General features: G+C 37.8%; 1 protein-coding gene across 11 annotated transcripts; it reads right to left on the minus strand.

The window, feature by feature from the left end:
• Nucleotides 1-14,164: 14,164 nt before the first annotated feature.
• On the minus strand, nucleotides 14,165-56,871 carry pfkpa (phosphofructokinase, platelet a). Of its 11 annotated transcripts, none has more exons than XM_046846406.1 (23): nucleotides 56,641-56,871; nucleotides 46,026-46,099; nucleotides 45,213-45,290; nucleotides 44,541-44,730; nucleotides 43,360-43,525; nucleotides 42,672-42,716; nucleotides 42,440-42,548; nucleotides 40,627-40,722; nucleotides 38,543-38,635; nucleotides 37,706-37,831; nucleotides 35,762-35,826; nucleotides 35,597-35,663; nucleotides 33,959-34,105; nucleotides 28,945-29,015; nucleotides 28,733-28,820; nucleotides 27,276-27,428; nucleotides 24,722-24,874; nucleotides 23,016-23,180; nucleotides 21,131-21,192; nucleotides 20,747-20,858; nucleotides 19,972-20,098; nucleotides 16,023-16,128; nucleotides 14,165-14,753 (listed from the first exon to the last, which is right to left on the minus strand). In XM_046846406.1, the coding sequence occupies exons 1-23, from the start codon at nucleotides 56,729-56,731 to the stop codon at nucleotides 14,597-14,599; spliced, it is 2,541 nt and encodes an 846-aa protein (XP_046702362.1). In that variant the 5' UTR covers nucleotides 56,732-56,871; the 3' UTR covers nucleotides 14,165-14,596. The 11 variants fall into 11 exon arrangements, 6 of the variants coding, with proteins under 6 accessions (XP_046702362.1, XP_046702363.1, XP_046702364.1 ...); XM_046846407.1 differs by lacking the exons at nucleotides 24,722-24,874; nucleotides 40,627-40,722 and adding exons at nucleotides 17,831-17,836; nucleotides 40,978-41,073; XM_046846408.1 differs by lacking the exon at nucleotides 27,276-27,428 and adding an exon at nucleotides 17,831-17,836 and having other exon boundaries at nucleotides 56,641-56,870.
• Between the last annotated feature and the right edge of the window lie 15,218 nt (nucleotides 56,872-72,089).

A 72,089-nucleotide genomic window follows, 5' to 3' on the forward strand; every position in this document is an offset into this window, starting at 1 on the left:
AATTCGTTTTAAGGGTTTTTAATCTGTAATTTCCTCTTCAGTCAACATAATGTTCTCAGCTGCATGGGCTATGGGCACTCCACTGAAGCACTGTGGGTTTAAAGTGTGTAGAGTCAGTGCACTTGGCTGAAACACTTCCAATCTGTGCTGATTGGAAAGAACCACTGTTTTATTCACACATTTTCACACATACTTATCCACTCCGAGATAGGAACACTGGCAATCTGAGTCACGGACAGGCTGTTAAAAGGTGGAGTTATGTATGATTATGAGGAAATAAGGACTGTATTGTATTGATGAGTTTGCCACTCTGATTGAAAATAAATTGATTTATTAAAAAAATACAATTTGAATACAATTACATAAAATTCTGGACAGAGCAAGGGATTGACCTTAAACTGCATTCTTTTTACATGGTCATACACTTGTACATAAATGGCAAAACAATAACTATTTGCAGTTGTCACACAGGTGTATAATGCTTTTACAATCTACCTGCTGGACATGGTTTGGAGTACTCAGATGAAACATGTGGTGGACAAAATACACAAACCATACTTGAGTAAAAGTAGTGATGCACTTGGTAAAATATTACTCTAGTAAAAGTATCCAACATACTATGATTTATTATGACAGTTTAGGTCAAAAGACTCTAATGTTACTCCTAACACACCAGTCTATTAATAAAATAAAATTAATGAATCAAACACTGATTGATATCTATTAAAACTATCATAAATGCAAAATCTTCTTTTTTTCAACAAAAACGTTTCTTTCATCGTTTATTACCTTTGAAATGTTCTGTTTGCTGTTGAACTGACGCTGAACTGTATGTTCATGCTTAGTAGATAACAAGCCACAATCAAAACACCTGATTGGTCGATTGCTGCGTGCTTGAACAGTTTAATTTTAATCCACTCATAAATAAAAAGAAACAAGTAATGTCGTTAAATGTAGTAAAAAATATATATTTTATGTAAATTGTTCAGTAAAGTACAGATATGCAAAAAAGCTACTTAAGTACAGTAACAGTTTACATTTACTTTGTTACTGTCCACCACTGAGTAAAACCCACATAGATTGAAGGAGCTTATAAATTCCACAATATATACATATCAAATCAGTAAAAGCAGGAAACCTTTAAACAAATTCATAAAGTGCACCTTATATTACAAATTTTAGATTTATAATTTCACTTCTGATTTCTATGACTGCACTTGTTGCCTTTCATGCCAGGAAATCACCTTCATGCTATTATGCTCTTTTATTCTGGTGGAATCTAGATGGTTTTTGAAAGAGCACGTGGTTTTCATGCACACACCTGCAGAGCAATATCAACATAAAAACACAAGACTGTTATGTTCCACTCCTGGTTCCTCTCAAACTTTCGTCCACATGCCATCTCAGGCAGTTTTTTTTCTATGCCACTATCCTCTTTGTCTTGCTTGTTAGGGATCGAAACCTGCACCCAGATTTCTCTAAAGCTGCTTTGTGACAAGCCCTATTGGTAAAAGTGTTATACAAATATAACTGGATTGTGTTGAATGCTGTGTGGAAGAAAAAAACAGTCCAATCTGCTCTTAAGCTTCTAAATGGATAAACAGTCTGAGAGGCTCCCGAAGAGGAGTTTTATCCCGAAACAACATACCTTTGCCTCATTCTCTGAGTTGAGAGAATCGAGTGCCGAAGCGTCCCAGTGTTCAGGACGGGTCATTAACAATGTTAGTGCAGTTTGATGTCGGACCCCTCGGCTCTTAGCACAAGTGATATTTGATTAGGGTTAATGAGAATTGGTAATGGCCTTTGGCTGGTACATGAATGTTCATGCTTAAACAACAACGGGAAAGTGATGGGGGTGTTGTTTGCTATTTGTGAGTGTACACACACCTAATTACTTTTTCTCAAGGGCGCAAAAGCTGGTGGGATTGTAAGAACTGCTTGTTGGCTGCAGTTTTAATGGTTTATCTCAAACCACTGGCACTAATCAGGCCTTGTCAGTGCCAATATGACACGATGCTGAATCAACCATTTAAACAGATTTCACTACAGCATGTTTCAAACTGAATCCATAAGCAGTGATTCACCAAAGACATCCAGACTGGTCTGACATAGAATAGCCACATAAATACATCACTATTGGTCATATTTTGGTCAGTTCTACTACAGCCACCTACATACTGTACCACCTAATAATCAGAGTTTTTTTCTCGATCTATTTTTTCTGTAATTGCTGAATATAAACACAGTGGTTGCATCTTACACAGTATATTCTTGCCCATATTTAAAACTTTTAATCTGACTGAATTTTTTACACCTTTTAAACATACACAATATTGCTAAAGGTTTGTGGAAACAAAGGTGTGGTGTCATTTAGGACTATGGCTGTGAAGATTTGTGCTCATTCAGCCACAAGACTATAAGTAAAGTCAGATATTAAGGTGTAAGGTGAGGAGACCTGTGGTGCAGTCAGTGTTCCAGTTCATCTCAAAAGTGTTAAATAGGGTTGAGGTCAGAGCTTAATAGCAGGCTACTTAAGATCTTCCACACCATCCCATGTAATCCATATATTTAAGGAGCTGGCTTTGTGCACAGAGGCATTGTCATGCTGAAACAGGTTTGGGTCTCCTAGTTTAAATAAAGGGAGCATTTTATGCTACTGCATCCATAGACATTCTGTGCCCCCAACTTTGTGGTAAAAGTTTGAGAAAGAATCGCATATGGATTGGAAAGTGAGGTGTCCTGATACTTTTGTCCATATAGAACGAAAATTAAGAGGTCCAAAAGGTTCACTACTACTATTTGGGAATAGTAATTAGCATTCTTATGTAATCTTAATTCCTTGTGTACTTGTTCTATGTCATCATCCCAACACCAAAGTTTAATTTCAATCCCAAAGAATGCAACTGCAGTACATGAACTACATACAAGAATGCATAAAATAAAAATTAATTGTCTCCTCCTGTTCTTCTGAATTTGTTCTTGAAAGTTAGCCTGGCAGGACTGGTCTTCATGAGAATGCAAGAGAATGTTTTATAATTTGCATTCCCAAATTTGAGAAGAAGAAGAAGAAAAGAAAAGAAGAAGTCACTTTTTTCTGAGCTACTGTGTCCCAAATGCAGACTACTGCACCATACTGGTATAGAATGTCATTTTCCTTTAAAATGCGTAAGTCATCCATCTACCATCATTACTGTAATATATTAATTAAAGGTCCTTAATTAGGTAATACTCTGATTGCCTTGACCAGTGCATTTTGGTTGCTTGATAATCCCAAATACATAACTATTCACTGTGTCCCTGAAACTCCAAGATATTCTGACTATGTAATACGACTAAACTTGGCCTTTCAAAGAATCTGAGCAATGAAACCCAGCTGCATGCTTGATCACACCTTAGTCTCAGTAGTCTTAGCATACACCAGTATCGACCTGTGTTCTGTGTTCTGTAGGACAATTCTTTCTTGTCCAAAAATGACCCAGCCTCTGCCTCGAGACATGCATGAAACTCACATATGGCATTATGCAATCATAATATTATTCTTCTGAACTGCCAACGACTTCACGTTAGCCAGCACTCCGTCAAATTAATGTCAATTCCATTAACACCGCCTTCCATTTGCGCCCTTGTCACCCCCTCCACCACCACAATGCCAGCAGCTGAAAGTTTTTCACAGCGGCGCCAGCGCAGCAGGTCTCCTTTCCTCCGCTAAGATGAAAGAGCCTGAGAGTAATGGATGCCCAAGGTCATTTGTCAAAAGCAAGACCCAAAAGTGCGGACGAAACTGCAGATGAAAATCGGTCCTGGGATGTGCCTGTGACAAATGAACTCCAATGGATCAAATCTCAGGCTTGAACAGTCCTGAACATTTTATAATGTTTCAGCAGGAGCTGCTGTAAAGAGACGCTGCTGAAATGTAAAGCATTGAATACTTTACCAGCACAAATTGTACATATTATACAACCCTTACAGGACCACTGTGCATTTGCAGTAAAATGTAATAATTTACTTGGCTGTAGTTTATCTTAATATGACTATATGTCAAGTTACTTCGAAATGACCTCAAACTGCTTGGAAGTGATTTCAGTTATAGTTACACCAAAGTATGTTCTAGCAAACTGACCTAACTACGGTCATGTATATAATCTATAAATCATTTGGTCCATTGCAGGTCTTGAAATTAGATAAACAACCTCAGATGAACAACAGTACATGATGAATTACACCATATCTATGGTACGTACGTCTCCCATAGGATATAAAAGGCAAAGTAGCAACAAGGTGATGTTAATTAAATGCCCTTGATTAGTTGAACATTATTGACAAGTGGAAAACATTCCAGACAGTTGCCAGTTTTCCTAGGAGTGGATGTCATAGGAAAATCCCCCCCAATATCAGGACTTTGCAATGCTCAGAGAAATTGCAAAAAACCTGAGTTATATCTTTGCAGGCCTTAGTTAACAAGTTAAATGTTAAAGTTCATGACAGTACAATTAGAAAAAAGGGTTTCCAGGAGAAATTTTCTTCTCTCTAAAAAGAATGATATGACAGCACAGCTTAGGTTTGGGAAGTTGCATCTGAACAAACTACAAGACCTCTGGAACAATGTCCTTTGTTAAGACAAGACCAAAGTGGAGAATTTTGCCCATAATGCACAGTGCTATGTTCGGGGAAAATGAAACGCAGCATATCAACACAAACAACTCATACCAACTGTCAAGCTAAAGTTTGACCAAAATAGAGCTATGCAACAGGATAATGAGCCGAAGCACATCAGCAAATCTACCCCAGAATGGCTGAAAAAGCATTGAATAAAGGTGTTGCAATGGCCCAGTCATAATCCAGACCTCAACCCCACTGAAATGCCGGGGCAGGAATTCAAGAGTGCTGTGCAGAAAAAAATGCCTGCAAACCTCAATGACCTGAAGCAGCATTGTAAAGAAGAGATTCCTCCATTGTAAAGGAGCCTAAATTCCTTCTCAATGACATGTGATGCTGAATAAGTCATACAGAACATGAGTACTTCAAGTTTCTTCTGCTAAAGGTGGGTCTACGAGCTACTGAACCATAAAGTGTAATTACGTTGGCACACATGGTTTCTCAGTTTTGGTATTTTTGGTTACACCTAAATAGTGTCTTGTTATGTAAATCTAAGACCTGCTAACAACCAGATAAGTTGTATTATGTCCTGATACATAAAACCCAAACAATTCAAAGAAGGTGCACTTTTTATTTTCACACAACTGTATAAACACAGCTTCAGTACATACCTGCATGCATAGTTAACTACACAGTTAGTAGAAATAGCTGAATTTCTATACTGTATCAAGTAAACCTTTATGAAATGATATCCATTCATTTATGTATTTGTATTTATTCATGTTTGACTTAATTACAACAATTAACAAAGGAAAACAGACAATGGCTGAATTCCAGCGAGACCATGCCAGAAGCTTAGGTTTCTATCTAGATTAGATTTATTATTACCAGTAAAAATGCCTTTGCTGTAGCTTTGGAGGCAGAAAAGCAAGAGAATTAATCAAGAGAACGAGCTGCTGGTGTGACTTGACTGCACGCAGGCAAAGTTAAAGTACAATGTCACATCATGAGCCAGTGTATGTCACAAAAACAAACACTTCACTTTTAGCTACAATGCCACATTAAAACAATAGCAAGTCACTGCCCACTTTCCCACCCCCCCTTCATTTGTGAGCTGATTGGTCAAGAGGTAAAAAAGCGTTCGATATTACTCTGTGCTTTTCATTCTGGAAACTTCACAGAGACTGAAAAAATGCAGACAGAAGCATTTTTTTTTAAAAGCTGCTTTTCATAGAATTATATGTTCCTCATCTGGCAACCAGAAAATGAAAAAGGCATTTGTAAAAGCAGCCTAACAAGCTATTTAGCAGTCACCAATTGTTGCCACTTAGCATTCATTCATGAAAGTACCTGCACCATTTGCGATCTGTTTGTATGTATGGTGTATATGGTAACTGTTTAAAAAAAGTAAGCAGCTTTTTCTAGAGCATGTTTGTTAAAATTAAATGACGGCATTGCATTGTGGTGATATCACCATTTCTCTCTAGATAGATAGCAAATTGTGCAATCTAACAAGTGCAGATAAATGTGCAAATATATGTACTGCATGTAATATATAAGTGAATAAAAAGGGTACAACAAATTAGTATAAAAGCTCTAGGCAGTGTATAAAATGTGTGGGAACTTTTATTACTTTTAGTACCAATTATTTTTAAGACCGGTATTATCGATACCAATACCAATAAAAGCTATTATTATTATTATTTGATAATATACTATTAATATTATATAACCTGAAATAGCCTGGCCTTCTTTATACATTTATGTAAAAGTTATAAACATTATTAATAAAAAAATATATACCAAAGATGCCATATTTGAACTGTCACACATATATATATTTTTTATATTTCTTTTTGTTGAAAATCAAGAAAATGTTGAGAATTTTCCTCTTGAACCTTTTTTTTTTCTTTAACTGACCAATTGTCCAGCTTTAAAAAAAATCTCTCCGAAAATACAGATGACACAGCGATCTCAAGATATACGACCGGCTGACAGAATGCTGACTTGCTTGTATGATGAATGGAAGCATAGCACAAGAAGAAATAATTCCAATTCGCTTTAAGTCAAAACAAAAAAAAATCTTGAATAGTATTGATATTTTAATATGAGAATCAAACATCTTGATACACCAGTATCAAAAGTACACTGTATGTGCAAAAGTTTAAGGACATCTAAGCATAAGATTGGTATGTGCTTCTTTTTGAACAGCCCATTCCACATTTAGTCCCCATTTGCTGTTATAATAACCTCCAATCTTCTGAGAAGATGTTCCTCTACATTTTGAAGTGTGCTTGTGGAGATTTTTTGCTTATTCAGCCACAAGGGTGTTGATAAAGTCAGGTACTGATGTAGGTGATGAGAGGAGGCCTGGGGTGCAGTCAGCGTTCATGTTCATCTATAAGTTTATCCATAATGAGTGAGCCAGTGGCAACAGTGTAAATGATAAACTCCCTGCAATGGTTTGAGGGGTAAACTTGAGAGAAACAAGAGTCAAAAAGGAACCCATAGAAGAAGATCCCACCACCTGCCCTCTGTATTCAATCCCTTCAACTACGCTTCAGACCATCTCACAAGACCTTCTGCCATTCATCTCCATGATCATCAACGGGTCCAATGTACGGGTTCAAGCAAGTGATAGTTACTCCCATCTTGAAAATACCTGCTCTGGATCCATCAGACATTAACAACTAAAGCGCATTATCACTTCTCTCATTTCTTACTAAATCTCTGGAATGCACTGTTTTTAACCAACTGTCTGTGTATCTCTCACAGAACAACCTCCATGATCCAAACCAGTCTGGCTTTACAGTGACACATTCTACAGAGACAGCCCTGTTTTTGGTCTCTGAGAAACTGCGTGCTACTTGTTTAGCCAAGCTGTCATCTGTACCCATCCTCTTTGACCTTTCGTCAACCGCAAGACTCTCTAGTCTACCCTCAGGAGCAGAATGGGAATGGTTTGCTTCCTACCTGGAAGGTTGCTCAAAACAGGTAACATGGAGGAGGTCCACATCTGCCCCACGCAGACTCTCCACTGGTGTTCCACATAGCTCAGACCTTGGTCCCCTCCTTTGCTCCTTCTATACCCATTCTTTTGGTGAAGTCATATCCTTAATTGGGTTTTCTTACCACTGCTATGCTGATTACACATTCAGATTCCACAGCTTCCGTTTGGATCTCGGCATGCTTGGCGGTCATATCTTCATGGATGAATGTTCATCAACTAAAACTCAACCCCAGCAAAACAACTGCTGGTTATCTCCAGGTCGAATACTGTAACTCTTTATAACTCTCTGCTCTTTCCTTCAGCCACAGCTCGCAGCCTTTGGGTGACCATGGACAAGCAACTGTCCTTCAGCTCACATGTTGCTACTGTGGCTCATTCTTGTCGATTTCTTCTTTACAACATCTAAAGGATTCTACCATTTCTGTCCACACAAGCTGCCCAGGTGCTTGTTCAGTCTCTTGTCATTTTGAGACTGGTCTACTGCAACTCTCTGCTGGCAGGTCTTCCCCTGAACGCTATTCATCCACTGCAAATGATCCAAAACGCAGCTGTGTGACTTGTGTTTAATCTTTCCAAGTTCTTCCACACCACCCCACTGCTGCGCTCCCTCCACTGGCTTCCAGTAGCTGCACATATCAGATTCAAAACACTGATGCCAAAAATGGATCAGCACCATCTTACCTCAGTGACCTAATCACATCTCGCACTGCACCATGCTGTCTAAGATCCTCCAGCACTGCTCGACTGGTACCACCTTCTCTCAGAATGAGAGCTAAGTATACTTTAAGGCTCTTCTCTGTTCTGGCACTGAGGTAGCTTCAAGCAACAGGTAAATACCTACTTTTTTCTAAAACACTTATTCTAACACTTTCCAAGTTTGCTTTGTTAGAAACATTTTTTTTCACCGATTGGCACTTAAATGCAAAATTGTTCATGGCAAATGCAGCTCTAAACCATTGTAGCAAATTGTTTATATTAATTAACATTATGTTCCTCACTTACTACGGCCTTCACACTTCACCAGAACCCAACCCCATTGAACACCTGTGGGACTATTTCAAATCATTCAGAGATTTCTAATTTTTAACATTGTAAATTACCTCCGGAACAACTTAATGGATCATCTTCATGTGTGCGCAGGAGCATTGTCATGTTGGAACAGGTTTGGGTCTCCTAGGTAAAGTAAATGGAAAGTGCAATGCTACTGCATCCTAAGACATCCTATACAATGGTGTACCTTCAACTTAGTGGTAACAGACAAAGGAAGAACCACACATAGCTAGAAAAATCAAGTGTCCCAAACCTTTTGGACATTTTTACCAAACACCACAAATATAGCAAGCAAAACTGGGTTACTGGAAACATTTGTGGTCACACACTTCATGCTAGAGTCCAAACAGTGCTTAGTGTACAGTACACAGTTTGTCGTTTCGAACCGATTTTCAAATACAGCCTGGAGGCACATCTGTCACTGGGTTGTAAAGAGATACATTATAAATACGGCAGCTCTTTAATGATTTAGTGAAAATAATCCTGATAGTGCATGAACTTGTTTTTGTACAGCCTTTATATGACCTTTTCTATCATTGCACAATTATTTCTTTTTTTACCAGGATGTCTAAATTCCACCCCGAAACCCGTTTCACTGTGCTGCTGAGAGCACAGCTCGTGCATCTGTAAAATTGCACCTCAGGGCTCTCAGGATGAACATCAATGTAGTAGTATATAGCGTTTTAAGGACACTGGCTCATTGCCTCTCTTTTCTCAGATGGTTTTTCCCCGGCCTCCAGATATCCAAAAGAATAAGGAAAGAAAAAAAAGATGACTGCAGTTCTGTTGGTGATTTCTGAGCTATGTTTTGAGCCGAATGGGAAAAATGGTGCCTCTTTACTCATAGTGTGCATCCCGTTCGAGGGAGAGCGTCGCTCCTCCAATACAGGTGCGGGAATGTCGTGCGACTCTGCAGCCTTTAATCAATGAGGGAAATCGAGAGTCAGATACTGCGTACACTGTACAATACTGTACAGATTCGTTCAATCGGGTCGAGAGGAAAAGTGAAAGAAACTCACATCCATCACCGCCGTGCCTATTGAGCCGCTCCGGCTGCAAGGTTTTTTCTTTTTCTTTTTTTTTTTTTTATCTTTCTTATGGATATATAGCATCATAAATATTCATTCTGTTCTGTACGTGTCACACAGGCACACTGTCTCGGTTCTACACGCACACATGATTTATCTGAAAAAGAAATATTGCTTTTCTAATATCCCAGGCGAAGATTTATTGTCTCTCGTTACCATTGTTATTGCAATTGCTTTCAAGTAATCTTTTTTCTTTCGTTCTTTCTTTCTTTCTTGTTACGGGTATCCAGCATTTTGGGCAGTCCAGTTCGGTCCAGGATCATACATCTTTCTTTGAAAATCCATACACGCGGAAATCTGCAACACCAAGCATTTTCAACTCACATGGCCCAAACGCAGCCCCGAATTAAGAGTCTGTTTAATGGAAAATAGTCTCTTCGCCAGGCCATTTGAATGCTTACCGGCTTGGGGGGTTTAATTGGTGCTGTGCTTAAGGTGACTGAGGTATTAAATGAAGATAAAGTTGAGGAAGCACACATCTGGCTCAGCTACGTTACCACAACCGGCGCCTTCATTTACAAGCCCTAATCAGTCTGATGAGATCAGATCAGTGTCTGATTTAAGAGAGGGTACGAACGAGCAGAGAGGAGAGATGAAATGGTAATTACTATTGATTCCCTATGTGCATATGACCCCGAAGGCCTCACTTTGCATTCTTAAATCAACTCAAATGATTGGATTTGCTAATTTTTTTTTCATGTGCCACATGCCACTGGGGACGTCGCTATGTAATAAACTAAAATAAAAAACACACACACACACACACACCTATATATATATATATATATATATATATATATCTATACATACACCTTGCCATATTTATTGCTATGATCCCAGTGTTTGATCATTTTGATTCTTTAATCCACCCTAAAGGTGAATGTGATGCCCACGGGGTCATGTTATCCGTTTCCCTCTTCTTCTTTTTTTTTTCTTGTCTGATCAACACCACACACAAGGTTAAAACGACCAGCAGATGCAACCACTTATGATTCGGATCAGCATATAGCGTATGTGCTGAGTAAATCCATTTAAGTGTGACACTTTGCTTCAATTACAAGTGCAAACTGACACAACAAGCCCCCTGGGAGGTAAAAAAAAAAGATGGAAAAAAAATTGCTTTGTTAAAGGACACGGTGTATGCCAAATATATATAAAACACACACACACACAAACACACACATGCAGGAACACTCAGACACACTGAGAGTAAGCGTATTTCTATTGCAGTCAGCAGTCAGGAAATTTGGCAGAAAGTGTGAAATGTGCCACTGCAGTTTTTTTCGAGCATGCTGCAAAAGCATGGCAGCTCCATGCTGCAGAGCACGTGCAGAGTATATCGCTGAGACAGAACTCTAACGCCCTCTACTGGACACATCAAACATCCCAACACTTACATTTCCAGCCTTGCTGTAATAATATATGTATAAGCCGTACACAAAATTGATGGCCAAAGACCAACATCTGGGCCTGGGCCAAATTTCTCTCAATGTTTTTTGCACAAATAGTTTTTGGAAGAAAATAGCCATACAGTTATAATAATGGCTTTTATATTACATGCTCAGTGCACACAATAATAGAGTGTAATTGCTAAACAAATAGCAAGCAGGCAGCTAGCTTAAACTATTAGCTGTGTTATGCTGTGGAGGGGCTATTTTATGTTTTCAGACGTATGGCCTCGTTTGAGAGTGAAGCATAATTAATTAACTGAATGGGTCTTCAACTTTCTATTCTATCAATTTATTTCAATCCTATTCTATCCAATCTTATCCTGTCTCAGTGGGTGTGGCCTCTTTCATGATGACTCCGCACACATCCACTAATCATGAGAAATCTCTAAAAGATTTGAAATAGTCCCAAAGGTGTTCAGCGGGGTTGGGTTCTGGCGAAGTGTGAGGTGTATAGAATAGGATAGGATAGGATAGGATAGGATAGGATAGGATAGGATTGGATAGGATAGGATAGGACAGGACTGGAGTGGACTGGAGGACAGGACAGGACAGTACACGACAATATATGGTAAGACAAGTAAGGAAAGGAAAGGAAAGGAAAGGAAAGGAAAGGAAAGGAAAGACCACCAGCTGAAGACATCTGGTACAATAGATCTCAATAGAATAGAATAGAGAATAGAAATCTGCAAAAACTGCCCTGACATACTGAAACAAGGGGGGATAATATTGTTTATAGAAAGAAAAATTAAATAGTAAGGAGAAGAATTCCCCCCAAAAATCTCCCCATATTGCCTTAGCAAAGTGCTCTACATTTAAGGCAAACTTCTTGCTACTCAGTACTGAAGCATGGTGGTGGTAGCATGTAGTCAGGATGCTGCACAAGGAGGGTAAAGCCAAATACAGGGAAACTGCAGAAGAAACCTATCCCAGCCTATGAGAAAATCAAGACTGGAGCAGATGTTAAAGAGTGAAGCCACTACGGTACACTGGACTGGTTAAAGAAACAGAACATTACAAGGAATTAAGATGGAATAGACCAGTCAAATCCAAAACCTCGATCTGTTTAGAATATGAGGTGGAAGTTCAATATTGCTTCTTCACAAACAGTTTCAGTCCATTCTTAGTGGACTGGTAGTGGTAGTTATATATGCAGCAAAATTAAACTCTATCTGTGCTTTGGTTGGTTCTCCCATTTGCATTTATGGAATTCGGCAGACAGCATTATCTAAAGTGACCTAAAATCTGAGCAGTTAATGGTTAAGGGTCCAGCACAAAAGCACTTGCAGCTTGGTAGTGCTTGGATTTTAGCTCATGACCTTCTGAGCAGAAGCCCATATTCTTAACCACATTATGTCAAAAATATTCAGGCAACATGTTGGCACAAGCTGCACCTATCTATAATCCACCCTTCACAACCCTCTCAAAGAGGCCTGCTGCAGGGGTTAAAACAAACTGTTGAAAAGTTGTACTTAAAAAATAACCAAATAGAATTGAACTGATAAAGGCATTTGCCAGTTGGAGCAAACATGAGAAAAAGTTCTCTGATTAACCTGAGATGAGATCAAAAACTTCCTGCATGGCCTTAGGACAAGGCTCTAAATTTGAAGTGAAATCATTACTACTCAGTACTGAAGCATGGTGGTGGAAGCATCTTGTTGTCAGGACGCTGGACAAGGACAAGAGGGGTAAAGCCAAATACATGGCAACCTCAGAGGAAAACCTGTTCCAGTCTGTAAGAAACTCAAGACTGGAGCGATTGTTAAATAGTTAACGTTATACTGAAAAAATGGATGCTATAAGCAATAAAATATCAAACTCATGAATGTTTATAAAGAACAGATTTATATATTTTGTTTGTGTCTTTTTAAGTGCTGTTCATTCTATGAGCGTCCATGTTGATTTAACGTCAAAAAAAGAGAAGGAACTGGATGTTGGAGTATTCTGTGGATTTTACCAGTTGTACCCGCCGTAATTATGTCATATTAAAGACATTTAATATATTAATGATATTAAATGCACCATCCAGACATAACATTATGACCACAGCCCTAATCCGAGTTTCAGCAGATTTCACAAAGACTAATTTAAGACTTTTTTAAGACTAGCTTAAGACCATTAGGAATAATATTTTAGATCTATATCACAGCATTAAGAACACACACAAATACTATAATATAAACTGACCTTAAACAAGCCGAAAATGAAAATTTTTTCAAGCCATGTATTATTAAACTTACGCTTCCCCATAGCTGAAAAATAAAATGTTTTACGCCTGTGTTTTGTCAATTGTAGTCCTAATACAGCTAATTCTATTTGAACTAGCCAAAGAAAAACTACACCACTGCGGAAACAAAAAAACTTTAGCATTACATGGACATTGAAAAATTGAGACCTGTTTAAAATTATTATTTTTTGACTTTTTGACTTTTTACTACCCTGCAGAAACCCTGCTAATATTGTGTTGTCCCCTTTTTTGCCGCCAATAAAAGTCCTGACCCATCGAGCATTAACAGTTTGAACTTCCTAAGCAGTTTGAGCTACAGGAGCTCGTCTGTTGGACCGGACCACACAGACCAGCCTTCGCTCCCCATGTGCATCACTGAGCCTTGATTGCACATGACCCTGTCGCCGGTTTACCACTTTTCCTTCCTTGGACCACTTTTAATAAATACTGACCACTACAGACCGGGAACATCCCACAAGAGCTGCAGATGCTCTGACCCAATCATCTAGACGTCACAATTTGTCAAACTCCTTACGATCCCCCATTTTTCCTGCTTCTAACATGTCAAATTTAAGTACAAAATGTTCACTCGCTGTCTAATAATATCACACTCACTAACAGGTTCCATGATGAAGAGATAATCAGTGTTCTTCACTTCATCGGTCAGCAGTCATAATGTGCCTGTGGTGTACACAGAGGGCGACTGGTATAAAACAATTTAAATAACACACAAATCCTCAAAAGGTTCAGCAAGCAGGTGAATGTGTACTTTATTTTTGAAGCACATGATAGTTACACATTCACACACCAAACTGTGCTCGAGTAGATTGCACTGAGTAGACTCATAAATAAGTTACAGCATCTGGATACTAACACGTGGATCTACAGTACACCTCGGCTTTAACCGTAACAGTGAGCGTACGCAGCAGAGGTGAACGTTTGAGGCAGTGACAGTGGACAGTGGATTACATCATCGACACGCACTAAAAAGCAGAGAACTGATCTCTGGCTAGAAACACTCCGTATAGCATATTAAGGACACACACAACTGGGGAAGGGATGGTGGGGGGAATGAGCGGGGTTAAACATCACGACGAAAAGCAGGTGGGTCACAATTAAGATGAATGTATCGGCACACACTAGACGGCCTCTGGCCCTGCTGCGAGCTTGTCTGGCTTCAGATGGAGCTAGTGACGTCGCTCTCCTTGCCTCGGCTGCGCACGACATGTTCCAGCTGTCCAGAGTCAGACACATCGTAGCTCGTCTTGTACTTGGCCAAGATCTTCATCAGGGGACGAAGCTTGAGCCACCACTGTTCCTTAGGAATCCTGTGACTAAACACACACACACACACACACACACACACACACACACACACACACACACATTATTTTACTGTATTTGTACCATAACATCATATAGTAAGAAATACATCAAGATGGATACTTTATTTGTCACAATAACCCAGATTTCATTCAATTACACCATGTTAATACCATTATTAATTCCTTGCATTACAGATCACACACACACACACACACACACACACACACACACTTATTCATACAAGAGTCAACTCATAGGCATTATTCATCTGACTGAACTCCAGAATGATTTCTTTTTCCATTTTCTTAGAATAATTTAACTTTAATTAAAGGTCATTTTCTGCACAAGAATAAGCCAATTACATTACAAAAGACATTTCTTCTTTCTTCTTTCTTTACTAACAGCATAATTCTAAAAATGACTTGGATTTCTTTTGTCTTTGATTATATAAATATTATGAAATCTTGAATTGTTACATGTCTTCTGACAGCCATCTAATGTGCAGCCTAATGCTTTTCCACATTTATAAAAGTTATGTGTTAAACACGGCATGGGGTTACACTTATACCGAACCAAAGCGCCCCTAAGGAGACAGAAAGTACATAATTCCCTAAGTGACTAAAATATATATCTCAATCTAACAGCATAAAATGGCCTGAACTGAGCTAAGAATGATCCACTCTCCAAATCATTTCTGATAAGCGGGGGGGCTTCCATTAAAGTAGGGATGAAAAACTGTGGGTATCAATTTAAACAGCCTACGAAACGACCGATGTGGAACTTAAAGTTGATAAAATGGCTGCAGAAACCACGCTGTGACACGAAAAGCTTCTAACCGCATGTAACAGAGCAAAAACAGGTACCTGTCTGGGAAAATTTGGCCCGAAACCTTTATATACAATTAAAAGTGAAAGGTGGGATGTGCATTTTTGGATTAACTGCTAAATTTCTTATGTATTATAGGTGAATTTCCAATACAAGATCTGACCAAGGATGCTCATATCTCTGGAGCTGGTTGAAGAGCCTATATTATGAAATTTTGAACTGTGAAATTTGTTGTGAAAGCCCTACAGGAAACAGACTAAATGATAATGTGATAATAAACACAGCAAGCGGAACAAGCATGAGGTCTACAAATTTAGCTTCAAATGGAGAAAACAGCGACACCAATTAACTGGAACTGAAAAAGCTCGCATCAGTGCAGAGCAGCACTATTTTATTTTTAACATTAGGTCATGTTAGGGGTGACGTGGAAGGAGAATCGTCTTTATACGTACACGAAGTCCGTCTCGTCCTTCAGCTGAACCACAGGCTGGAAGACGAGGTTACGGCGGCGCATCCCCAGCAAACAGGCAGAGTCCTCGGTGTTAGCAAACACTCTCCCTGAAGGACACACACACACAGCAGCCACAGTTTAATTGACAGCATTCTGTAAAATTCTCCATTCTAAGTGGTGTCATTTGTTTGTATCAGCAAATGTTTCTATATAGCGAATCCATAATGGAATCTAATCTAGAACATTGTTTTGATTAACAATAAAAAAGCTGCGGCATATATTAGTGTTATTTTGCAATTTTTTGGTATCAGTATCCGTGAATGATATCAGAGGTGAAAGAGTTTTCCAATACGGGTCATAAAACCGTTTGCATTCATGGTGAACTGTATTATCTTTACTTCAATGAAATGGAGATGATGGACAGTGACCAGTGAATTCCCTGAATGTCCGTATAAATGGGCAAAAAAACCTACAGCACACTTTCAACCTGTAATCGTCTGCAAATCACTGCGGTTTAAAGAGGAGTAAAATGTTTCATGATTTGATGCTACAGGAGAATCAGGAAGTTCAAGGTGCTTCTGCTTTGCATTGGGATTCCCTGCACTATGCCATCGCACTGCCCCAATATTCGGATACCTCATACAAACATATCATTATCATTACGTTGTCACAATGTATGGTCACTAAGCAGGTATTAACAGTAGCTCTGAAACATCAGAAAAACAAACTATTATATGAAAATGTATTAGTTTTCGAGGATCACATGATCAGTGGTGGACAGTAATGAAGTCAATGTAATTTGTTACTGTACTTTACTCAAGTATTTCCAATTGGGGAGACTTTGACTTTCACTATACTACAATTCAAATAGCGATATGTATTTATGAGCTGATAAAAACTTTAGTGGTCAAGCTTTCAGGGAAGAGCGCGTTTTGAACATACAGTTCAGCATCAGTTTAACAGCAAGCAGAACATTTACAGAGGAATAAATGCTGAAAGAAACTCCTCACTCGAACTTTGGTTTCCTCTAAATACCGTCATTTCCGGACTATAAAGCGTACACTTATATAAGCCACACCCACTGAATTTGACAAATATTTTTATTTTTAACATAAATAAGCAGTAAGTCAAGGTACCACTGTATTTCTCTGGGCAGTTTATCACACAGGTGAGGTGCGGTTTTTCGTTTCCGTTCGGAAATTTCATTGGTCTGATGTTATGGGGTTCAGTTTTTTGGCTTGAAGTTTGTGAAACCAGGGAAAACCCAGGAAAAAATCCATAAATTAGCCGCTTTGTTGTTTAAGCCGCGGAGGGTTCAAAACGTGTGGAAAAAATCAATCAGTGTTTGACTCCTTAATATAAATCTATTAATAGATTGTTTTTCTGAGAGTAACATTAGAGTCTTTCCACATAAACTGATTTGATTAAGTAAAGAGTCTTGTGATAAAAATGATAATAGGAACATCATAGACATAATAAATCATAGAACTTTGGATACTTAAGTACATTTAAAGGCAAATACTTTTGTACTTTTAATGGAGTCATAACTCAAGTACATACTTTGTGTACTTTATCCACCACTGTATAAGTAAATGTATGTATTTAACCATAGATCTTGGATAGCATCAGATACGGCACGGTTAGCGTCCCTAAAAACGAATACATTTTCAGAAAATCACGTCTATTTTGTGGAACAGACATGTTCATTCTCTAGTAGGATGTAAAAGCATAGCAGTCTAATTTTCTTTTAGATCATGAGGATGAAAATCTATGAATGTTATGGTTGAGGGTTTAAACGTAAACAGTTACCTTCGTCTTTAGTCGGCCATACGCACAGCAGAAAAAGGCAAAAACACACACATTGGTAAATTCAAACAAAAGGCTTTTGTACAATTATTAATCTCGATAGTATAATAAGGGTTATATAAGAATAAAACATCTTTATGTAACTGCAATACACTGCCCATGCATCATCTTTATCTATACACCTTATTGAGACAAAGGTTTGTAGACACCTGACCATAACATTTGTATGAGCTTTTTGAACATCCTATTTTACATTTAATCCCTGTGTACTCTCATAATAACCTTTGCTCTTCGAGGAAAGATGTTTCACTAGATTTCGGAGTGTGCTTGTGGAGATTTGTGCTAAAAAGGTTGTTAGGAATTGATGTAGGTAAGGTGGTGAGGCCTGGGGTGCACTCAGCGCTCCAATTCATACCAATGAAGTCAATAAGGTTGAAATCAGAGCTCTACAGAAGGCTACTCAAGATCTTCCACTCCAACTATTTAAAGCATGTCTTCATAGAGCTGACTTTGTGCACATGTTCATGCAGGAATAGATTTGGGTCTCCTAGTTCATGCAAAGGGGAAATTTAATGCTAAGGCTATCTAAAGATGTCCTATACGATTGTGTGTCCCAAAATTGTGGTAACAGTCTGAGGAGGTACCACATATGGCTGGTCAGATGTCACAATACTTTTGTCTATATAGTTTATATTACTGCCTAATTGACCTGCCAAAAAGGAATACACAAGTTAGGACCCAAAAATTCCCAGTATAACAATATTGATCACTTTTTTTTACATTAACAGGCTTGTCCAGACATGAACTGACATTAACAGACTTCATAAAGAGTTTCTTCCCCTGACGGATTGTAAATCAACAATTTTTATTGGAGTGCTTAAGCATTTATGAGGGAAAAACTCTTGAGTAGTGGACACAGAACTGGCACCAGATTGTATTGTTTTCCATAGTATTCACAAAAACCCTACTCCTTGTTCTTCCCTATTTTTGTTCCTGAGATTAAAAATGAGAATGAAGGGGAAAATATTTGTCACGCAGGAAGAAATACAGAGAAGATAAAAAAAATAAAAAAAATGTCTGAGAGGAAATGTTTCCAGGAACGTCTGAGAAACGCTGGCACAAGCGTATCGCATCACAAGCAAAAATGATACAAATGTTTTTGAATTTCAGGAAGTTTTGGATCCCTCCTTGAATATAGGAACATGGAAATGTATGTAAAACTGAGCCGGAATATCCTCAATCTGGGAGTATCATTTTGACTTTACAAACTGGAATTGAAATAAATGAAGTGTCATTGAATGGCATGAATCTACACAAAATTAGAACATTTTACAAATAAAAGGATGATTGCATAAGTATTCCCTCATTTATTGATAATATTAATTTGTAAATAATTTAGCAGCCCACTTTCACTTTTTATCCCATTTAATATTAATAAAGAGAATATTTGGTGTTAAAATGTCTTTTATTTATTAAAAGTGATATTTAATAACATTTTATATTAAGAAAAGTATATAATATTTTGTGTTAAATGTCCTATATTTATTATAATCAATATTTATTAAAATTGTATAATAAGTATACAATAATTTGTGTTGAATGTCCTATATTTATTAAACATTTTATTTATTAAAATTTGATATTAAGAAAAAAGTCAAATATTTTGTAATATTTATAAAAATTTTATAATAAGAATAGTGTCAAATATTTTGGGTTGAATGTCCTAAATGTATTAAAAGTGATTTTTATTAAAATTGTATAATAAGAATAGTGGCAAATATTTTTTATTGAATATCCTATATTTTTTCGAACTATTATTTATCATGTATCTCTCTTGAATATAGAAGCTTAAAGCGATGAAATGTAATAAACATATTGTACAATTTTGTGAGAATTAATCTCATTAACTCAAGTATTATTTATGAGGCAGTAAATATTAATGCAAGTCACAGTATTGTGTTTTTCCCACAGTCATTGGAAACATGGTGTAAAAAAGGAAAAGAGGCAGTTCTTGTGCTGTGTAAGTGTCTAGGTAGGGCTGGCTATGTGGTTGCTGTATTAATGTGTCAGTGCTGCATCTGTGTCTCCTCACAAGACTCTCTCAGCATTTTAGAATACTGTCAACACTCTCTCTGTTCACTTACCCTGCCTGTAGCACTCGTTCAGCTTCTTCGTGATCCACTGCACGGCCTTGGCTGAAATTTTAGTCCCAAAGTTGCGATCAAACGGTGATGGAGCCCGCCCTGAGAGAGAGAGAATGACTTTATATCTCTAGACTTTTTCGAAGAAATGAAATCAGATCTAATTAAACTCAGAACCATTAAGATGGATTTGGACTTAATTAATAAAAAACTGTTTGCTACAATAGTTTCGGGCTTCAACTGCTAAAAACGGTTTACATTCAAGTGTCAATCAGTGAACAGATGATGGAAAAATGATGGAACTATAATGAATGGACATTTAGTGTCACAGAGATAAGAATGGGTTCCTTAAAGCCAGGGATATTTCATGCTGCTGTTTATGATATTAAAATGTATATTCACAGTATTTTAATTCTATAAAGATGCATTGGTACAATGTCACTGTCAAAAGTGCTATAGAAATAAAATGGAACATATTTTAATTAATCACAGTGTTTTCTGTGGCAATTCTATTTGAAAAAATGGTTGTGTGGCAGCAGCGACCCCTGATGATGACAGCAGCTGGTACCCAATAAGGAAAAATTCTTCTTCAGGACAAAAATGTAAGTGTTAAATCCATAAAGAAAAAGAGACAAAAAGTTCTTAACTCTTTGTTTCCTCTTTTTACTGATGATAAAATATTATTTTACTACAGTAATACATAGTTTATCAGAAAAAAATGGACAAAGAGTATAAATTGTGTGTGTGTGTGTGTGTGTGTGTATACACTTAGGTGTACCTGTTGCATGTGGCCAAGAACATTCTTCCTACAGTCGAAGACGCCTTTGCCCTCTTCTGAGTAGAGCTGATAAATGAAATCTGTTGTGTAGTTCTCACTAGAGTTCTCATTCCTGAAGAAACACACGTTGAGAAACCACCACGCCCAAACACACACATACAGAGAGAGCACAGACGAGTGTGAGTGTCGAAAGTGATAGAAAGTTTAAATTATTAATAGAAAAAAATTAACACATCCCAAATCCAGTTGTTTAACATCCACACACACACACACACACACACACACACACACACACACACACACACACACACACACACACAGACGACTAATTTAACGTTCTAAAAATGATCATGTAGAGAAATGAGAAGGAAAGGAAGGAGTAACCTGAGAACAAGTCCTCTCTGAATGCTGGTCTTCATCTTCTCTGTTAAATGCTCCACGTTAGACTGCGATGTAACACATCACATGAACAACAATGGGAATACCATCATGGACACTGTCCTACTGTATCTGCAGGACTTTGCATATACCTCTCTATGATGTTACACTGCACACTTTATACAGTACATGCAATTTATACACACTTCTGCATTTGCACAGTTATAACATTGTACATTTGTTACTTATGTCTTGTGTCTTTGTCTGCTTTACTCATGTAATTGATTCATGCCATTTATGTCATAGGCTTAGAGTTTCTTTAGAGTAAGAACATTAAAATTCTAAATGACAATGTCAAGATATCAGCCATTTTTTAATAAAAAAAAAAAAAAAACTAACAAAAAATATTTTGCCTCTAAAATGAAGCCCCACCCACACCCCGTGACAAACGGTATATCCTGCTTTCATAAAAGAATGTTTAAATGTATATAAATAATAAATAAGTACTCATATAAGATGCCACTGTGCAGCTTAATAGTAATATTTCTCTTTTTGCTGTCATCTAGTAGATGTGAACTTTATTAGATTTATTATTTATTATTATTTATCACATTTATTATTATTATTATTTTTTTTTTCAAAAACTATTTATTATTATATTGTTATTATTTCATTCATTTGGATCTTAAACGAGTCGTCTATTTAGCCTTTAATTGATCAAGGGCAAAATTAGCACCCTGACTGCCCTCCGCTGTTGGTGTCGCATTCACAGATGCTGCCAGCTTAGATTTTCAGAACTGCCACAAGCACAAAGTCATAGAAAAATATCTAAGTTCCTGTTTTAGGTACGAGATAAAGTAGAGTAAAAAAGTAGAGTTTTAAGTATGATATTGATTGTGGAGTTGCATATTTAGTACTTTAAATGATCACATATTTAGAGAGAAATTAAATAATTAAATGAAACAATTCAATTGCAATTAATTAAAGATGTGTATAATATATTAAATTACAATTATGTTTATATTTGTTTTAGATAAGTTGCTGATCCTCGTGTTACTGTTTACTGTTTCAGGAATTCCGTTTTTTTTTTTTTTGCAATTATATTACATTTTTTTGTGTTTGATCATCATGCATTATTTTTTATTTTATTTTAGACTTTTAAATTGTTTTACACTTTTGCAGACTTTCGGTTTTTGATCATCATACCTTATTTATATTATATATTCCATTATTAATTATATTTTTGACCATCATACATTTACTTTTGCAGCATTTTTACTCACTAAAATGCAAATTTTTCTATTTTAATAAAATTAAATAATGAACTTAAATAAATGGTTTTGATTCGTAATATTTATTAGCATATCTGTGTAAGTTTATTTATTATTGATTTGCAGCATTCAAGTGCGCTCAAGTTGTAATTGCTACATCAACTGCAGAATTTGCCTCTACGCATGATCTAAGCAAAAGCAGGTAAGTGGAGTGACAGGAAAAGTGATTTGAGTATTTTTGAATAAATCCCACATTTTTTCTCAGTTCTTGTAAAAATGCTGTATGTTAAGTTTGGATGAAAGAAGCTCAGTGATAAGTCTGCTTGTCTCTCTCTTGAAGATACACCAGGTTCTACAGTGTCCTTTATTTAATTACTAAAAATGAAATTGTTGCGTTTTAATATAAGAGAAATAAAACCCCCTGAGGTGAAACCTTAAGTCGCATCAACCCCCCACCCTTATTCCACCACTACCGTTCACCAATCAATACTATTTCTCTAAAGTTGCATTCCTTCCCTAACATGCTATGTTATCTAACGACTAACACCAGACTTGTGTTATCGTCTCAGCCTGCTGTATCAGTCTGCTGTAAAAAACACAGGGTTGTGTGTGATGTGTACCTGCAGATCTCGGATGTCAAAAGGCTCTTCGTAAATGTAAGCGGCGTCGGCACCCGCTGCCAGACCGCCCACGCTGGCCAGATAACCGCAGTACCCTCCCATGGTTTCGATGATGAACACGCGCCGCTTTGTCCCGCTGGCTGACTGCTTAATACGGTCACATGTCTGATCACAACCACACACACACAGATTTTGTCAGCAGGTCCAGCACTGATGCCGTGTTTATAAGCTAGATCATTGTTCCTGCTGACTCCCTGCCATGAAACGTGTGGAAAACGTGTACAACTAAGCTTTAAAACTAGTTGTGCTGTTTCTGTGGAATGATAATGGAAATATTTTTCTCTTATAAGATATACCTCAACCCTTTTGAGTTGAGTTGAGCACTTTGAATAGATTTGCTTCTCCATTATACCTGAAAGCAGATTTCAAATTCAGCAATGTATAAATAATGTGCACTATATGGACAAAAGTTTTGGGACACCTAACTTTTTCCAGTAAGTCGTGGTTCTCAAACTGTTGGAACCACACTATTGTATAGAATGTCTTCATATTTGGTAGCTGAAAATGTTCCCTTTAAATGAACTAGAAGACAAAATCTGTTCCAGCATGACAGTACCCCTGTGTCACAGAGCCACGTCCATGAAGAGATAGTGTACATGGGTTGGAGTGGAAGATCTCCCACTATAGAGATCCAACCATAACCCTATCGAACACCTTTGGGATGAATTGGAACGCTGACTGCACTTCAGGCCTTTATCATTAGTACCTGAATTTATTTAACTCCTTGTGGCTGAATGAGCAAAAATCTCTATCAGCAGACTCTATCATCTAGTGGAACATTTTCCCAGAAGACTTTATGCAAACTGCATAAAAGGACTAAATGTGGAATGGGGTGTTTTATATAGCACATTGAAGCAGAAAGCATATAGGGATCTTAATGCTTAGGTGTCCACAAACTTTTGGTCATATCATGTATAGCACAGGAGCATGGCAGTGTACTAACCACAAGTTATATCTTTTTTCTCTCTATCAATTCAGTGAACATAATAGTCTTCGAGCTAATGTGCGTGTGTTTCATTTTTTTCCTGTAATAAATAGGTGATTTAAAATATTTATAGTTTAGAAAATTTATAAAATATATCAAATATATATATTCTAAACAATAAATATTTTAAATCAAATATTTGTTACATTTATAATTGAATAATCATTCATTAATAATAATGCATATGTTAAATTACTTTATTCATTGGATTATTTATTAAAATAATATATATAATTTGCAATGTATTTGTTCTTTAAATGTTGATAATATTTTTTCTTCATTAGTTTTAACCTCCAATTTTATATATATATATATATATATATATATATATATATATATATATATATATACTTCATAAATAACAAATATACATTTATGTGTTTTGATTTTTTTTTTGTCTTTTTTATACTTTATTTTAAATTATTTTACAATTTATCACAACGCTTTTTCATTAAAAATCATAAGGTGAAATTAAATAAAGTTTCTAAATGAACTAATTAATTTATAATAAGTGTGTTAGTAAGTTTAGCTGGTATTATTTGCAGCACTATTCCAGGAAATTCGACTTGATTTCCGGTAGCATGAAAAGTTTTAGGTTTTTACTTAAGTTGTTTTGTCTAGCATATGTCTAGCGTAAATGAGGCGGTGGTTGCTCTCTTACCTCCACAATGGCATTAAGGGCAGTATCTGCCCCGATACTAAGGTCAGTGCCAGGCACATTGTTACTAATGGTAGCAGGCAGCATACACAGTGGGATGCAAAACTCCTCATAGTTGTTGCGAGCCTCATAAAGCTGCAGCAGGCACTCAAGCGCCTGCGATGACCCCATGTACGTACACACACACACACACACACACACACACACACACACACCACAGCACATTGCGGTAGACATGTCAGAGCAGCTGAGGCGAGTTCTGGTGTAGGAGTGGACCTCATCGATCACACACTGACCGTGTGATAGAAGCGCCGGCTTCCCATTGGACAGAAGAGGAAAGTGGGGGGATGAGGAAGGGGGTGGGCACAAAAAACATCATGCATGCACATGGGTCGGTGTATGCATACACGCAAGCACACACTGTGTGATGTGGGGTTGCGTGATGCCTAAAGACGGGGTGACAAAACATACAAACGGCCGAAGCGCCGCATTGCCATGACAACAGCAGCAGGATGAAGAGTGCAGAAACACAGGTTGTGTTGATCTACCCCCGGTTCTTATTTTATATTTCATGCTCGATACTGTAATCATTTTTTTTCTCGGATTTTGCCGCAGTCTTCTCTCAGAGATGACTCAGCTCGATTATTTATGCAAATGTTTGCCGCGTGCCGAGGCTTGATTACAAATTAAGAGCTGAAAATTAAAACTCAATCAGGAATTTTGGCAGACTTCCTGCGGCGTGATGAGGTTAATCGACGGCATTTACATTACCGAGGCGGTGTTCGCTCGGCGCCGTCCTGATCCTGAGTGCATTAAAGGTGAATTTGGAGCGCGTGCTCTGTGGATCGAGTTGAAACAAGTGATCGTGCTGAAAGTTTCACGCTGCTCGACACGTCTCAGACTCGGGGGAAAATCGGCTCTCGACTCAAAGAGGCTAAAAGTGGAGTGTCTGCAGGCAGGACACAAGACGGCATGCACAAAACCAGCAGCGTATCTTCATGCCTCATCGTCGCCGTCGACATCGGCATCGTCACTTACCTGGGAGCTACCAGTTCGCCTTTCAGTTTACCAGCCTGTGCACTTCAAACATCTCTGTTACCGCTGCACTTACGCTTTAATCATCGATAATGGCTAATGGCTTTATGATTAGCGCCGGCTCACGCTCGCGATCAGCAGGCCGTTACGGCGCAGTAATCGGCGTGGAGTGTGAGTGCGCTCATTAAAGGAAAGTGGAATCCTGTTATGAATGCATATCATCTGTCTTTTCAATCGCATCGCGTTCGAGCGCCATAGCGCGTCAAAAACCTTGAATAAGAGCATTATGTATTAAACCTCTGTCACATCATATCTAATTAATGCTATCAGCTAGATATTTATCAATATTTCAACAGCTACTACTCTATTACTCAACAGTTACACTTCAGCAAGACCCATAAAGTCATTTTTCACATGCACTTTTTTCTCTAACACTTTAATTCAAGGTGACCAAGAGAAGATAGGATACAGATACTGGTCTGAACAGGGACAATGGCTTTTCTACAGGCCTGGGATTTAACCTCAAGACCTACTGGATCCTCGATCTCATCCTCATCCATCTGTATCAATAGCACATTCAGTTTAAAAGGGATGTAAAGAAATATCAAGGAGATCTCCAGCTATAAATCTAAGAAAGAATCTATTTCTATAAGTTTTGCGACTGTCCACACTAAGATGGCGTGTTTGTGTCAAGTTCTTTGAAAGCGTTCTCTCCTGTGGTTTTTATACAATGTATTTCTAGCAGTGGTGGAGAGTAACAAAGTAAATGTAATTCATTACTGTACTTAAGTATCTTTTTCACATATCTGTACTTTACTCACGTATTTCTATTTGGGAAGCCTTTTACTTCAGCTACTTTTAGTTTAACAGCAAGCAGAACATTTTGAGAGGAATGAATGATGGAAGAAACTCCTGACTCGAACTCGCCACAACACACGTGACCTTATTTACGTGAATTTTCTTTAAGTAGGTTTTAGGCTCATGATAATTGTAATAGAAATCAATCGGTGTTTGACTCATTCATATCATTCTATTTATAGATTAGTATGTTAAGAGTAACATTCGAGTCTTTTTATATAAACTGAGTTGATTAAGCAAAGAGTCTTGTGATAAAAATGATAATAGGAACATAGGAAATAAATCATAGCACTTTGGATACTTAAGTACATTTGAAAGCAAATACTTTTATACTTTTACTGAAGTCATGTTTTACAGAGTAAATCTTTACTTTTACTCATGTACATGGTTTGTGTTCTTCGGCCAGCACTGGTTTTTAGTCATGTGATCAATTAAAAAAAAAAAAAAATTAATTAAAAAAAACCCTGACATTTACCTAATTAGTACAGGTGAAACAAATTGTTCAAAACTTTTCGTTTCTGATTTGTTTGACTCAGACATTAGAACCATGACATTGTATAGAGATGACTTGGCATAAAGCTGGTAAACTGAAGGCATGAATCTGGTAAACTGAAGGCAACATCTAGCTAGTGTGATTGTGCGTGGGCCGACCAGCCACACTTACATGAGTGATGGCGTTCAGTGCGGTGTCTGCGCCAATGCTGAGGTCTGAACCTGGCACATTGTTGGAGACTGTGGATGGCACCATGACCATTGGTACACAAAACTCCTCATATGTTCCACGGGCTGCTAACAACTCGGAGATCCCCAGGTAGGCCTGCGGGGTACGGCAGAGCCACGGCTTTAGTGTTGCTTGGAGGAGAGTAACCGTGCGGAGGGAAGTGTGTTAGGAGAATGTGCAGGGGTACAAGGTAAAAGAGAGACAGATGAGGGGATTGGGAAAGAGCCGAGGGAAGAACCAGGTCTATCACGACGGACAGCACGAAAAGGACAAAGGTACCACTCCAAACACAGGAAATGACATTGAAGATTCATTTAGACATTTGCATATATTTCACACACACATTTTTACAGATGAGATTAGCATTAAATGACACTAAAGACATATTGATCATGGTTCTTTTCTCATATCTGATGTTTAAAATGTTAAGAATCAAAGCATAGCTACTTTTTACACCCTTAAAAATCAAAGGTGAACGATGAACCAATGGGAGCAGAAGACAAGAATTGAATACTTCAAAGAACAAGAAAAAAAAAAGTCTTATCACACATGAAATACATCTCTGTCTCGTTCAGGATTAACTCAAACCATAGTCCCAAACGATCCTGCTTATATTCTTTATAATAATGGGAATTTATAATAATGGGTATTTATAAGTTGCATAACAGGGTAATAATTTGCTCAGAAATAGAATTATTTCTAAAGTGAGAGCTCTTTCACCAGGATATGCTTCATATTTAAACCCAATCAACAAACATATGGATTTAAAACATTATTTTCAAAGAAATTTAAATCTGGTGAAGCTTTTATTTTATTTTATCATCAGGAGTCAGAAGAAAAGCTGTTTTGTCTTAATATTTTCAATGGAAAGGAGAAGAGAACCTGGTAAGGATTTGACTATATATAGGTGCTGAAAAAGGGCATCGAACTACATTAAATATAACTATAAAAGAATAAAAAAGTGCTGTTCTTGCCATTTATTTATTAATTTTTAATGATTTATTTATTATTTTTAAACAGTTGTAGTCATTGTCCTAATTGCCTTATAATTGTATAAGTAAGTTTTATACATATAATATTATTATGATGTAGTACAGTATATGGTGTTATAGATAAAATGAACCTGGGTGATGATTCTATACTGTTATTTATATAATAAAAAGCCGTTTTTACAATATTTTTTATTGTATTTTAAAAACTCATGGTCAGCTGATAAAAACATTTCGCTGCCTTTCACATGATAAATATTTAGATTTCACTTAAATTCCCAAATTTCACTTGAAATTCCCAAATCTTTAGCAACTTATGAATCGTACATTCGATCACCTACAGTATCTATGATCATGGCTCGAGGATCTATAACTTGGTATTCGCGTATACTCCGTCTTTCCCCCACATACCTCAAATCCTCCGATGACCAGCAGTGCGTTTATGTTATATTTCCTTATCTGCTCAGCGATTTTCTCGACGTGCTTCGCGGGGAGTGTCCTGGAAAGAGGGCAAGAAATCGACTCGGGTACATTCAGGGAAGTTAATTAAATCGAGATCGCCTGAGCGAATGCAGGCTTGTCAGGGGCGCACGACAAATATCTGCACAAGGTGTAATCATTACCTTTTGGTTCCTAGCAGAGATCCTCCCTGGCCTGTCCAGCCTCCAACATCTCCCCATTTAATCTCTTTTATCTAAAACAGGGAAAGAAAGAAACAGGCTTAAAATGACAACACGGCAGACCTGAACAAAAAGCTGAGAAGTTCTCAACAGCGGCACTGGCGTGCTGCCGGCCGGATCCTGCTGCTTGCCAGTAAAAGAATATTATCTGGTGTTAATCTTCTAATAATTTAAACGATTAGCGAGGTTGGTAATAAAATGAAGGGTAATTAGGTTTATCTAAATGAGCCCGTGATGAAAAACAGCCCTAATACCGCTTCCTTTTACTGAGTCACACGGAATCCGTGAAAAAGCACTCTGACTGTGTATAGATTAATAAATCTTGATGTAAAGCTGTTGACCTTCGTAGTACAAGATGCGATTCTTGACTACAAATAAAATCAGAGGCGTTAAGGCCAGCGCAAAAGGGATTAGTTCAGATCGGTAACATGACAATCTGAAAAGCGTGCTCTGAATGAACAAAAACATCCTGCCTGAATATACACTATATGGACAAACGTTTGTGAATAACTGACTGTGCAACATCCCAAGGGACATTTAGTTCCTATTTCCCATTAACCTCCACTCCTTTAGGAAGAGTTTACAGTGTGCTTGTAGAGATATGATCACAAGGGTGTTAGTAAAATTAGGTACTTGTATAGGATAAGGAAGGCCTGGGGTGCAGTCAGCATTCCAAATCATCCCAATCGTTTTCAATAGGGTTGAAAAGCTCTATAGCAGGAGATCTTCCACTCCAAACCAATGTAAAGCATATCTTTATGGAGCTGTTATTTAAACATTTTTTTGGACAGGGGCATTTTCATGTTGGAACAGGTTTGTCTCTCTTAGTTCAAGTGAAGGGAAAATTCAATGCTACCACATCCAAAGATGTCCTACACAAATGTGTGCCTTCAGTGTGGTAACAGTTCGGGGATAGACCACATCTTGCTGGAAAAGTCACTTTTGCTATGTTTCCACACGGACTGTTTTAATTGCCGGTTGCGTTCATCATGGAGGATTTTTGTGCTGATTTGAGACGTTTGGTGATTAAAAATTATATTTTAGTGGAGTTTATATTGTGTCATCTGTTTATATTATGTCATCTTCACTGCTCAACAGTTAAAGGAGTTTTTGTTCTGTCTATACCATGCTACCAGAACATCTTTTCCACAAATTAACTAAGGCATTTAAAAAAAAAAAAAAAACAATATTTTGCAGAAAACACACTGATCAAAATTAGAGAACACTTTCAGATACCTCCCAGGTATTGGTGTTAATCTGGTACCTGGTGCTAATTTCCTTGATTATCTGTCAACCCCTAATTAATCGCCAGTGTGTGTGTGTGTGTGTGTATATATATATATATATATATATATATATATATATATATATATATATATATAGGAAGGAGTAAAGGAAGGACATCCTAAATACATGTGTGCTGCGTTGAAGATTATAATTGCGTGCCTTCTATTAATTTATTATTATTTATCTTTTTAATAAAAATGTCAAACAGAAATGCACTGCATCAACTGCACATCAATAAAATATCTTTTAGTGTGAAATGATTCCAAACTAAATGCCATTTTCTTTCTTTCTTCTCCTCATCCCTCGCTGTTTTCTTTCCATTCCTCCATTTTTCAATCTGTAGCATCTTCTGTGTAACCTGTCCAGAGCGCTACAGAGTTTAGCGGCTGGTGCGTCAGTAATAATGGTCCGTGGGAAACACAATGCTCCGTGTTTAGGTAAATAGACTAAACGAAGCATAGAGGTACATTTATTTGCTTGAGGAATCAATAAAGTCCTAACTAGCACAGTTAGCAAAATCTGTAAAATCCTCATCATGTGAAAATGGTGTAGTTTAATAAAGTGCTATTGTTTAAACTGTTTGTAATTTCAGGACAGTCGCACGTGATCTGTTCTGTAGTGACTCGTGAGCATCAGGTTGCACGATCAGTTCGCTCTCGACATCGTGACCGATTCAATTAAACCGGTGTGAATAAACACTAAATATAAAATCAGCAAATAACAGCAGCAGTAAACGAGTACATTTCTAGACACTGTTGTGGTTTTCAGCGAATGTTTATGCATTTAGTACACCAACACATATTTTTCCTTTTTTTTTTTTTTTAATCAAGTCTGTTAACTTGCTGCGATTTACTGATGTATTTCAAATGCTTGTTTTCAATCTTTGCATATTTAATTAATGCATTAATTATTTAATTATTATACAAAAGTAAACTAATTATATATTCTAGATGCTTATATTTTCACAACTGAACAAACTGTATATTTTTTAAAACAAATATGGTCAAAACGATGTTGTATTGTATTTTACAGAAACAAACAACCCAGCAATAGTGAATTAAACATTAAAGATAGTTTAACTCAATATGTAAGTTTTTTTAAGTACACTTTTATACTTAAATACCCTGAATTAGGGTTTTATATAGTAAAAAGAAGTAAAACATCTAATTTAAAAAGAATAATAGTTTAATCTATATTCGGGATTAAAAAAATATATATAATAATAATCGACCGATTAATCGATTATCAAACAATAATCGTTTAATTCTTTTAATTCGATATCAATTCGGTTTGCCAGATGAGAATCTGTGGGGTTTTTTGAAACAGCACAGGAGCATGTGTTCATGGCAAGGTGTCTGGTAATGGAGGACTACATCAGACAATCTAATTGACGCTGCTCAGCTGAGTGAATTCAACCATGACTGGGTCAAACCAACATTATCTACGCTTGCTGGATCAATACAGAGATCGATACGGGATGGAAAGTTGGAACTGGTAGTTAATGCGAGGCCTCGCTTAATCTCCAAGTGCTCTTAATTCTCTTTTCGATTGGCCCGTCCTCGCCCAGATTCACGGTGGATTAAGATTTTATCTACTCTGGTGACATGAGTAATTAATGTAATCAGTAAATAATTACTGTAGACATGTTTATCTGTATGGTCCTACCAGTTTGCACATTTGCACACTGGCACTCGTTGCCCCCTGTCAGCTCTGAGCGGTACTGCAGCGATACACGGGCAGGCTTATAGGTTTATACTAATCCGATAATCCGTGTAATCTGGTTGACGCAGCAAAAGGTTATGACTGTAGGGACGAAGGCATTTATCTCTGCTGTAACCCCTTGACCTCAACCCATTCACAAGACAAAATGCTGAAATGTTGCAGGGTGTTCTGTAGACCATCGATGCCCTCGAGGTTTCTTTTTTTTTTTTATTTGTGTCAGCTCGGCTTCTTAAGACAAGATGCTTTTAGTGGTTTTTTTTACATTTGTTTTATATGCAGTATTTACTGTGCTGCACACAGTAATGTTAAAACCTCAGTAAGCTTCAAAAGGCTTTAAAAACTATTAGCTGGTTGCACCAGAACAACATAAACTCTGTTATTATGGTCTGTTTTGCACGTAAATAGCTGCTAGGTTGCACCCAATAGCACAGTTCTCCCCTCTGTGCAAGTAAAATCTGCTGTAAAAACACAAAACTGCCTGATACGTGTGTTCTGTGAAAACTATAATGATCTGTGTGCAGCGTACTCACATATTTTGTATTCATGAAACTCGTTTTTGCCTCCAAAACGTCTGCAATATTTATTTCTGCTAGACCATTTAATCATTTACAAGTTTAAAGCCCATCTTCTGAATTTACTGATCTGTGTATTTATCATCATCTCACACTGCTGTTTATGTGCTTGTGTACTATTATGTGTTGCACCATGGACCTGCAGAAACAATATTTCGTTCCGATGGATACGTTGAGGTGATTTGAGTTCGTTTTATATGAGGAGTGTTTTCGTGGTGTATGATCAGCAGATTTGGCCACATATTGTATACATATATTAAATATTTATAGGATCATAGGGTGAAATAATAAATATGCAGCATAACAAGTTTATAGCATGAAATGTTGTGGGACAGATTATGTTTTATATTATCTTGTACTGTTAATATTTTAATATTGGCACCACGATATTGACATTATTTGTATATATTTGATATTCACACTATTGCGCACTGTGATAATATACACACCGATCAGGCGTAACATTATAACATTAAAATATTATGACCAGCGAGTGAATAACACTGATTATCTCTTCATCATGGCTGGACTATGATGTTTGTGGATGATGTTTTAATTTGTGGTGAGAGTAGTGAGCAGGTTGAGAAGAGCCTGGAGAGGTGGAGGTACGTGCTGGAGAGAAGGGGAATGAAAGTCAGTAGGAGTAAGACAGAGTACATGTGTGTGAATAAGAGGGAGGGCAGTGGAGTGGTGCAGTTGCAGGGAGAAGAGGTGGAGAAGGTGGAGGAGTTCAGGTACCTGGGGTCAACAGTACAAAGTAATGGAGAGTGTGTTAGAGAAGTGAAGAAAAGAGTGCAGGCAGGGTGGAGTGGGTGGAGAAGAGTGACAGGAGTGATTTGTAATAGAAGAGTATCTGCGAGAATGAAAGGGAAAGTTTATAGGACTGGGGTGAGACCTGCGATGTTGTATGGATTAGAGACAGTGGCATTGAGTAAAAGACAGGAGGTGGAGCTGGAGGCAGCAGAGCTGAAGATGATGAGGTTTTCGTTTGGAGTGACGACGATGGACAGGATTAGAAATGAGTTTATTAGAGCGACAGCGCATGTAGACGTTTTGGAGACAAGAAGAGGGAGGCAAGATTAAGATGGTTTGGATGTGCAGAGAAGAATGCTGAGGATAGAAGGAGGAAAAGCTCCTGTAGCTCAAATTTCTAAAGAAGTTCATGCTGTTGATGCTCAACAAGTCGAACTGTTTTGGGAGCAAAAGGGAACCAACACGATATTAGGCAGGTGGTCATAATGTTATGCCTGGTCTGTAAATGTAAAGTATGTTCTTATTAATATAATGTTATGGCTTTTTCATCCAGTGTATTTAAATGCAGTGTGTGTGTGTGTGTGTGTGTGTGTGTGTGTGTGTGTGTGTGTGTGAGAGAGTACCTGTCCCTTATAGAAGCCCTCGAATCCATCATTGATGGCAAACATTTTGTGCCCCTCTGTGATGCCCACCCTGACGGCGGAGCGCACTGCAGCATTCATGCCTGCTGCCGGAGCGCCGACATTCAACACCGCCACGTTAAAGTTGCTCTAAAGGGAAACAGAAAGAGAAAACAGACATGATGAATATCAAACACTTCCGTGTCTGATAAGCAGGGGGACTTGAGTTGTGTATCTGGTAGCATTTTGGTCTTGTGTTTGCCGATTTTTTGTCTTGTTCTGTTATTTAAGTTCTTAGTTCTTGGTTTCTGGTGTGTTTTGTGTAAAACACATCAATAAATGGACAAAAGTACTTGGACACCTGACTTTTCCAACCGTATGTGCAATACCACTTCTGTACCTTCTGTGCAATATTACACCTTATTAAGAACCTTTTTTCTTATTCTTTTTATGATGTTATGTTTATTTTTATTTATCATAAAAATTTTATTTTTAATGATAAATTACTGGAATCTGTGCAACTGGAAGCTTCTGTTAACAAAACAAATTTTGCCAAAAAAAAGCTTTTACTGATTCAGATTCTGATAACAAAATAGTTTAAAAAAGCGCATATGAATCTTATGGTCGGTTGTCCACAAACTTTTGTCCATATTGTGTATTTCAGATACAGCATATAATCTGTTTTGTGTTCTCAGCACTTACGTTACTCGCGTTACTATCCCACATATACTATGTCACTACATAATCACTAAATCAGAAGAAAAGAATATAAATTCTGGATGCTTGTTCTATGTGAAGGACATGAGTAAGTCTGTAACTTAACAATGTAATGACTTGCATCAATATTTACACATGAAAAGGTCCCTCTTGTCAGATTTGTCTTACACAAGGGGTGTAAGTTTTTTTCAAGGCCATTCAGATGACTACAATCATGCATGGGGAAGTCATGGGTCTGAAGCGGACAAGTTATTCTTGTGTATAGCATTCGGTAGAGCGGTTTTTCAGTTATGGGTCGCTGCCTGTACACAAGACAAGGACCTTCCTTTAAGTCTAAAAAAAATTAATAGAGTGCATAGAAAATTCTTAACTTAAGACTTAAGAAGCAGGTTGCATTTTTTGTGAATAGCAAAATAATTACATTCAAACAAACAAAGATTTCGAGGTGGTAGTTCTACGATTAAAGCTGTGGGTTACTGATCGAAACTCCAGCACCACCAAGCTGCCACTAGTGGGCCCTTGATCAAGGCCCTTAATCTATCTATCTATCTATCTATCTATCTATCTATCTATCTATCTATCTATCTATCTATCTATCTATCTATCTATCTATCTATCTATCTAATACAAAATCTATTGCGGAATTCATGTTACACCGCATTGTTTTTGAGTTTTTAATTCTAGGCTGCTATTCCCTCTAAACCCTCTGAGAGCTGCTATTCCCCCTAAACCCTCTGAGAGCTGCTATTTCCCCCTTCCCCATTTCCATCCCGGTTCACAAGCGCAACATGAGCTGCACGAACAAACAAAAGAAAAAAGACGTGGATAGGATTACACCTTCCTGCTGCTTGGAAACAAAACATGACCGTCGTTACTAATGAATTTGCAGCCTTTTGTTCAGGAGTAATGAATAGGAAAGCTCACATGTGGAAGTTCAGACTCCGGTTTGTGAGCCAGGAGCTTGTAGGTCCTTAAGTTGTTCTCAAAACTCCTAAAGACGGGAGACAAAATAAAGCAAAACAAATGAATTTTTCAGGATTATAGGTTGTTCAGATGTTCCATCACTTAACAAAATTCCCATCAATATACCTGCCACGAAGCTTTACAGCCTCTTCAAACTTCTTCTCGTCCATGGCCTTTTGTACCTCCTGCGTCTGTTAGGATGAAGTGTAAAGATTTTGAATTAGAACAGAAGTTGTTCATTGTCAATCAACAAGACAGACAAATTATATTTTATCACAGTTTTCCTCAGGTGCTTCGGAGCGTTTCTCAGATCAGAAATGAAATTATTACTTGTTCAACCTTCACATTATTTAGTCACTTGTGCACATCATAAAATAAATTTATTGTTGATTTGATTAAATTGCGAATGCTTTGGTACATTCTTTTAATTGATTGTGTACAAGTGTCTGCTGTTTTCCACATTATCAGTTGTTTATGTTGATCAAAATATATTATACTGGTTTCACCTGAATAGTTTTAACCCCCAAAACATCTCAGCATCTGTTCATTGTATACGTCATACGGCAAAATGGTTAAAGCAGTTGTTTAGTAAACCGGTGTTTACTTCTGTTATTTTCTTATATTTAAAAGGTGCACTAATTGAAATTAAAAAAATAGTTTAAAGTAAACGGTGAACTTTACACATGTACAAGAAACAAAGTAAAAAGATTTCATACCTTCTGCATATCTTAAATGACAGGTGTCTCGTCTAATGGTCGGTAAGTGTTCACAAACTATACCTACCTTTTCTGGTTTGTCTGAATGTCGTTGTGTTTTCGGATTTGTTTTTTTTGTTTTCGGATTTTTGTTATTTTGTGTTTGGATTTGCTAGTGTTTATTAATTTGTTTTCTGATTTGTTAATGTGTTTTGCACTTCTCGGCCACTGTACACAGGACATGGTTCAATAATTTATGCTCTTGGACAGGTTGTCTTCAGCAACGGTTTGTGGGTTTTTGTGAGGCAGCTTAAGACAAGGCTTCCTTCTGGGACGACGGGAATGCAAACCGACTTGTTGCACTGTGTGGTGTATGGTCTGAGCAAGCGGACCTTTCACTTCTGCAACCTCTAAAGCAAAGATGCAGCACACGTGTCTGTTTTAAACTTCTTTGATGGACCCTCGTGGTCTGTTCTGAGTAGAACCTGTTTTGGGAAAACCTCTGTATGACCCTGGCCATTGTACTGTAACTTGGTATATCAGGGTGTTACCGATCTTCTATAGCCCTTATAGAGTCCTTGCCATAAGGTGCATGTTGAACATCCAGTTGTCAGTATGAGAAAATTGTACTCAAAGCACCAAATTATAACTGCTCTCATAAAAGATGCACAAATTTGTATGGTTCTGTCAAGAAGACAAAAACATGAGCAAGATGAATAGAACTTGTGGCTTTGCACGGTTACACGACGTACAGCTGTTATCACTCAGTTAGACAATAATGGCTGTATGTTGAATTATTTTCAGAGGACAGTAAATCTGTACTGCTCTACAAGCTGCACATTGACTACTCTAAATTATTTTGTCCGTTAAGAAGATACACTACAATGGTTGCTGAAATATGAGGGGTGTACTAACTTAAGAATGTTTCTCTACTTGGTTTGTTGAATATTTCTTTCTTTTATTTTTGTTTTCTTTTTTTGCACACACTGTTAATAAACACTCATATCTAGACATACCAAAGCCTTGTTTTATCTCAGTGCTGGACTATTATATGTGTGCTTCCGAGCAACAATGCCAAAATATTGAGGTTTTACTGCTCTTAATAAAAACTATTGGAGTCAGAACTCAACATACTAAGAATCTGAGAATGGAGTATTTTCCTTTGTATTAAATGTTTCAGCATTGTGCATCTTTGATTGTTTGAAAGAATAAGCAGGTGGTTGTGTAGATGTGATTCTTTTTAGTTCTTGGACAGGGCAAAATATCTCTCTCTCTCTCTCTCTCTCTCTCTCTCCCTCACACACACACACACACACACACACACACACACACACACACACACTTGTTAGGCTTGGCTCGCATCCTTAAAACCTACCATCTGCACACACTCCATGAGAGGCAGCCTCACAGCCTGGTTCCCACACAGTGAGACGACGCAGGCCGGCGTGTTAGCTGTGGTCTCCAGAAGAGCCAATACAGCCTCCACACCCATACGACTGGCCTAAACAACACACACACACACACACACACACACAAATATATAAATATATATATATATATATATATATATATATATATATATATATATATATATATATATATATATATATATATATATATATATATATATATATATATATATATATATATATATATATATAAAACTGACAATAGAAAACACTCAGGCTCAAACAAATGATAAATTACCTCAACATTAAAATTCAGTTTGAATAAAAAAACAAAACCTTAAACATCTGCAATAAATCATATTTCAATTCTTGTAATCTTTTTATTAAAAAGAACACAGATTTATATATTATTATCCATTAACTCGAAGATATTTTCTTGCTAACAATTATGGCACAACATAACACAAAATAATGATTAGACAATTTAACATGAGGAAAAATGAAATATTTAGTACAAGAAATATTTTCACAGCTCGTCCGCTATCTGTTACTGGAGACAGCGGACGAGCTGTGAAAATATTTCTTGTACTAAATATTTCATTTTTCCTCATGTTAAATTGTCTAATCATTATTTTAACGATCATATTTTTATCTTGTTTGTGATTCTAGATTCTGTGATGCTTAGACTAAAAGAGGCAGCATTTCCCAGTGCAAGTAGGTACAACCAGGGATCTCATTCACACACACACACACACACACACACACACACACACACACACACACACACACACACTCTCTCTCACCAGGATTCTGTCGAAGGCTGATGGTGTTCCTCCTCTCTGGACATGACCCAGGATAGTCACACGTGTATCGAAGCCCAGACACCGCACCACTAGCTGTGTAACAGAAAACATCAAACAGACTCAGAAGTGTTCTGCTAATGGATATCTGATATAAACAGTGAAATCTGGAAAAAATACAGAATCTCTCGAATCGGTGTCAAACAGAATAAAATCTGAACAGTATGCTTTAGGTTTCGAATCATTAAGAAAGTTCAATCAGCAGCAGAAAAGGGAAATTTGGGAATGGAAGCGTTTTTGGCATGCATTAGCAGACGTTTACTGAAAAGCTGCCATGCATGTGCAAGTCATTGGGGAACAAACAGCAGATGAAGCTAGTCTACTACTAACAAGCGTGTGCAGCGAGCTCAAGCTCAACTCCTGCAAGACCTGTTTAACTAGGACGGCGACCTGCTATGACCTTATCACCGTGACGTTGGTCTCGGTGCTTCTTTAGTTTGACGCTGGAGATACAAGGCTAAAAAAATCCATTTCTTTAAATTCACTTACTGTCCTTTATATATACCTGCACATTCAGCAAGTTATCTAATCAGCCAATTAATAAACAGCAGAAAAAAACGCATGGGACTCATTTAGATACAGGTCCAGAGCTTCATGTTCATATTAATGATGGGCCGAACGGCTCATTTTAGTGACTTCAAATCTGATTCATCAAAATGAACAAATCTTAAATCATTTAGTTCATTTTGTTTCCTGTGTAACACACTGTGTAGTGTCTATGGGAGTCACGTGATAAAAGAAGGCTAAAGAGTTTAATCTCTGTTTCTCGTGGTTTGAGAGTCCTACAGGTGCCTTTTGTCAAACTCCAGGTGGGCTGTTATTTGCCATTTACAAAAAGTTTTTTTTACAATACAGGCCTGATTGGTGGAGTGCTGCTCTTACAGAGTGACCATCGGGTTCTTGGTCACCTTCCTGACTTAGGTCCTTCTCCCCCGTTCGCTCAGTTTGATCGGTCGGCTCCACGCTAATAAGAGTCCTGGTGATTTCAAACTTCTTTCATTTATGAATGATGGAGGCCACTGTGCTCAGTGAGACCTACAATGCTGCAGAAATGTTTCTGTCCCCTTCCTCAGATCTGTGCCTCGATACAGTCCTGTCTCGGAGGTCTACAGACAATTCCTTGGACTTCTTGGCACGGTTTGTGCTCTGACATGCACTGTTAACTATGGGACTTCATATAGACAGATGTGTGCCTTTCCAAATCATGTCCAACTGAATTTAACACAGGTGGACTCCAGTCAAGTTGTGGAAACATCTCATTGATCATAAGTTTTTTTTTTGTTTTTTTTTTATAAATTTGCAAAGATATCAAACAAACTTCTTTCACATTGTCATTATGGGGTTTTATTTGTAGAATTAAGCAAAATAATAAATGTAATCTATTTTGGGATAAAGCATACTGTAGAAAACTTAATGTGGAAATAGTAAAACACTCTGAATACTTTCCGGATGCACATGTACATATTTGCAGGGCTAGGTGCCATCCAATCAGCTTCCATGTTGATATTGTGACAGCGTTTTTAAGACTGTCTGTCGACAAACAACTCATTTGTCTTTGGTTTGTTTTGCATGTGCCCCTGTCCTGTAAATTTGCTTACAAGATTGTGGGTGTAGGAAAATTTAGGAAACAGTGGACAAACAGTGATCTGCTAGAGAAATACATTTATTATTGTGATTACATAGCTACCATTTATAAAAAAACCTAACGAGCGATATCACAGTTTAACTTTTCAATATGCGGAAGCTGTAGTTACGCTTGGTTTTGTGAAATGATGCGACTACTATAGCTGGACTGGTGATATATCTAAACAAGTTGCGCCTTCTAACTTCTAAAAGTGATCATGTAATGGACAAACAGGGATGAATAAAGAGTGTATGACTTGCCAGTTAGCAGAGTTAGCCATCTACATCTACCTCACCACACAGCTTTTCAAAAAGGTCACAAAGCCACACAGTGAAGCCACACAGAGAGGTCAGAGTTCAGGTCGGTGCAGGAGTCGTGCTGCAAACAAGCCTGTTGTACTTACATCTTTCACACGATCTGTGGTTATAGGCATGTTGCTACGATCAATAGCGCCCTCAGCTATTATTATGATATTCAGCCTTTTTCTTCCTGCCCGATTCTACGAGGTGACGAGAGACACGTTACAGAAAAACGGACAAAACAAAGCGCCAGGGGACGTCCCAAAGCTGGAGACCGGATGGTGGAAGCAGTTCAGCAGTCATGCCTCCAACGCCCCCAAACACCCACCCACCCACCAACACCACCACCACCACCACCCCCCAGACGGACCAAATATTAATTATTGTCACTGAAACTGCTTTCCTTCAGGTCTCCATGCAGTAGATCTCCCCTGGCTACATGATACAGTACTCACATCCTGTAAGAAACTAGACGTTATTGCTTTCCCATGTCTGTCAATGGCTCCCTCTGCCACTATGATAATGTTCAGCCTCGAACCCCTGGATCGAGTCTGGGGTCACGAGCACATTTAAGCATAAACACCGACACAAACATCAGAGAAAGACAACGTCACATAAATTTACCCTAAAATCAGTAATGAAAACAGAATCACAGTTAAAAGTTGTACCACAACAATATATAGTCAATTTAGGGAGAAGTGTGTTTCATAATGCATCGTTTTTAATGGGGAATTCTAGAGCCCCCTAGAATTTTTATAGATTATACAATAATACAATAATCATATTAATATTATAGAATTATATCAAAAATAAATTACTATATATTTATTACAGCTATAGAAAAACTTGGAAATGGCTTTAAATTATCATGATGAATATACGTTCATACTTACTCAAAGGTGCTAAATGGTAAAAGCAGTCATGCAATAGTTATGTAAACAATAAATAACATTATATATAGTAAAATATAAACATAGACAAGTAACAGTCTGTTACACAATTGCGGCTAAATCTATCTATCTATCTATCTATCTATCTATCTATCTATCTATCTATCTATCTATCTATCTATCTATCTATCTATCTATCTATCTATCTATCTATCTATCATCTATCTATCTATCTATCTATCTATCTATCTATCTATCTAATATGAAATCCATTGCAGAATTCATGGTACACCACATTGTTTTTGAGTTTTTGGTATATTTATCTATTCATCCATCTATATTTTTCTCAGACTGGTTATAATAAACCAATGTTGTGATCATCAGTAAAACTGAGCAACTCTACTATCTAACTTCATTTACAGATTTACAAAGAATTTGTATTAAAGAAAAATACATGATAACTATGAAATTGTATACTGTACATAAGTATATAATATGAAACTGTATATTGTACATATAAGTATATAATATGAAACTGTATATTGTACATATAAGTATATAATATGAAACTGTATAATGTACATATAAGTATATAATATGAACTGTATATTGTACATATAAGTATATAATATGAAACTGTATATTGTACATATAAGTATATAATATGAAACTGTATAATGTACATATAAGTATATAATATGAAACTGTATATTGTACATATAAGTATATAATATGAAACTGTATATTGTACATATAAGTATATAATATGGAACTGTTTATTGTACATATAAGTATATAATATGAAACTGTATATTGTACATATAAGTATATAATATGAAACTGTATATTGTACATATAAGTATATAATATGAAACTGTATATTGTACATATAAGTATATAATATGAAACTGTATAATGTACATATAAGTATATAATATGAAACTGTATATTGTACATATATATGTAAATGATATGAAAATGTAGCTTGTGAAATCTCGAGGTGAGGAAGAGCTTGAGTTTGGTTTACCGCAGAGAGTTTCTCACACATCTTCTCCTCCCAGCCGTCTTCTGGAGGCATCTCGGGGATTAGAACCCAGTCGGCACCGCAGGCCAAAGCGCTCACCAATGCAAGGTAGCTGCAGAGAATCAGTCAAACCACATGTCAACAACTCTTTACTTAAAAATTTTAAGTTTAGAATTTAGATACAGGCAAACATCAAAAAGAATGTTTCAGGACGTTTGATTAGTTTTCTTCTTACCCACAGTGTCGTCCCATCACCTCCAGAACAAACGTCCTCTGGTGGCTGGAATCACATGAAGTAATTCCAGTTAGTTCAAAACTAATGGCAGCCAAATTGTTTAAAATAGAAATACATACATTTGTATCCTTCTCTCCCTACCATCTTTCCTTCCTCTCTTCTTTCCTCTCTCTTTCTCTCATCTTCCTTCCTTCTTCCCTCATCCTTTCTGCCTCTTTCCTTCAGTCCTCAAATACTTCCTCCCACTTTTTTTCCTTCCTTCCTTCCTCCCTTCCATTCTTACTTCCTTCCGCTCCTCTATCCATCTATCTTTCCTGCTTTCCTTTAATTCTTCCGCCCTTTCTTTACTTCTTGTCTTTCCTTCGTTCTTTCCTCCCTCCATCCATCCATCCTCATTTGCTGTCTTTCTTTCCTTCCTTCTTCCCTCTCCTCCTTCCCTATCCTCCATCCTTCCTTCCTTCCTTCTTCCCCACTCTAGTTCTTTGTTTAATTCAATGTTCACTGACATCGTATGAGCCATAATATGCACTTAATATTTATAACACTAACACAAATTACATTGCAAAATGTAAATAATAATAATAATAACAAAGCAAAAACAATAATAATAATAATTATTATTATTATTATTATTGTTGTTGTTGTTGTTGTTGTCATTCAATGTGCCCAGATATTCCTCAGCTTTAACCTCTGTGCAGTGGTCATGATGGCGTCCACCACTTCGATGATTCTGTGGAGAGCCGAGTCTGTGCCGATTGTCATGTCTGTGCCACAGAAGTCGTTGTCGATGGATCCCACCATTCCCACAATGTGCAGGGCTGAATATTTCTGTACAGCCTCCTCATCGGTTAAACCTGATGGGGGAATTCCAAAAAAAAAGCTGCTCTTCCTTTCTACATTCTATATTTAACTCACAGAAAAACTTGCAAGACATTTTTCTCATGACCTTTATTATTATACTGAAGCAGTTGTGGTTTTGAGTTTGCATAATGTAGTCACGTCTTCATACTTACACACTGTTAAACTCTGTTAAACCTCAGTCTGCCATTAGCCTTTCATTACAAATATACACTACAAACACAGTGCACGGAGCTTTGCTTGAATTTTAGAGCACACACACACACACACACACACACACACACAAAACATCTTATACTCTATAAGTATTTTCACTGATGCCACAGAGAGCATAGTATGCCTCTAATCCAGTCTCCTCTCCCTTATATTCAGCCTTATCCTCCACTCTCCAAGAATAAACCCACATACAAAACACAAACACATTTTAAACACAGGAACCAAAAATAGATAAAAGATAAAAGAGAGCCATTTTTTGCAAGGTCTGGGTAAATGCGAACACATTTGACGCTGACTCATCATTGTGAGGACATTTGATATTGGCCTGTCATTGTGAGGACATCTGAGGAAATCTAACTAAATACTATAAGGACATTTAACATTGACCTTTTATTGTGAGGGCATTCGACATTGGCTTATAATTTTAAGAATATTTGACACTAATTTATCATTGTGAGGACATTTGATATTGTCCTATCATTGTAAGGACATTTGAGTAAATCTGACTCAGCATTTTGAGGACCTCCGCCATTGGCCTGTCATTGTGGGGACATCTGACAATGATGTATCATTGTAAGGACCTTTGACGCTAAGTTATCATTGTGCGGGCATTTGACATTGACTTATCATTATGAAGACATTTAACACTGATCTATCATTGTAAGGACATCTGATATTGACCTATTATTGGGAGGACATTTGACCCTGATTTATCATTGTACTAATATCTGGTTCTTTTTGGACCTCACAATGGGCTAAATATGTACACACACACACACACACTGCACTGCGTACCCTGTTGGACGAGCTCAGCCAGCAGGCTGCTCCACTCCTCCCTAAAGAGGTTGGCTCCTGTCAGACTGCCGTCTCCGCCAATAACACACAGGTTAGTGATGCCATGCTGCACAAGGTTATGGGCCGCCTTCAGACGTCCTTCACGTGTCCTAAACTCTTTACATCGCGCACTTCCGATTACAGTGCCACCCTGTTGATTCAAAAGAAATCAGATAAAGAAGAAGAAGAAGCCAGGTCACATGGCTAAATGGGTGCAAAGAATTGCAAAAGAACCTAAAACGCATGGTGTGTTGTGAGTTCCTTTAATCACGTTGATTCTTACTTTAAATTTTCACTTATAACAGAAAAGACAAAAAAAAAAAAAAACATTTCAGATGTGTGGGAAACATCTTTAGATACCTTTGGGTTCCTTAAATTGTTCCTCTTATAACCACCATGATTAGGGAACTATTCTAGTGCAGGGTTCTCAATAAAACCTTTGAAGTTTCACCAGAAAAAAACAACAACCAAAGAACTCTCAAGATGTCTAGAGCTGAACTTTTGTGTCTAAGAGTGTCATATTAAATATAAAAGATTAAATATGCAAAGGATTTGTTCATGTTCGTGTGTGTGTGTGTGTGTGTGTGTGTGTGTGTGTGTGTGTGTGTGTGTTTGTCTTATCCTAACACTCACCACTTGAAGCATGCTGGACACACTCTCCCATGTGGCCTCTTGTATGTTATCACCTCCATCCACCATACCCTGATATCCCTGTTGAACACACACACACACACACACACACACACACACACACACACACACACACACAGTATAATGAATCTTTCATGTCCCATGTCCTTTTATCTCTATTTTTACTATAATTTAATCAGCAGCATGATATTATCTGGCTGCAGTTTAAATCTGAATGCCATTAAGTCCTTTATTCACATCAGGCTTTTAATAAACACAACCTGGTTCGTGTGTGTGTGCGTGGGCACGTGGAGAGAGAATGGAATGAGCATTGTACATGCGTGATTGAACCATTAGGCTACTTTATAAACACACTCGAACACACACACTTCCCTGGGTCAGCACCCAAACTAAATCCATGTAGGGAAAGTATAAATGGCAGTTTTAGCAGGACACTGCCTCACACCGAGGTTTCATCATTTGGAGTAAAAATCTTCTTATAACATCATGTGACAAAAAAATAATTGTACACAATATAAAGAAAACATTTCTAACAAATGTTAAACCTACAAAAAATTCTAACACTCAAAGACTTTACAAGAAGCCATAAAGATTCTTTTACATCTGGCTGATGAGAAAACCCATGTTCTATAAGTAAATTGTAATAAAGTGTTTATTATGAAATAACCAAAACACAATATATTTTGAAAAATGCACAAAAAAAAACTACACAATCACTGCCACATGATGTGACTTGGTTGCCCTCTGACCACCTTTAATAAGCATGAAAAATTGCATGGAAGATACCTAACATACCTCATGAATGAAGTAGACTTTGGCTCCGACATAGATTCCCATTCGCACGACAGCCCTTACGGCTGCATTCATACCTGTAACACACACACACATAATTAGTAGTGCATACTGTATGAAAAAGATCCACATAGCATCGTCAGATGTTTCATCTAAAAATACAGAAAGCTGGTCACATGTCCATTAAATAAATATCATCACATTTACAATTATGCCATTTGGCAGACACCCTTATCCAGAGCTACTTACAGTACATTTATCTTATTCATATACAGTAATTGAGCAGCTATGGAGTTAAGGGCCTTGCTCAAAGGGCCCAGGAGTTGCAGCTTGGTGTGGCTGGGATTTGAACTTGTGACCTTCGGATTCAAAGTCCAATGCCTTAACCACGAATCTCCCACCTCTACCGGCTAGTTTTAAATAAGAACCAGAACATGTACGTTTGATTTACAATGAATAAAAAAAAAAAAACACAAGCACTTACATTTAGGAATTAAATATTATATACATTTGCTTTTATAGTTTATAAAAATGTAACTAATAAAGTTAAATGAACACTAATGCAATATGTAAATCGGGAGATGGCAAAGGAAAAAATAGATTCCTATTCCATTGGTTTTTATTTGTAGAGCAACTTTAGATAAATAGATTAAGAATATTAATTTTGTGCCTTTGACAAAGAAGAATGTACTAAAATCATTCTTGTGGCAAAACAGGAAGTTGTCACAAGGTTGCAATGAACGGTAACAGGACGTGCAGGAAATGCATCACGCACAAAACTGTTACAAAACTGGGAGCCAAAGCTGGGAAAGACGTGTCCTTTCCAAGACCCATGCATGTTTAAAAATCAATGTTAAGTGTGTAGTAAGTTAATGTATATCAAAATAAATGAGTTCCTTAGTTCATCTCTTAGGTACACATGGACCTGCATGGTGTAATTGTTGAAGTGGAAAACATGATATGAAGAAAAGTATCAAAACACACCATATGTGGTTCCTCCACAAACTGTTACCCCAAAATTGGAGAGTAACATCAACTCTCAAGGGTACATCTCCATTAAGATATGGGTTACATGGATAGGAGTGAAATCTTGTGTGGCCTGCTGCAGAGATCTGAACATAGGTCTAAGGTTGCAATGAACATTGCCAAAGAACACAGGAAACACTTCACACATTATAGTGTTGCCAAACTGGGAGCTAAAGCTGGGAGAGACGTCTCTGTTTACAAAGAAATGGCAATTGTGAATAAGAGAATGTTTTGTAAGTACATTTACATTTAGCTTAAAGAGGGTTAAATTCCCTTATGTATGAATATATTGGGACAACCATAAAGAGCAATGCTGGACAAATAGTCCTATGTTAATCGCACAAATTAATGAGGCCACAAGATTAATTGAGGTCAGTGAAGTGTAATGGATAAAAAAATAAAAAATAAAAAAACAAATATAATGGTGGCAGTGGAACAGAACGAAAATAAAAAGGATTTGGTGCTGTGCTGAATATTCAGGATTCTTCCATGTGTGTGTTTCAGCTCTCTCTCTCTCTCTCTCTCTCTCTCTCTCTCTCACTCCCTGCCTTGTTTGGTAAAAGCTGAGCGTGTCCTGATTCCTCAAACGCACTCGCTCGAGGTTTTGAGAGAAGCTGCTTAAATTCCAATGTGGAACTGGGACACAGTAAAAGCAGAGACATGCCAATGCATAAAACTCAACTATTAAACCTATTAAAACCCGTCTTCGTAGTTGCTTGTCAACCACTGAAACATTAGCGGATTTATGACGATATGGTGACACTAAGCAACAAGTTGAACTGGGACCAAGCAGCAGGAGCATGAGAGATAAAACGCCTCCACTCGAAGACAAATGTGAATCGTCAAGAGGTTGGAGCTGCTGGGATAATAGAAGGTGGACGTGTGAAGGTGCACATCAGTATCAGATTAAAACACATGATGCTTTTCTGCTTGATGCATATACCTAGTGTGTTGATAGTTAAACATGCAGGCCTTCACGTTTCGGACGTCACATGGACCTGAAATTTCCATTTGATATTCAATATTCCTGCCATATTCATATTCATGTCACAGTGAGAATAAATACCCAAATCTGATTGGCCAGAAGGTGCAGTTCATGGTGCAAGGCAAATCACGGGTTTATATTAGATTTCATTACGATGATATTCTATATTTGTTCTATGTTAACAAATCAATTCAATGTTATTTGTAAATGTAGTATTCACATAAATTACATAAATATTACATACATTTGTGTTCAGAACATAAAACTGTGTGTAAGCTATAGTGTAACAAATTTATGCTAACAATTAAATCAAAGTCAAAAATGGTATTTTATTTTAAAAATATGTATTAGTTTGCCTGCATTTCAGCTTATGACCAAATATAATACGGTTTTATATACATTTTATTAATTCAAATTGATTCCTGAAAAAAATGCCCAACATGGAGTATTCCAAAATTCCCCAGATCAAATTTTCTGGAAATTTTCCACCCCTTTGCAACCCTGGTCATTCCTAATCATTGCTTGCGACCAATGAAGAGCGAGTTACTGTGTTCTGAAAGAAGTAGAACAGTTCACGGTGTGCCATAAAAGGAAATGAATCCACTTTGATCTGCAACATCCCAAAAAGCTTTGTATTTCTTCCATTGCATTGTGTTTAGACTTCCCTATTATTATATCCAACAGAACATTTTTCCAAATGCACCCAGTCACTTGGCCCTTAATCACCCTTTTGAGAAGGTTCCATGTTTCCTCTCACATTAATGCGCCAACTAAGGCGCTGATGAGACCCTGCGAACATCCTTACAACCGTCAGAGAGTTTAAATCAATACATGATACCTGATCATGCTGGTGATCTTTTGTGACAACAGAAAACCCTTACTTCTTATTTATCCATGCTGACAGCATAAATATTGGTCTATCAGCTGCCATAAAAACCAGTTGTGCAGGGATGGGTGTAGCATATATAAACGACTTTAAAATTTGATTTCCCGCAAATAACATACATCAGCACCAGCATAGTGGCAGTCTAAAGACAGCTTTATTCTGCCTGTACAATTGACAAAAAAATCGGTTCAAACGGATATGACACAGTCGCCAATGGCACTTTTAGCTCCTCTGCAACCTAAGATGGCCGACAGGGTCATAAATCTTGACCGAAAATCCTGCAATGTGAAGGCTGTTACGATGTGTGCTTAAAACTGTACAAGCGATACCAATGCATTTGATGAAAGCTGCTTTGAAACAATGTCTATTGTTAAAAGCGACTTACAAATATTGAATACTGCATAAGAGGAAATGAAGATAGAGATCATATCAATAATTAATAAGCAATTTTATAAACAAATATTATACAAATCATTTATCCTGGCACAGAATTCAATATTTTCCTCGCATTGTATATTATACAATGTGTGAGGCGATACACTTACAAAACCAGCAGGATTTATACATTTGGCTCAGTGGCTAATTGACACCAAACTAATAAAAATACTCATGCAGTGTAAATTTCAAGTACATTCAGCTATCAGTGTTGAGTAATCAATTGAGTAATAAGATTATTACCTCCAACAATCACATCATCAAACTGCATGATGGTTTTGTTAATATATAAAAAAACTCTAATTTTATGGATTTGTTATACATGAGATCCATGTGATTACGCTGGAGGATTCAATTTAAGAACCATAAAGATAGATTTTGACTATAATTAACATAAAACAGTTTGAATTGAAGGCTTAGGACTGCGACGGAAATGAACGGCTTTGTGCTATGAGTCAACAGTCGATAAACTCAACAATGCTGGAACAAGAATGAATAAGTGTCACCCAGGTGAATTGAATTTAATTCAAGTTTATAACACTTTTCACAATAAACATGGTCTCAAGAAGCTTTACAGAATGTAAGAATTATTGAACAAAATTAACGTATGTTTAAATGTGTGTTTTGATACCCAAGTCTGGGGCGACTGTGGCAAAGAAAAAAACTCCCTTAAATGGTATAAGAAACCTTAAGAGGAACCAGACTCAAAGGGGGAACACATCATCATGAAACCAAGTGTATGAACATAAATCATTAAAAACTTTACAAACACCAGAGAGTGAGAAATATCATGAGTACTGGAGTATGTGATTATGAGTAATTACCTTCCTATAGTCTTATACAGTCAGTTGGACCTTCTGAGGTCAACATCTGAGATGATTATACATTCAACACCACCCCCGCCATACCAGAGCCTTTAAATGTTCAATGTTTAAGAAACAGCATATGTAGAATGTTATTTTGAGTCTTGATTAAGAGATTTCCCAAAGTCCAATGTCCTAAAGAAGGCTCCAAATGTCTGTGAAGACAGGCTCCCTCTGGAGTCTGGGAGCTTTTGCTATAAGTACAGAAATATTTTGAGATAGATGTTTCCTGCCCATGCACAGACTCAGAATCAGGTTAATGCCTGTTATCTGCTATTGTAGGCCTCAAGGTTCTGCATATGTGCATTCTGAGATGCTCTTCAGGTCACCACGGTTGTAAAGATTGCTCATTTGGGTTACCATAGCATTCCTGTCAGCTCCAACCAAAATCCACCCTTAAAGTAATACTTTAAGCCTTTGGATTGATTTGGAGTGATTATCAGAAGGCAGAAAAAGTCCCAGACCAGCTGGGTAACTAAAGCATTGAATCTGACATATTTCTCTCTAATACATAATACATGGCTTTTAATCCATAAAAATATAATCCATATTTTCACTTCTTCACCCACACTAGGCTACAATAAATACATTTTAAAAAGTCTGTGTGCTTTCGAAAAAGAAATGGATTCTCAGGCAACCCAGGAAAAGGCATTAGGAAAATTGGCGTCTCAGAAAACAATACACAGACTGAGTAAACGATTGCATTTTTCTTTCAAATTCATCCAGCACTAGTCTTGTGCCAGTGGCCACTGAGGTGAGGAAATACGTCGTCTAATAACAGATTGCTCATCACCTGTTAAAGAAATGCTCGCTTATTAATACTCTGTTTCATAGAACTCGCACAACACATTTTTTGTACCGTTTTATTGTTTTAATTCCAAGCTGGATGTTTGTGAATGATCTACCAGCCATAAAATACATTTACATAAGTAATAAGACCTACATTGTCAGAGTCGGTCCAAACAAACAGGGGGATGGAAAATATGTAGGCATTATTCCAACATGTCCAGGAACCGGATTGTTCAAACTGATACGCCATTGATGTCACCAACTTAAAGAGGTCATTTATATGTAGATCAATGACTCTAGTAATTTTGCTGACGATTTGCCATGACCTCTTAAGATACAAACTATCCATGTGTCACATTTAACACCACTCGAGCTGTTTTCACATGCAATGTGTTGGGAAGAGGCAACTTTGCAGAATGCAGTCTTCACGCAATTTTTTTTTTAATCTTCCGACTAATCAGGTCTAGGGTTGCAAAGGAGCGGAGAAAACTTCTGGTCAATTTCTGAAAACTTTCTATGGGAACTTTATTTGGAGATTTTTTTCCCCCCAAATATTTCAAGTTGGAAAGGTACTTGGAATTTTACAAAGAATTTATGGGAATTTCTGGAAATTAATATGGGGACATGTATTTTAACTGTATCTCAGAGGTCTTTAACATATTTCAAGTCAAGGACCCATTAGGCAATAGAGACAAGTGCTCTATTGTATGCTATTTAGACAATAATGGCTGTATAGTTATTTTTAGAGAACAGAATATCTGTACTGATATACAAGCTGCACACTGACTACTCTAAAATATATCCAAGTTTCATTTCTATAGTATTGTCTCTTGAAAAGGAATAATAAAATGGTTTCTGAAATGTGAGCGATGTACTCTTGTACTTTTGCGAGATACTCTGTTGTTTTACATGCATCATCGTCTGTATATTTTCATTTATTTTCCAGTCTTTCAAAAAGACTTACGCATCATAACAAGCAGATGTTTTTTTTATTTGAATGGATTTGCAGTTCCATACATTTTTTCTTTAGCTATCAGGTGGACAATTATACATTTACATGAACTTCAGCTTTAATTTGAATAGAACTTGAATGTAATTAATTTTTTGATTCTTTGATGTGTTTTTACCCATGTTTATTTCTTTTTTTAACAAAACATTTTTGTTATTTAAAATTAATTAGCAGACCCCCTGCAGTACCAAACCCCCGGTTAAAAACCCATGCTGTATCATATACAAACATAAGTATACACATTGTGTTTGGTCATAAGCTGACATGCATGCAAACTAATACATTTTTTTAAATGACATTTATTTTACTTTGATTCAATTAAACTTTAATTAAAAATAAAACACAAGTAACACAATAGCTTACAACACAAGTTTTAAACATAAATGAATGTAATATTTATGTCATATACATGAATACTCATAAAAATGTTATGCCTGTTTCGTGTGCAGGATTCAAGAAATGATGTGTGATATGTTATGGAGAAATTCACGTTACATGTAGGGGGTGTGACCTCAATCACGCAGTAAGTGTTTCTGTGTGCATGTGATTGATTGAATGTGCAGGTAGAAATTCAACTGAAATTGCATTAAATCTGGTTGTTTTAACCAAAATTATACTGCCTTTTTTTTCAACTACATTAAACTTCTCTGTTAAAGGCTAACCTGTAGTTTAGTAAAATAAAATAAAAAAATTCCCGATTAATTCCCATATAATCACGATTCCCATGAAAAGTTTCCAATCTACATACATCTATGTACAACTACATCGCAAATAGTGACCTTCTGAAGGACAGTGCGCCAAGATTGTAGTCACAGCCCTTGAATGTCCTTCACAGAGCCCTGACCTCAGATCCATTAAACACCTCTGGGATGACCTGGAACGCCAACTACACCTCAGGGATTCTCAACTGGCATCGGTTCGTGACCTTACTAATGATTTAAACCCTTCGCAAGAAGTGCAGGGATGATTATAACAACAAAGGGGAAACTAAATATAGAAAGCGATATCTAAAAAGCACATATAGGTGTCAGATCGGTCAGACGTTCAAAAACTGTTGGCCATAGAGTGTCTACCTTCGGAGTAGTTACAGTAACACAGAGCTTCGTGTCAGGTCACGTCACACGACCTTGTCATTGATGGCTTTCCAATAGTAGCATGCAGCCAAGTGTGTAATTTCGTACATGGTGTAGATTTCTGTCTCTGCAATGCAAGCGTGTTGATTAGTGGATCACGTGCCTAGACATGTACTGCATATAACAGGGTTTTAAAGTCGGATCGCCATCAGTGCTTCATTTTCATGTAGTTTTACCAAGAAAAGATGATGTTTTTTGTAGTATTTTTAACACTATATATATATATATATATATATATATATATATATATATATATATATATATATATATATATATGCTATAAGGATATAGCATTGTGCATAGTCTTTGTCTTAGTATTAAAAAGGTCAAATATGGTAACATTTCCAAACAGGAGAAAAATACTGACATTGCATATGCTGGGTATAACTTTAATACCTTATAGGCCCAAGGGTGGAAGCTTGGCAATACCAGGTGTTGAACCCTTGACCTTCTGATCAGTAACTGAAAGTCTTAGTTAGTAAGTATTGTGTTATTTTTTGTTCATCCATATTGTCTTATACAGCACCACGGTCCTGGAGGGAACATTGTTTCGTTTCACTGGGTACTGTACACCTATCAGGGATAACATCAAGACCACCTGCCTAATATTGTGTTGGTCCTCCAATTCAATTCACTTAACAGGTGCTATGATGAAGAGATAATCAGTGTTCTTCACTTCACCACTCATTATGTTAGTTCATATACATTTATGTTATATAATGTTATAATAACTTGAGCTCTGAAGGTTCGCTGAAAGTTATCCCAGTTCACTCTGATCTCAAATAACTGTCTTGTAAAAAAAGTCTAACTCAGATGTATTAATTAAGACTACACACGTGTTTTTCCAGTCGAACAAGGCTGGAACAGTTTTCCTCTGACCAACCAATCAGAGGACGGAAAAAATGCTGACGCTATTCTGGGCCAGCGAGCTGCTCTGTGAGGCGAATATGAAATCTGATTGGTTAAAGAAACACAGCTACAGTATTTATTAAGGAGACAATGGTAAAAAAGGCCAGCAGTATGACTTTGAAAGCCCTGTGCAGATTAGATTGACATGGCAGCACATAGAGGCTGAAATCTGATTGGACAAAAAATCTAACATCCACATACACGTACTGGAAGCAGTGCAGCCAAGAGAAACACTACGAAATGAAGAGAATAAACTGTTGGGAATAAATTAATACAATTTCATTGAACAAATATTAAAATTTAGGTTGTAAATGTAGGTCAGTGCTTCTGATAGCGTTTAGGCCAGCAGAGAAGACTTTGCTGACTGACCGCTGACCACTGATGTATGTTCTGGAGCCATGTAGTGTTCATCGGAACATTTAGCAGGAAGCCAGGTTCTCTGATTTATGTGGAGGTTTTTTTTTTTTTTACTTCTTGCCAAATCTTGCAGTTTGTCAGGTTTGATGCCTGAGGGATGATCAAGGACCAAATCAATCTGTCAAACGTGTTATCACTTGTACAGACAATCTCACAAAGCAAGGGTTAGCATTGCAGAAATATTGCAGCGTGTCCCAGAATGAATGAAATATCTAAGAGTGCAACACACTAATAAACTTTTTCTCTGGAAACTTTCCACCCTCATTGTGACTGTTGCCATAATCTGTGTCTCAAATTTAAAACTCTGACCTTCCATTCAAACGTGTTCGGAAAATTCGGAGGACTGGTGAGCTGACGTGAGCTGACGTGTGATTTATTACACAACGCTAATTCGTTTAGGGCTAAATTGACACGATCCATTTTTATTGCTAAGCCAAGATTTAATACACAGCGCTGATTGGTTTAGATGGATAGATGGTAGATGGATGGGATTCGTTTTTATAGTTTAGCGGGTCAGGGCATTGAAACTATCACGTGCATGTCTGGACACAGTGAAAGTGCAAGGGAGCAAATTGTTTTTAGAAATAGATCTCTCATGAGGAGCATCCCATATGAATATTCATGGTTGAATATGAATGTATAATAAAAAAAAGAAGAGGCGTAAGAGGAAGAAAAAAGAGGAGGAAGAAGTATAATAAGAGGAAGATAATGAAGGTATTAAGGAAAAGGAGAAATATGATGAATTTGAAGAAGAAGTGCTGATGAAGAAGAGGAGGAAGAAGAGAAAGTACAAAAAGTAGATGATGGAGAGATGAAAAGAAAGAAGAGGACGAAGACAAAGAGGAAGAATAGGAAGAAGAACAAGATGAAAAAGAGGAATTTGAAGAAGAAAAAAGAAGGAAAAGATGAAAAACAGGGAAAAAAAGAAGAAGAAGATGGTTAGGAAAGATGAAGTCATATAGTGACAAATTAATGCTGTGGGATGTGCAAGCGGAAATGGGAGTGTGTGTGTGTGTGTGTGTGTGTGTGAATAAGTTTTCCACCGCAGGGTGACGTGCCTATACTCTCGTACGCCAGAAAGAGAAACTGCACGCATGACTGTGCGGTTTCCTCGGCTCATTGGGTTGCCAGACCTGGAGCATTCACGTACACCTTGTCCCCTTACACAGGGCAATTAACGCGGTCTTAATTATACGGCGTGATATGCGGTCTCCTCGTGTGTGTGTGTGTGTGTCTGGTCTAAGTTAAAGCCTATTACCTTTATATCCTCACGCGTACACCGCGGACGCTAATCCCCAAACATGGCAACCTCTACCGCGGGCAGGTAATTACGGTTCATCACGTACGCTGCCCGATGACGTCATTCGACCCCATTTACAGCATAAAACTCCAATCAAAAAATATTTAGACATCGTGACATCATGATGGTTGAAGATGGGGAAGAGTTTGATTTACGGTGTAGAATTAAACACGACCACTTCCTGGTTTTGAAAGCGTGGAAATAACCGGAAGAAGCTACAGGGGGAAAATATCAATTATTATGGGGTGAGGGGGTTGCTATGGCGACCCTACAGGGCGTCGCGCACCGGTTGCGCATGCTAAACATTTTTGAGGTGCGCTGCGTCTGCGTTTGTGCAACGCATCCTGCGTGCGTGATGCGGACGGGCTCCCGCAATGCAGTACCGGGGCATCTCATGATCGTCCTTCAGTGGTATTAAAACCCTCTGAAACAGAGAATATACCCAAGGGTGTATGAATATCCGGGGTATTTTGCTTCAGATGGAAAGACTTGACATTCAGGGGATAAAACCGAGTGCATGTAAATGCATCACAGCCGCACTAAGTTCAGGTTCCATTCCATCCAAACCATAATGAGCCATATTATATAAATAAATTATATAATATAAATAATATAATATTCAGTTTTGAAACAGGTTTACACTGATATTTTAGTACTATTTAAACCCTGTCTAGGATGCCATCATGTAACCCCCGGTGTTTTACTTGTCCTTCCCAATGTCACAGAGAACACAAACCCCGGTCGAATGCCAAAAACCTCCGTAGTGCACCACATAGGCTGCAAGAAGTACTAAGTTGGCGCCCTACAAAGTGCGCATGCATAGTGACTAGGCAGGTTTTTTGAGACACAACCCCGAAACACGGTACCTTGAGCATCCCCTCCGCTTGTCAGCACCGCGATGGCTTTACCAGCTCCAGAGAGATTCTCGAAAAACTTCTTGGTGTCAGGCTTCGACATTTTCCGCGCCTTCAGAAACAGAAATGTGCTTAAGAAAATTAAATAAAACGAGTTAAATAAGGTGCCGGCTCAGGGACACTGTCCGCCCCCTTTTCCTGTCTCTCTGTACGCCGCTCAGGCACGTCCGCTATCTGAGCGAAGACTCATTAGCATAAAACATGACAGATGGAAAACTCGGCAAATGGGGTGCCGCGTTACATATGACGTTTTATTTTAGTTAACCAATCAGATTTCTTTGAGGGTAGGATGCTTCCGCGTAGGAAAGCGTGGTGTGGGCGGGACAAAGAAGTACGCCTTGAGGGAATGGTGTGTGATGGAGGATGGTGTTGGATCTTTCTTCAGTCTTTTCTCTTCTAAATGATTTTCAGCATCATTATTGACATTTTTCCATCTACAGTCAGAAAAGCTAACAGATTAAAAAAAATGCAGATTAAAGATTTAAAAACATCATTAACATTCATAAACTTTGTTGACATTGACATACTTAAATGACATTCATGAAAATAAAAGCCCCACAGTTGCATACTAGGCATTTAATTCATTTTGAATTAAAACTCAAGGGATAGTATGTCTAATGACATATTAAAGGAAGGTTATAAATCATGCCCTTTCCAAATAATCACCCTACTGAACTGATTGTTACACTGCTAAGACACAAATGTCCCGCTGATGCCTTACTGATTTTACTGCCAGTAATAATAATGAAGTTCAGCTAAACATTCTGTATCATTTCTGTATAATTATAACTGTACATTCACAGCATATACTAGATCAGGGGTCTCCAAACTTTATCAAACAGCAGTTCGGGGGCCGACTACACACTCGAGGTCCAAATAAAAAAGAATCAAAACATGGATGTTGTTTTTAATTATTTATGTAATATTATTCTATTCAGTGATTATTTAATACCACATTGATACACTACACATGAACACCTGTATTAGTGGGAATGGTGAAATTGTTTCCTGGATGCCAGAATAGCAGACATTTCTGGCTTTAGATTTGATGTCCCTAACATCAACAGTGACCTGAGATTATCATCGGACAAGTTTGTTCTCAAATTGTTCTTCACGTATTTCATTCTTGTGAAATGATGATTAAACCAATGAAATTGCGGAACGGGTTCAGGTGAACCAATGAAACTCTTTATATTAAATCAGATGCGCTCCCACTGAATCGGGCCGCAGCACATCATAAATATGGATGAGGTTCCTCTGAAGTTTGACCTGCCTCTCACTCGGACTGTCTACAGGAAATGCGAATCATTCGTCAACTTCAACATCAACTTGGTCTTCTACATATTTGTAAACCATCTGTACTGTATATACACTGTGTATAACTTTTTTCAGTAGTGGACAGTAACAAATTAAATGCAATGCATTACTGTACTTGAGCAACTTTCTCACATATCTGTACTTTGCTGAAGTATTTCTATTTTATTTCTATTTTCAACTTTCAGTTGAACTTCACTACATTTCAAAGTCAAACTCCTGTCTCTAACCTGCCACAACACACGTGGCCTTATATGAAGTAGTTAAAAAGGTTTTTTTATGATAATTCTAATATAAATCAATCAGTGTTTGACTAATTAATATAATTCTCTTAATAGATTGTGTGCATCATTAGTGCTTTGTACTTTAATGTAAACATTATTGACATAATAAATCATAGTACATTTTATACTTAAGTACATTTGACTACAAATACTTTAGTACTTTAACTTAAGTGAAATCTCTACTTTAACCCAAGTACACGATTTGTGTAATTCATCCACCTCTGCTATTTTACAGTTGCACATCTCATATTGTAAATTAATTCAGTTCAATTTAATTATTTTTTTGTATAGCACTTTTAACAATGCACATAATCACAAAGCACTCTTACAGAGATAAACAGGTTATTAAATCAGAATTTCTAAGTTTAGTGCCTAAAGTTTATTCTTAGGTTTTTCGCTAAACTGCCTGAAAAACCTTTTAGAGGAATCAGACTCAAAAGAGAACCCATCCTCAACTGGGTGGCACCAAATGTCTATTTATTATAGCTTTATCATGATATGTACTTTTCAGTGATACAGAGCTGTTTGTGCAAATTGCATTCCTAAGCCATTGTAGCTTACTGTTTATATCAATTACTGTCCAAATCCATCCTCATAGTTGAAGGTTGGATAGAGACCATCACTGGGCAGCCATTTTTTTATTTTAGGCTTTTTAGAAATGCTCAACAGGGTTCAAGTCAGGGCTCTGGCTGGGCCACTCTAGGACATTCACAGAATTGTTCCTACGCCACTACTGTGGTGTCTTGGCTGTGTGCTTAGCGTTGTGGTCATGTAGAAAGGTAAACCTTTGGGCCAGACTGAGGTCCTAAATGCTATGTAACAGGTTTGTATTGAGGATATCTCTGTACTTTGCTCCATTCAGCTTTCTCTCAACCCTGACTAGTTGCCCAGTCCCTGCTGCAGAAAAACACCCGACAGCATGATGCTTCCACCATCATACTGCACTGAGGAAATTTTAGGCAGGTGATGAGTGGTGACTGATTTCCTCCAAATATAATGTTGAAGACTAAGGTCAAACAGTTTATTCTTGGTCTCATCAGTTCAGAGAATCTTGTTCCACACAGACTGAGAGTCCTTCAGGTGCCTTTTTGGCAAACTCCAACAGACTTCAATATGTTTTGCACTGAGGAGAGGATTCAGTCTAGCCACTCTGCCATAAAGCCCAGATCAGTGGAGGGCTACAGTGATGGTTGTCCTTCTGGAACTTTGCCCCACCTCCACACATTCTCTCCAAAGCTCAGTCAGAGTGACTATCGGGTTCTTGGTCACCTCTCTTACTAAGGGTCATCTCCCCCAACTCAGTTTGCTCTTGGAAGAGTTCTGGTTGTGCCACACTTCTTTCATTTGAGAATTATGAAGGCCAATATACTCTTGGAAATTTTAAGTGCAGCAGCAATTGTTTGTAGCTTACCAAGATTTGTACCCGTCACCAATTCTGTCTCTGAGCTCTGCCAGCAGGGCTTTTACTTAATGGCTTGGTTTTTGTTCTGATATACAGTACATTGTCAGCTTGTCAGAGAAAGTACTTGGTCGGCAATGTATTTAAGTTTCTTGATATGTGATATTGTGGTTTTTACATTTATTCAGTGTTTTTTTTTTTTTTATTAAAAGGTAACATGAGAGTGTCAATTAATTACACAAAAAACAACATTTCTGGCCAGCCAATTGACTCACTAAAAGAGGCATGATGTTCAACAGAGCTTAACTGACTCAATTATTTTTCAGAGTCAAAAAATCACCTGTGTTGGACTTTGTAAAATAAAAAAGCCTAATGTGGTGTAGAATTTGCATTTAAAGAATACTATTTTTGTTTAAAGTTTGTGTCAAACAGTTCAAACAAATGCAGTGCCACATGTTGGCAAACAGCCAAGGACCACCCTCCTGGTGTCATCCATCAGCTAATCAGCTTTGTGCTATTTTTCTACATTCTTTTTTGTGTGGTTAGTCATGTGACATTTTTAGCTCTAGCAATGGGCTCAAATTACATTCTCAGGAATTAAATTTCCTCAAAGCAAATCTACTGTCTTTTAAGACACAATGTAGAGTACATCTGAGACTTTTATGAGCTGGTAAACACATGTTACTGAAATGAATGGAATACTACTTACTTATCCCAGATCTTATATGACATCTGTGTTTTGGGTTTGAAAAATTTAGTTTAATAAAACAAAAATCTGAGATTTTAAAATTTAAATCCATATAAAGAAATTATATACCATGCCTTTCACTATTATTGGCACCCTTACTAAATATGAAAAAAATAAATACAAAATGGTCTTCATTGTTTAAAATCTAGTTCTTTTGTTAATCTTTTGTTACATTTTGTTTGTTAATATCTCACAGATATCAAAAAATTGCAAACACACCACAGACATATGTCTGGCACAAACAGGGCAAGTTTTAGACATTAGGAGGCACTAGGCAAAATTAATATTTCCCCACTTCACAGAATTCAAAGCCCTTGAAACTAATAGAACCTCTAACCTGTTATCAGTACTTAAATGTGCATATTAATTAATCTTTACCTAGTGGTCAGCACTAAAAACAGAAAAAAGTAAAAAAAAAAAAAAACGCTTTACTTTTTCCACATTTTGTTGTGTTACAGCCTTAATCCAAAATGGATTAAATTAATTAATTTCCCCCAAATTCTACAAACAATACCATAATGACAATGTGAAGTGTGTTTGAAATTTTTGCAAATATATTAAAAATAAAACAAAAAAAAAAATCACATGTACATAAATATTCACAGCCTTTGCCATGTTCTCAGCATTCTCAGCGGTACCTCCCACACTGCTCTCATGGGGCTGCCAGGCGGGCGCAGTCCCAACCTCAACCCACCAGAGGTACAGAACAGAGTGTCACGTCTTGCACTCCCCCTGTCCTTCGAGGCTCTTAAAAGTGCTTTAGGGCACTGCTCTGGCTCTAGGCACACCAGAGGTCAGTCTCGAGAGACCGATACCCATAAGAGACTTCGTGGCAGCCTGGAAAGCTCTGCCAGACGTGTCTCAGTGGGTCCTGCCGTATAAAAACCCGTTTTTATAGGGTTCTTCCCACTCTGGTGGGAACTGAACAGGCTCTGGCCATGGAACAAAAAGGAAACACTCTCCTGAGGAAGGAGGCCATCGAGGTTGTCCCGCTATCAGAATAGGAGTCCAGGTTCTACAGTTGGTACTTCACAGTTGCCAAAAAGGACTGTGGGTTGCGGCCTATTTTGGAACTAAGTCAGCTAAACCACTTACTTGTGAGATTTAGGCTTAGGATGTTGACCCTCAAGCAGGTCATGTCTCAAATCAAATCCAAAGACTGGTTTGTCACGGTCGATCTAAAGGATGGGAACTTTTATGTATTCATCCTTCCTTCTCACAGGAAGTTCGTAAGGTTTGCTTTTGGTACCAATGATTTCCAGTATCGGGTTCTTCCGTTTGGCCTTGCCCTCTCACCTCGCACCTTCACAAACTATGTCGATGCGGCTCTGGTCTCCCTGAGGCTTCAGGGAACCCGCATCCTCAATTATATCGGCCAAGGTTGTATGCCGCCAGATGGCATCTGTTCTGCTCGTGGTGTGAGCACCATCAGCTGGATCCAGTCCACTGCCCAGCTGGTTCAGTGCTGGATTTCCTCCAAGAACAGTTCGCCAAAGTGTTGGCTTTGTTCACCCTGAAAGTCGTGTCCGCTATTTCGGTGTATCACGCCCCATTAGCACGACAACCTCTGGGCAAAGACCCTCTTGTGATTAAAATTTCTTTGCAGCACCCAGAGGCTGAGGCCTTCGGTATGACCTAGAGTATCTGGGTTGGATCTAACCGTCATCATCAAGCCTCTAGCTGAGGCATCTTGGAGGAATCTTTTCATCAAGACCACGTTCTTGTTAGCCATTTGCTCTCTTAAGAGAGTAGGAGACCTGCAGGCCCTTTCTGTGGCTCCCTTTTTTTCCTGGAGCTTACTCCAGACATGGCCAGTGCCTTCTTGAACCCAGAATGGCTTACATCCACAAGGGCCCTTGGTCGTCCCATGACCTCCTCTATCCTCCTCTGTTTTGAACCGGCTATGTCCGATACTCGCACTGGACACCTACATCCACAGAACGGGTCCCTGGAGAAAATCTGATCGACTGTTTGTCTGCTGCAGCCCTCCAAAGAAAGGCCTCCCTGTTAATAAGGATGGATCATTGATGCCATCGCATCATCCTCTGGTCTCCCCTCTCCATTCAGAGTCAGAGCTCACTCCACCCGGAGTGTGGATGCCTCAAAAGCTTGGTCCTCTGAAGTACCCTCCAAGACATTTGCAACGCTGTGGGCTGGTCCACCCCGCTGACCTTCGTCCGGTTCTATAACCTGGACCGCAGTGCCACTCCTGGCCCCTCTGTCCTTTCCACCTAGCTGTGCTTATACACACTTTTCAGGGACTGGTCATTCTGTCGTGATTGGACACTTGTTCCCAAAGCCTTTAGACGCAGTTCGAGTTTCTGAAAGGTAATGTTTTTAGGTTACGTATGTAACCCTAATTCCCTGAGGGAACGAGACGCTGTGTCTCTAAGCCACACTGCCCTCATCTCTGCAGCACTACCTTCTTTACAGAATCTGGCGCCAGCTTTACTCCATGTGTGTTTTATACTTCCTGGTCATGACCAGCATCCAATTTTTGACTGATTACACACATTATTTCAGAGCATGAACATTCAAGCGCGTTCCCAAAGCGTTTCGACGCAGGATCTCGTTCCCTCAGGGAACTACGGTTACATATGTAACCTAGAGACATTTCCACTGATCATCCTTAAGATGTTTCTACTACTTGATATGATACTTGTGGTAAATTCAGTTGATTGGACATAATTTAAAAAGGCACACACCTAAATGGTCCCAAAGTTAACAGTGCATGTCAGAGCACAAATCAAGCCATGAAGTCAAAGGAAAGTCTGTAGACCTCCATGACAGGATTGTATCGAGGCACAGAACTGAAGGTCCCAGTGAGCACAGTTGCCTCCATCATCCGTAAATGGAAAAAGTTTGGAACCACCAGGACTCTCCCTAGAGCCGGCCACCTGGCCAAACCGAGTGATCGGTTAGAGAAGGAGGGGACCAAGAACCCAATTGTCACTTTGAAAAAGCTCCAGCATTTATTTGCGAAGGGAAGAGAGCTTTCCACTCCACCAGTCAGGCAGTCATATTGTAGAGTGTCCAGACGGAAGCCACTTCTCGGTAAAAGGAACATGACAGTTCACCTGGACTTTGCCAAAAAGTCAGGATCAAGGGAGAGATGAATGCAACAATGTACAGACACATCCCTGATGAAAACGTGCTTCAGAGTGTTCTTGAACTCAGACTGGAGCGACGGTTCATCTTCCAATAAGACAACAACCCTAAGCACACAGCCAAGATAACAAAGGAGTGGCCCAGCTGGAGCCCCAATTTGAACCCTATTGAACATCTCTGGAGAGATCTGAAAATGGCTGTGTACCGATGCTCCAAACAAACCTGATTCAAGGTGATGGAAATTGAGAGGTACTGCAAAGGAGAATGGGAGAAACTGCCTTGAAAATTGTGCTCAGCTTGTAGCATCATACTCAAAAAAGACATGATTTTTATTTCTTTATTTCTTCAATACATTAGCAAAAATTTAAAACAAACTTTTTTGTTTGTAGAATTTTGGAAAAAAAAGATAATTGAATCATTTTAAGAGTAAGGCTGTAACATAACAAAATGTTGAAAAATGTAAGCGCTGTGAATACTTTCCGGAAGTCTGCTACCAACATATGCCAAAGTCCCATCTCTAAATATGCTCCTATAATGCGTGATTACTGTGGGTTCATAAATACATGGCAAGGAATCTGAGACCATTTCTTCATGCAGAACTTCTCCGGATCATTCAAATTTTGAGGTTCATACTCGTGGACCTGAAAGGTTTTCTATGAGGTTCAAGTTAGTATAGTTTTTGGATCATTGTCCTTTTGGAAGATACAACCACAGCCCATTTGAAACTTTCTGGCACAGACAGTCAGGTGTTTATTTAATATCTGTTGATATTTGAGTCCATGGTGCCATATATTATAACAAAATATATAGACAGAAAACTTAACATTGGCAATAACAGTTTCCTTTAGATGGCACTAACTTTGTAAAAAGTCTGACACAATGGCTTAGGACTACAATTAACATGAACATTTTGTACCTGAGTCTGTTTCAGTGAACAAACAATGATGCAAATATAATTAATGGACATTCAGTGCCACCCAGATTAGGATGGGTTCCTATTTGAGTTTGGTTCCTCTCAAGGTTTCTTCTTCATACTATCTCAGGGAGTTTTTCCTTGCCTCTGTTGCCACTCCTTAGGGATTAACTTTAAAGTCATAAACATATGGACTGATACATTTAAAAGTTATACTTAAAAATTCATTTTAAACTGTACTTTTGGACAGTGTTTATTGTTAAACGTGCTACACAAAAAAAATTGATTTCATTAATTAATGTCAAACATATTAAGATTTTTTTTTAAATCATATGGAACATAATTATAGGCACTAAACTTACACATTATTTTATACAATCATATTACCACTTTTCTTATCTATGTAAAGCTGCTTTAAAACAATATCAATTGTAAAAAGCACTATACAAATAAAAAAGTGAACGAATATATAAATGAAAGAATGAATGAATGGATGAAAAAAATGAATACATTTTGGAGTCATCTGACTCTGGACCATGAATCCATTTGAAGTTACAGTAGTGTTTGGCAAACAAAACACACTTCAGCATATTTGAGTTAAGAGTAAAGACTTATTATCTTGAAATCATTCCAAACAACTTGTGGTGATATAGGTGATATACAAACAAAGTTTTGAAGACTTTCTGATACGAAGATGCAACTACTATCTGCAATTCTCCAGTATTGGTCCTTGGATACTTTTTTGGCCATTAACATCATCATCACAGCGTGGTAAAACTGAAACTTTTCAATCATTGCCCTGATTTTGGAAATAAACATCTCTAGGTTGCGTATCTAACCCTGGTTCCCAGAGGGAATGAGACGCTGCATCAACAATGCTTTCGGATTGCATCTGAACCACGTGTGTAATCAGTCAAACGGAAAAGCTAGATGTTATCAGCAGGGTGACGTCATGACCAGGAAGTATAAAAGCACATGCCATGGAAATGGAGCCAGCTTTGAAAGTGAAGAAAGCGATTGCAGGGATGCTTGGAGTGTGGCATTGTACACTTGTTCCCAAAGCGTTGTTGATGCAGCATATCATTTCCTTGGGGAACCACGGTTACATATGTTACCTAGAGACGTTCATCAGCAACGCTTTGGGTACAAGTGTACAATACTGCCAGACTGACCAATCCCTGCCTAGTGTGGATGGGCACAGCTGGGGGCCAGTGTACAGTACTGGGGCCAGTGGTAGAGTGGCACTAATGTTAAGGGTATAGGACCTGACAAACGTCAGTGGGGTAGATTAGCCCACAGTGTTGCAAATGTCTTGGAGAGACACTCCAGAGGAAAAGGCCTTAGAGGCCGCCACACTTGAGTGAGCTTTGACCCCGAAAAGGGTGGGGAGACCAGAAGACTTATAAGAGGAGTAGATAGCATCCACAATCCCCCCGCTGAGGGTCTGTTTATCTGCAGGGAGACCCTTCTTATATGGATCATAGCAGACAAACAACTGGTCCGTCCTACTCTACAAGGCAGTTCTGTAATCGGACACACCAGGTTAAGCTTTTCCTTTTGGCGGCCTGAAAAGAAGGAGAATAGAATTCCTGGAGCATGACTGGTCTTGACTGGACAATACCCAGCCTGGGGTAGAGGAAGGCAATAGCCATGCCTGGGGTGAACTTCAGGCAGCAAGGGCTCATGGAAAGGTCCCTAAATCTCTTTAGAAATGAGATGGCTAGTTTTGACTGTTAGAAATCTCAGCAAGCGGAGCACAATAGCAGACACGTAAACCTTTAAGGTGGAAGAAGACAACCTTTTGGCAAACTGTTCCTGAAGAAATTCCAGCACTGTGCCAACTGGGCAGTAACTGGATCTAACTGGTGACCTTCGCACCATATAGTGAACAGGTGCCACTTTTCCGAATAAGGGCTGCCCCAGGATCTAGACACCTCAGTGTCCCCCTCCCTCAAGAGCCCTCCACACAGCCTGAATGACCGCTTGCCTTTAGTTTGCTTTTCCATTTTCCCGATTTTCTTCCTTTTTTTTATCGACTAACCGACTTACCTGTGGCAACACACACAGAGCTCTTCCTGAACAAACAGAAGCTAGCGTCATCTCCACGGCATGTTACTCTTCCTGGTCATAATGTCACGTGCTTTTATTTTACTTATATGAATTCCTAGGGGTGCCCTTAACTGTGGCACACAAATGTTTTGTTTAAATAGAACTGTGCTTTGTTTGCAACTGTATGATATCCACGAAAGCTGAATATTTTGTGAATTAATTGAACAAGCAATCATAAGGTTAAACAACACTGAAAATATTTCACAACTGTCATTTTTTATATTTCCCAAGGGTACCAATAGTAGTCTAAATCCCTGTACTCATTATTTAATTTGTTAAACTGGTTTGAATAGTGATATGCAAATTGTATTAATTTTTTCACAATAGAATTCAACTAATTACAAACGACAGATACTGTCTTCATTTTCAGGTTAACTAAGGCTCAATATTGTAAATTTGTTTAATGTTCAGAACAATTTTAAAAGGAGAATTAGGTGCCTACAGATGATATTTAAACACCAATGAACTCCTACATAGGGTTTTATCAGCGGTCTCAGTGTGATGTGTTTGCAGATATAATGGAGTCTTTCTTTTGGTGTGAAGACTCAGTAGGGATGCAGTTATAAGCCAGAAATGTGTGCTGTGTAAAAACAGAAAAAAAAATTTCTGCTGGTTGGAGATAGAACAAGATGAAAAGCTCATCAAAACATCAAAAAATCCAAAGAAAAAAAAGGACTTAGAGAAACTACTAAAAAAACGCATATGGAATTATGTAGTAAACAAAAAAGTGTTTAACATGTCATAAAATGTTTTATAGTTTAGATTGTTCAAAATAGCTACATTTAACTTTGATAAGAGCTTGGCAAACTTATTACATTCCCACAACAGATTTACAAGGTAGTGACTTGGAATGGTTTTCAGTAACATGTAGATCTTGTCAAGAGTTTGTGAAATTTCTTGCTTTCTTAATGTGCTTTAGATTATCAGTTGTCCTGTACATTGTAAGGCTGGGTACAGAGTCAGTAGCCTTATTAGTACTGTAGAAATCTATATTATGTCAAGAAACATTCAACTAAGTAAAGAGAAAAGACAGTCTATCATTACTTTAAGAAATTAAGGTCAGTCAAGTCAAATCAAGTTTATTTTTATATCGCTTTTTACAACGGACACTGTCTCAAAGAAGCTTTACAGAATTTAAGAGTTAAGGGGAACGATGTGTATTTATCCCTGATGAGCAAACCATGGTGGCTGCGGCAAAGAAAAACTTTGATAGAAACCAGACTCAAAAGGGGAACCCATCCTTATTTGGGTGATCAGTCAATCTGAAAAATCTCAAGAACTTTAAATGTATCCCAAGTGCAGTCTCCAAAACCATTAAACACTATGAATACATTTATTAGAATTACCAGCCTCGGAAAATGCAGATTTACATAAATGCATTTCAGGGTTTAAATGACAGACATATTTCCTCATCAGTTGTTCAAAGGACACTGCATGAGTCAGGCCTTGATGGTCGAATAAAAAAAAGAAACTTACTTTGGAAGAACAACAAGCAGAACATTCGCTTGAGCCAAAAGACACAAGGAATAGAAATTAGATCAGCGGAAAACTGTCTTTTAGTCTGATGAGTCCAAATTTAAATCTTGGTTCTAACCGCAATGTCTTTGTTAAACACACAGAGGGTGAACAGTTCCTAAATGCGTATTTTCCACTGTGAAGCATGGAGCAGAAGGTGTAATAGTGTGGGGGTGTTTTGCTAGTGACCCTGTTCATGATAAGTCAAAATTGAGGGCACGTTTAACCAGCATGTCTACCACAGCATTTTGTAGACATGTTAACCAGCATTTTGCAACAACATGCCATCTGTCTGGTTTGCCCTCAGTGTAAACATAATAAGTTTTTAAACAAGGCAATGACCCAAACACACCTCTAGGTTATGTAAGAACTATTTATTTAAGAAGGAGAGTGAAGGAGAGCTGCATCAGATGACCTGGCCTCCACAATCACCTGATTTAAATAAAATAAGATAGATTGACCGGAAATTGAAGGAAAAGCAGCCAACAAGCACTCACCCATAAACCCTAACCCAATCCAAGTGACTCCCTCTTAAGGCTGACTGCGAAAATGCAACGTGTGCAAAACAGTCAACAAAGCAAAAAGTGGCTACTTTTTGGAATCAAAAATATAAAATATATTCTGGGTTATTTAAATCATTCTTGTCGACTACATAAATACATATTTGTTCTGTAACAATCTCATAATCATAATCTCAATGCCTTCATCTTTTATTAATGTACACTATTGAAAACAATAAAAATCATAACATAAGAAGGTGTGTTCAAACATGTAACTGGCAGTGTATCTGAGGTTTATGGTAGCTCAGTGGACTTTGGATCAGTAGGTCACAAAAACAAATCCTGCCAAGCTGCCACTGCTGGGCCCTTGACCGAAGGCCCTTAACCATTTCCTGCTCAGTTGTAAGTCGCTCTGGATAAGGACATCTGCCAAGATGGCGTAAATGTAAATTTATAATTACACAGTATGAAATGACTGTAAAAGCTGCAATTCCATCAAAGTCCACAGGGTGGAAGCAAAACTCTTAAATGAATCCAATTTCCTTACTTCCTCACACACACACACACACACACACACACACACACACACACACACACATATATATATATATCTTGGCATTCTCTTGATGAGCTTCAAGAGGTAGTCACCTGAAATGGTCTTCCAACAGTCTTGAAGGAGGTTTACACGAGAGATGCTTGGCACTTGTTGGCCCTTTTGCCTTCACTCTGCGGTCCAGCTCACCCCTAAACCATCTCGATTGGGTTCAGGTCCGGTGACTGTGGAGGCCAGGTCATCTGGCGCAGCACCCCATCACTCTCCTTCTTGGTCAAATAGCCCTTGATGCCTTCAGTGTGACTCTACAATTTTCATAGTCATGAAAATAAAGAAAACCCTTTGAATGAGAAGGTGTGTCCAAACTTTTGGTCTGTACTGTATATATATATATATATATATATATATATATATATATATATATATATATATATATATATATATATATATATTTAATCACTGTTTATTTTTATAGTTGATCATCATAAACATTTACATTTGCATTTGCTGCATTTAGCAGACACCCTTAATTTAAATATAACTCTTGAATTCTACAAAGCAAACTTGGAAAGTGCTCATTTAAGTGTTTCAGGAAGAGGTAGGTCTTCAATCGTCGCTTGAAAATAGTCAGGGACTTCGCTGTAAACACACACACACGCACACACACACACACACACACACACACACACACACACACACACACACAAAACTTTAATTTGACAAAAGTAATAATGAATCAAAATTCTATGAATGTTAACCAATGAAAGTCAGACATTGCTTTTCAACCATGCCTTAATGGAATTATTAAAAAAAATAAACGCATGGAACAGGCCTGGACAAAAATGATGGTACCCCTAGAAAAGACTAGAAAATAATTTGACCAAAGGGACATGTTAATTCAAGGTGTGTCCACTAATTAGCATCACAGGTGTCTACAATCTTGTAATCAGTCAGTGGGCCTACATATAGGGCTCCAGGTAGTCACTGTGTTGTCTGGTGACATGGTGTGTAAAACACTCAACATGGACCAGAGGAAGCGAAGAAAAGAGTTGTCTCAGGAGATTAGAAAGAAAATTATAGACAAGCATGATAAATATAAAGCTTGTAAGACCATCTCCAAGAAGCTAGATGTTCCTGTGACTACAGTTGCACATATTATTAAAAAATTTAAGATCCATGGGACTGTAGGCAACCTCCCTGGACGTGGCCGCAGAAGGAAAATTTATGACAAATCAAAGAGACAGATAATCCGAATGGTAAAAAAAAGAGCTCAGAAAGACTCCTAAAGAGATCCAAGGTGAACTCCATGTTCAAGGAATATCAGTGTCAGATTGCACCATCCGTCGTTGTTTGAGCCAAAGTGGACTACATGGGAGACGACCAAGGAGGACACCATTGTTAAAAACAAATCATAAAAAAGCTAGACTGGAATATGCCAAAGCTTCTGGGAGAATGATCAATGGACAGATGAGAAAAAAATTTAACTTTTTGCCAAGGCACATTAGCTCTAAGTTAACAGACAGAAAAATGAAGCATATCAAGAAAATAACACTGTCCCTACTGTGAAACATGGAGGAGGCTCTGTTATGTTCTGGGGCTGCTTTGCTGCATCTGGCACAGGGTGTCTTGAATCTGTGCAGGGTACAATGAAATCTGAAGACTGTCAAGGGACTCTAGAGAGAAATGTGCTGGCCAGTGTCAGAAAGCTTGGTCTCAGTCGCAGGTCATGGGTCTTGCAACAGGACAATGACCCAAAACACATAGCTAAAACACCCAAAAATGTCTAAGAGGAAAACATTGGACTATTTTAAAGTGGCCTTCTATGAGCCCTGACCTCAATCCTATTGAGCATCTTTGGAAGGAGCTGAAACATGCCGCCTGGAAAAGACACCCTTCAAACCGGAAACAACTGGGGCAGTTTGCTCATGAGGAGTGGGCCAAAATACCTGCTGAGAGGTGCAGAAGTCTCATTGACAGTTACAGGAATCGTCTGATTGCAGTGATTGTCTCAAATGGTTGTGCAACAAAATATTAAGTTAGGGGTACCATCATTTTTGTCCAAGCCTGTTCCATAAGTTTATTTTTTTAAATAATTCCGTTGAAGCATGGTTGAAAAGCAATGTCTGACTTTCATTGGTTAACATTTATAGAAATTTTATTTATTATTACTTTTGTCAGATTAAAGTTTTTTCAGTGACTATTGTGAGTTTTTATTTCATTGACCGAAGGGTACCAACAATTTTGTCCACGTGTGTAGAACACAAGCAGAGAAAAGATGATGATGATCAGGTGATTAGAAATGTCTCTGTTCTCAGTCATGTTTACGTCGCTGATTTCCTCTGTCTTATCCAGATTAGCCATACTTGTTGCCTTCTGACTTGCGTGTTGTTAGCTTTGTAAACTAGCTAACATCTGTGGTGTGTGAGAGCCACGAAAAAAATACACCAGTGGTAGTTTGAAAAAAGCAACGCAATGACAGGAAATATTGATTGTCATCAAATAGATTATAATAGATTAATAGATTAAATAGAATAATTAAAACTAACATATCAAGTCTGGTTTGAAAATGTAAGCAGTAGAAAGTACAGATATTTGTGTAAAAAATGTTATGAGTGAAAGTAAAAAGTTGTCAGAAAAAGAAAAAGTGAAGATAAGAGCTGATACCAAAAAAAATCTACTTAAGTACACTTATGAAGTATTTCTATTATTATTAAGATACCAGGCCAGGCATAAAGCTAAACAGTTAAGAATTAAGGGCCTTCATTTGATTTAAAACGCAACTATATGGTCTGAAAAAAATCCTATTGTATCATAAAAGGTTTCCATTATTAGTAGATTGAAAAAAACTTTTTATTTATTTATTTTTTTTATATTGTGATGTTGACCTCACGTCACGCACACATCAACAGGCAAATGCTCCGAACACGACAGCCAGGCGGAAGCTGAATGGACTGCGCC

Source organism: Silurus meridionalis, chromosome 4 (genome assembly GCF_014805685.1).
Source record: "Silurus meridionalis isolate SWU-2019-XX chromosome 4, ASM1480568v1, whole genome shotgun sequence".
NCBI classification, from domain to species: Eukaryota; Metazoa; Chordata; class Actinopteri; order Siluriformes; family Siluridae; genus Silurus; species Silurus meridionalis.

Coding starts and splice junctions, on each gene's coding strand:
- pfkpa (XM_046846406.1), bottom strand. CDS start 56,731: ATGTCGAAGCCTGACACCAAGAAGTTTTTCGAGAATCTCTCTGGAGCT. Junction 35,827..37,705: donor TCATGGAGTGTGTGCAGATG/GTAGGTTTTAAG, acceptor TCATCCTAACAG/ACGCAGGAGGTACAAAAGGC. Junction 35,664..35,761: donor GCTGTAAAGCTTCGTGGCAG/GTATATTGATGG, acceptor TCCCGTCTTTAG/GAGTTTTGAGAACAACTTAA.